The 72089-nt window shown below is 46.4% G+C and overlaps 1 protein-coding gene across 5 annotated transcripts; it reads left to right on the forward strand.

Moving 5' to 3' along the window:
* The first annotated feature begins 5026 nt into the window (after positions 1-5026).
* Positions 5027-51829, forward strand: LOC130367672 (mitochondrial adenyl nucleotide antiporter SLC25A23-like). Of its 5 annotated transcripts, XM_056570249.1 has the most exons (11): positions 5027-5594; positions 7367-7386; positions 21861-21987; positions 25648-25735; positions 29814-29925; positions 34166-34324; positions 35397-35549; positions 43072-43179; positions 43313-43480; positions 43575-43728; positions 50909-51829. In XM_056570249.1, the coding sequence occupies exons 1-11, from the start codon at positions 5468-5470 to the stop codon at positions 51091-51093; spliced, it is 1401 nt and encodes a 466-aa protein (XP_056426224.1). In that variant the 5' UTR covers positions 5027-5467; the 3' UTR covers positions 51094-51829. The 5 variants fall into 5 exon arrangements, with proteins under 5 accessions (XP_056426224.1, XP_056426223.1, XP_056426226.1 ...); XM_056570248.1 differs by lacking the exon at positions 7367-7386 and having other exon boundaries at positions 5029-5614; XM_056570251.1 differs by lacking the exons at positions 5027-5594; positions 7367-7386 and adding an exon at positions 8434-8461.
* Positions 51830-72089: the final 20260 nt, after the last annotated feature.

The following is a 72089-nucleotide window of genomic DNA, read 5'->3' on the forward strand; positions in this document are numbered from 1 at the left end:
TGTGGTAGTATTATATTTAGAGGGCACAGTGTGTGGTAGTATTATATTCAGGGGCACAGTGTGTGGCAGTATTATATTCAGGGGCACAGTGTGTGGCAGTATTATATTCAGGGGCACAGTGTGTGGTAGTATATTCAGGGGCACAGTGTGTGGTAGTATTATATTCAGGGGCACAGTGTGTGGCAGTATTATATTCAGGGATACAGTGTGTGGCAGTATTACATTCAGGGGCACAGTGTGTGGTAGTGTTGTATTCAGGGGCACAGTGTGTGGCAGTATTCTATTCAGGGGCACAGTGTGTGGTAGTATTATATTCAGGGGCACAGTGTGTGGCAGTATTATATTCAGGGGCACAGTGTGTGGCAGTATTATATTCAGGGGTACAGTGTGTGGCAGTATTATATTCAGGGGTACAGTGTGTGGTAGTATTATATTCAGGGGCACAGTGTGTGGTAGTATTATATTCAGGGGCACAGTGTGTGGTAGTATTATATTCAGGGGCACAGTGTGTGGTAGTATTATATTCAGGGGCACAGTGTTTGGCAGTATTATATTCAGGGGCACAGTGTGTGGTAGTATTATATTCAGGGGCACAGTGTGTGGTAGTATTATATTTAGAGGGCACAGTGTGTGGTAGTATTATATTCAGGGGCACAGTGTGTGGCAGTATTATATTCAGGGGCACAGTGTGTGGCAGTATTATATTCAGGGGCACAGTGTGTGGTAGTATATTCAGGGGCACAGTGTGTGGTAGTATTATATTCAGGGGCACAGTGTGTGGCAGTATTATATTCAGGGATACAGTGTGTGGCAGTATTACATTCAGGGGCACAGTGTGTGGTAGTGTTGTATTCAGGGGCACAGTGTGTGGCAGTATTCTATTCAGGGGCACAGTGTGTGGTAGTATTATATTCAGGGGCACAGTGTGTGGCAGTATTATATTCAGGGGCACAGTGTGTGGCAGTATTATATTCAGGGGTACAGTGTGTGGCAGTATTATATTCAGGGGTACAGTGTGTGGTAGTATTATATTCAGGGGCACAGTGTGTGGTAGTATTATATTCAGGGGCACAGTGTGTGGTAGTATTATATTCAGGGGCACAGTGTGTGGTAGTATTATATTCAGGGGCACAGTGTTTGGCAGTATTATATTCAGGGGCACAGTGTGTGGTAGTATTATATTCAGGGGCACAGTGTGTGGCAGTATTATATTCAGGGGTACAGTGTATGGTATTATATTTAGAGGGTACAGTATGTGGTAGTATTATATTCAGGGGCACAGTGTGTGGTAGTATTATATTCAGGGGCACAGTGTGTGGCAGTATTATATTCAGGGGCACAGTGTGTGGTAGTATATTCAGGGGCACTGTGTGTGGCAGTATTATATTCAGGGGTACAGTGTATGGTATTATATTTAGAGGGTACAGTATGTGGTAGTATTATATTCAGGGGCACAGTGTGTGGTAGTATTATATTCAGGGGCACAGTGTGTGGTAGTATTATATTCAGGGGCACAGTGTGTGGTAATATAATACTATGTTCTATTAGTGCTGTGTTCACTTGTAAGGTCTGAGGCGATCGTGGGTGTAACAACAACTCCCAGCATACCCTATACCATTTTCAGCCCTCTACACCACGGGCATCTGTCCCCCCAAGTAGGGAACCTGTTGGTAAAAATGTTAAACCCCCTTTGTGAAACTGTTTCCTGGTGCCCAGGTGTTCTGGCAGTGCCCCCACATTCACTCCATACTACTGCAAGGTGCAGCACAGAATGTAGCCTACGTTGGGGGCACAACATAGAGAGGGGCACTTGTATTGCTGTCATCAGAGCGGTTTGGCGGTATAATACCCCAGTGTGCACAAGCCCTTACAGTCGTATTATGTGCGCCAACTACAGTTTTCTGCATTTCCTGTTTTATGCAGGGGTTGCCATGGAAACCCAGCCTTTCCACACTGAAGTCTATTGTGGGGGGTTGTGCAGCCGGTATATATATATATATATATATATATATATATATATATGGCAGCGCACGCTTGTGTACAGTATGTGAGCTGCATTAAGTGCTGCATGTGATGTCGCTCATTCCCATAGGCCACAGGTCCCCAGCCTGTGCCTCACTAGCAGTTGTGCATGCTGTCAGGGCATGCTGGGAGTTGTAGTTTTGCAAGTTTAAAGGGGTACTCTGGTGGAAAAAAATTTTTTTAATCAACTGGTGACAGAAAGTTAAACAGATTTGTAAATTACCTCTATTAAAAAATCTTAATCCTTCCAGTACTTATTAGCTGCTGAATACTACAGAGGAAATTATTTTTGGAACACAGAGCTCTCTGCTGACATCACGAGCACAGTGCTCTCTGCTGACATCTCTGTCCAGAGTAGGAGAAAATCCCCATAGAAAACATATCCTGCTCTGGACAGTTCCTAAAATGGACAGAGATGTCAGCAGAGAGCACTGTGCTCGTGATGTCAGCAGAGAGATCTGTGTTCCAAAAAGAATTTCCTCTGTAGTATTCAACAGCTAATAAGTACTGGAAGGATTAAGATTTTTTAATAGAAGTAATTTACAAATCTGTTTAACTTTCTGGCACCAGTTGATTTAAAAAAATAAAATAAAATGTTTTCTACCGGAGTACCCCTTTAAGGCTATTAGGGCATGCTGGGGATTGTAATTTTGCAAGGTGAAGGCTGTAAGGCAGTGTTTCCAAACCAGGGTGCTTCCAGCTGTTGCAAAACTACAACTCCCAACCTGCCCGGACAGCCATAGGCTGTCCGGGCATGCTGGGAGTTGTAGTTTTGCAACAGCTGGAGGCACCCTGGTTGGGAAACACTGCTGTAAGGGCATGATGGAAGTTTTAGTTTTGTAACAGCTGTTGACACACTGGTCCAGAAACACTGTTGTAAGGGCATGCTGGTAGTTGAAGTTTAGCAGGCCGTCAGGGCATGCTGGGAGTTGTAGTTTTGCAGCCTAAGGGTACGTTCACATGGGCAAATTTTTTTGCAGGTTTTCCGCTGCGTATTTGAAAGTGGGCGGGCTCTTCTCTGGTGTCCACAGCAGATTTTACACGGCGTAAATTCCGCTGCGGAAAATCTGCTGCGGACAGCTGAGAAGAGACCGCCCCCTTTCAAATACGCAGCGGAAAACCCGCAAAAAAATCCGTCCATGTGAACGTACCCTAACAGGGCATGCTGAAAGTTGCCCATGCTTGTAGGATTCCAAGCTGCAGGCTGTCTTAGCATGCTGGGAGTTGTAGTTTTGCAGGCTTGTCTTAGCATGCTGGGAGTTGTAGTTTTGCAGGCTGTCTTAGCATGCTGGGAGTTGTAGTTTTGCAGGCTGCCTTAGCATGCTGAGAGTTGTAGTTTTGCAGGCTGCCTTAGCATGCTGAGAGTTGTAGTTTTGCAGGCTGCCTTAGCATGCTGGTAGTTATAGTTTTGCAGGCTGCCTTAGCATGCTGAGAGTTGTAGTTTTGCAGGCTGCCTTAGCATGCTGAGAGTTGTAGTTTTGCAGGCTGTCTTAGCATGCTGAGAGTTGTAGTTTTGCAGGCTGTCTTAGCATGTTGAGAGTTGTAGTTTTGCAGGCTGTCTTAGCATGCTGAGAGTTGTAGTTTTGCAGGCTGTCTTAGCATGCTGGGAGTTGTAGTTTTGCAGGCTGTCTTAGCATGCTTAGAGTTGTTGTTTTGCAGGCTGTCTTAGCATGCTGGGAGTTGTAGTTTTGCAGGCTGCCTTAGCATGCTGGGAGTTGTAGTTTTGCAGGCTGTCTTAGCATGCTGGGAGTTGTAGTTTTGCAGGCTGTCTTAGCATGCTGGGAGTTGTAGTTTTGCAGGCTGTCTTAGCATGCTGGGAGTTGTAGTTTTGCAGGCTGTCTTAGCATGCTTAGAGTTGTTGTTTTGCAGGCTGTCTTAGCATGCTGGGAGTTGTAGTTTTGCAGGCTGTCTTAGCATGCTGAGAGTTGTAGTTTTTCAGGCTGTCTTAGCATGCTGAGAGTTGTAGTTTTGCAGGCTGTCTTAGCATGCTGGGAGTTGTAGTTTTGCAGGCTGTCTTAGCATGCTGAGAGTTGTAGTTTTGCAGGCTGTCTTAGCATGCTGGGAGTTGTAGTTTTGCAGGCTGTCTTAGCAGGCTGGGAGTTGTAGTTTTGCAGGCTGTCTTAGCGTGCTTGGAGTTGTAGTTTTGCAGGCTGTCTTCGCGTGCTGAGAGTTGTAGTTTTGCAGGCTGCCTTAGCATGCTGAGAGTTGTAATTTTGCAGGCTGTCTTAGCATGCTGGGAGTTGTAGTTTTGCAGGCTGTCTTAGCATGCTGAGAGTTGTAGTTTTGTAGGCTGCCTTAGCATGCTGGGAGTTGTAGTTTTGCAGGCTGCCTTAGCATGCTGGGAGTTGTAGTTTTGCAGGCTGTCTTAGCATGCTGGGAGTTGTAGTTTTGCAGGCTGCCTTAGCATGCTGGGAGTTGTAGTTTTGCAGGCTGCCTTAGCATGCTGGTAGTTGTAGTTTTGCGGGCTGCCTTAGCATGCTGGGAGTTGTAGTTTTGCGGGCTGCCTTAGCATGCTGGGAGTTGTAGTTTTGCAGGCTGTCTTAGCATGCTGAGAGTTGTAGTTTTGCAGGCTGCCTTAGCATGCTGGGAGTTGTAGTTTTGCAAGCTGTCTTAGCATGCTGGGAGTTGTAGTTTTGCAGTCTGTCTGAGCATGCTGGGAGTTGTAGTTTTGCAGGCTGCCTTAGCATGCTGGGAGTTGTAGTTTTGCAGGCTGTCTTAGCATGCTGGGAGTTGTAGTTTTGCAGGCTGTCTTAGCATGCTGGGAGTTGTAGTTTTGCAAGCTGTCTTAGCATGCTGGGAGTTGTAGTTTTGCAGTCTGTCTTTGCATGCTGGGAGTTGTAGTTTTGCAGGCTGTCTTAGCATGCTGGGAGTTGTAGTTTTGCAGGCTGTCTTAGCATGCTGGGAGTTGTAGTTTTGCAGGCTGTCTTAGCATGCTGGGAGTTGTAGTTTTGCAGGCTGTCTTAGCATGCTGGGAGTTGTAGTTTTGCAGGCTGTCTTAGCATTATGGTAGTTGTAGTTTTTCAACCTGTAGGCTGTAATTGCATAATAGGAGTTGTAGTTTTCCAAGCCTCAAGGCTTCCAGGGCATGCTGGTAGTTGTAGTTTTGGCACAGCTGGAGATCACTGGGGGTTTAGTATAATAGCCCATCCTGCTCTCAGGGCAGGAATCCATTCCCCTCCATTACAGCCTGGCACACAGCCATACCAGGCGCCAGCAGTCAGCTCACAGCCGTGCCAGGACCTGATGTTCACTTAGCGGCTCTCACATTACTCAGGGACTACAAGTCCCAGCCGGCTGATCACGTGGTGTGCGGCAGTAGTAGAGTGTTGTGGGGCAGGAGATCGGTGCGGGCGGGCGCGGCACACACACTGATCACACACATCCACCGAGCGGAGAGCTGCGGCCGGGACAGGCCCCCGGGGGCCACAGGCTCCTGCCGCCCGACATGGACGATCCCGAGGAGGAGAGAGAGAAGCGATATGCCGAGCTGTTCAGCCAGCTGGACACCAACAAGGACGGGCATGTGGACATCAACGAGCTGAGGGACGGGCTGGCGGCCATGGGCATGAGAGGCTACAAGAACGCCGAGCAGGTGAGGTATATATATATATATATATATACATAGAGGGGGTACAGAGATATATACAGGGGCATGAGAGGCTACAAGAACGCCGAGCAGGTGAGGTATATATATATATATATATATATATATATATATATATACACATAGAGGGGGTACAGAGATATATACAGGGGCATGAGAGGCTACAAGAACGCCGAGCAGGTGAGGTATATATATATATACATAGAGGGGGTACAGAGATATATACAGGGGCATGAGAGGCTGCAGGAACGCCGAGCAGGTGAGGTATATATATATATATATATATATATATATATACATAGAGGGGGTACAGAGATATATACAGGGGCATGAGAGGCTACAAGAACGCCGAGCAGGTGAGGTATATATATATATATATACATAGAGGGGGTACAGAGATATATACATGGGCATGAGAGGCTACAAGAACGCCGAGCAGGTGAGGTATATATATATATACATAGAGGGGGTACAGAGATATATACAGGGGCATGAGAGGCTACAAGAACGCCGAGCAGGTGAGGTATATATATATATATACATAGAGGGGGTACAGAGATATATACAGGGGCATGAGAGCCTACAGGAACGCCGAGCAGGTGAGGTATATATATATATATATACATAGAGGGGGTACAGAGATATATACATGGGCATGAGAGGCTACAAGAACGCCGAGCAGGTGAGGTGTATATATATATACATAGAGGGGGTACAGAGATATATACAGGGGCATGAGAGGCTACAAGAACGCCGAGCAGGTGAGGTATATATATATATATACATAGAGGGGGTACAGAGATATATACATGGGCATGAGAGGCTACAAGAACGCCGAGCAGGTGAGGTATATATATATATACATAGAGGGGGTACAGAGATATATACAGGGGCATGAGAGGCTACAAGAACGCCGAGCAGGTGAGGTATATATATATATACATAGAGGGGGTACAGAGATATATACAGGGGCATGAGAGGCTGCAGGAACGCCGAGCAGGTGAGGTATATATATATATATATACATAGAGGGGGTACAGAGATATATACAGGGGCATGAGAGCCTACAGGAACGCCGAGCAGGTGAGGTATATATATATATATACATAGAGGGGGTACAGAGATATATACAGGGGCATGAGAGGCTACAAGAACGCCGAGCAGGTGAGGTATATATATATATACATAGAGGGGGTACAGAGATATATACATGGGCATGAGAGGCTACAAGAACGCCGAGCAGGTGAGGTGTATATATATATATATATACATAGAGGGGGTACAGAGATATATACATGGGCATGAGAGGCTACAAGAACGCCGAGCAGGTGAGGTATATATATATATACATAGAGGGGGTACAGAGATATATACATGGGCATGAGAGGCTACAAGAACGCCGAGCAGGTGAGGTATATATATATATACATAGAGGGAGTACAGAGATATATACATGGGCATGAGAGGCTACAAGAACGCCGAGCAGGTGAGGTATATATATATATATATATATATATATATATATATATATATATATATATGTATACAGAGATATATACAGGGGCATGAGAGGCTGCAGGAACGCCGAGCAGGTGAGGTATATATATATATATATATATATACATAGAGGGGGTACAGAGATATATACAGGGGCATGAGAGCCTACAAGAACGCCGAGCAGGTGAGGTATATATATATATACATAGAGGGGGTACAGAGATATATACATGGGCATGAGAGGCTGCAGGAACGCCGAGCAGGTGAGGTGTATATATATATATATACATAGAGGGGGTACAGAGATATATACATGGGCATGAGAGGCTGCAGGAACGCCGAGCAGGTGAGGTATATATATATATATATATATACATAGAGGGGGTACAGAGATATATACATGGGCATGAGAGGCTACAAGAACGCCGAGCAGGTGAGGTATATATATATATATATATATACATAGAGGGGGTACAGAGATATATACAGGGGCATGAGAGGCTGCAGGAACGCCGAGCAGGTGAGGTATATATATATATACATAGAGGGGGTACAGAGATATATACAGGGGCATGAGAGGCTACAAGAACGCAGAGCAGGTGAGGTATATATATATATACATAGAGGGGGTACAGAGATATATACAGGGGCATGAGAGGCTGCAGGAACGCCGAGCAGGTGAGGTATATATATATATACATAGAGGGGGTACAGAGATATATACATGGGCATGAGAGCCTACAAGAACGCCGAGCAGGTGAGGTATATATATATATACATAGAGGGGGTACAGAGATATATACAGGGGCATGAGAGGCTGCAGGAACGCCGAGCAGGTGAGGTATATATATATATATACATAGAGGGGGTACAGAGATATATACAGGGGCATGAGAGGCTGCAGGAACGCCGAGCAGGTGAGGTATATATATATACATAGAGGGGGTACAGAGATATATACAGGGGCATGAGAGCCTACAAGAACGCCGAGCAGGTGAGGTATATATATATATATATATATATATATACATAGAGGGGGTACAGAGATATATACATGGGCATGAGAGCCTACAAGAACGCCGAGCAGGTGAGGTATATATATATATATATATATACATAGAGGGGGTACAGAGATATATACATGGGCATGAGAGCCTACAAGAACGCCGAGCAGGTGAGGTGTATATATATATATACATAGAGGGGGTACAGAGATATATACAGGGGCATGAGAGGCTGCAGGAACGCCGAGCAGGTGAGGTATATATATATATATATACATAGAGGGGGTACAGAGATATATACATGGGCATGAGAGGCTGCAGGAACGCCGAGCAGGTGAGGTATATATATATATATACATAGAGGGGGTACAGAGATATATACAGGGGCATGAGAGGCTGCAGGAACGCCGAGCAGGTGAGGTATATATATATATATATATACATAGAGGGGGTACAGAGATATATACAGGGGCATGAGAGCCTACAAGAACGCCGAGCAGGTGAGGTATATATATATATATATACATAGAGGGGGTACAGAGATATATACAGGGGCATGAGAGGCTACAAGAACGCCGAGCAGGTGAGGTATATATATATATATATATACATAGAGGGGGTACAGAGATATATACAGGGGCATGAGAGCCTACAAGAACGCCGAGCAGGTGAGGTATATATATATATATATATACATAGAGGGGGTACAGAGATATATACAGGGGCATGAGAGGCTACAAGAACGCCGAGCAGGTGAGGTATATATATATATATATATATATACATAGAGGGGGTACAGAGATATATACAGGGGCATGAGAGGCTACAAGAACGCCGAGCAGGTGAGGTATATATATATATACATAGAGGGGGTACAGAGATATATACATGGGCATGAGAGCCTACAAGAACGCCGAGCAGGTGAGGTATATATATATATACACATAGAGGGGGTACAGAGATATATACAGGGGCATGAGAGGCTGCAGGAACGCCGAGCAGGTGAGGTATATATATATATATACATAGAGGGGGTACAGAGATATATACAGGGGCATGAGAGGCTACAAGAACGCCGAGCAGGTGAGGTGTGTATATATATATATACATAGAGGGGGTACAGAGATATATACATGGGCATGAGAGGCTACAAGAACGCCGAGCAGGTGAGGTGTATATATATATATACATAGAGGGGGTACAGAGATATATACATGGGCATGAGAGGCTACAAGAACGCCGAGCAGGTGAGGTATATATATATATATATATATATATATATATATATACATAGAGGGGGTACAAAGATATATACAGGGGCATGAGAGCCTACAAGAACGCCGAGCAGGTGAGGTATATATATATATACATAGAGGGGGTACAGAGATATATACATGGGCATGAGAGGCTACAAGAACGCCGAGCAGGTGAGGTATATATATATATATACACATAGAGGGGGTACAGAGATATATACAGGGGCATGAGAGCCTACAAGAACGCCGAGCAGGTGAGGTATATATATATATATATACATAGAGGGGGTACAGAGATATATACATGGGCATGAGAGGCTACAAGAACGCCGAGCAGGTGAGGTATATATATATATACACATAGAGGGGGTACAGAGATATATACAGGGGCATGAGAGCCTACAAGAACGCCGAGCAGGTGAGGTATATATATATATATACATAGAGGGGGTACAGAGATATATACATGGGCATGAGAGGCTACAAGAACGCCGAGCAGGTGAGGTATATATATATATACACATAGAGGGGGTACAGAGATATATACAGGGGCATGAGAGCCTACAAGAACGCCGAGCAGGTGAGGTATATATATATATACATAGAGGGGGTACAGAGATATATACATGGGCATGAGAGGCTACAAGAACGCCGAGCAGGTGAGGTATATATATATATATACACATAGAGGGGGTACAGAGATATATACAGGGGCATGAGAGGCTACAAGAACGCCGAGCAGGTGAGGTATATATATATATACATAGAGGGGGTACAGAGATATATACATGGGCATGAGAGGCTACAAGAACGCCGAGCAGGTGAGGTATATATATATATATATATACATAGAGGGGGTACAGAGATATATACAGGGGCATGAGAGCCTACAAGAACGCCGAGCAGGTGAGGTATATATATATATATACACATAGAGGGGGTACAGAGATATATACATGGGCATGAGAGGCTACAAGAACGCCGAGCAGGTGAGGTATATATATATATACATAGAGGGGGTACAGAGATATATACAGGGGCATGAGAGCCTACAAGAACGCCGAGCAGGTGAGGTATATATATATACACATAGAGGGGGTACAGAGATATATACAGTGCTCATATAGAGGGGATACAGAGATATATATACAGTGCTCATATAGAGGGGATACACAGATATATACAGTGCTCATATAGAGGGGATACACAGATATATACAGTGCTCATATAGAGGGGATACAGAGATATATATACAGTGCTCATATAGAGGGGATACAGAGATATATATACAGTGCTCATATAGAGGGGATACACAGATATATACAGTGCTCATATAGAGGGAATACACAGATATATACAGTGCTCATATAGAGGGGATACAGAGATATATACAGTGCTCATATAGAGGGGATACACAGATATATACAGTGCTCATATAGAGGGGATACAGATATATATATACAGTGCTCATATAGAGGGGATACAGAGATATATACAGTGCTCATATAGAGGGGATACAGAGATATATACAGTGCTCATATAGAGGGGATACAGAGATATATACAGTGCTCATATAGAGGGGATACAGAGATATATACAGTGCTCATATAGAGGGGGATACAGAGATATATATACAGTGCTCATATAGAGGGGGATACAGAGATATATATACAGTGCTCATATAGAGGGGGATACAGAGATATATACAGTGCTCATATAGAGGGGGATACAGAGATATATATACAGTGCTCATATAGAGGGGGATACAGAGATATATATACAGTGCTCATATAGAGGGGATACAGAGATATATATACAGTGCTCATATAGAGGGGATACAGAGATATATACAGTGCTCATATAGAGGGGATACAGAGATATATATACAGTGCTCATATAGAGGGGATACAGAGATATATATACAGTACTCATATAGAGGGGGATACAGAGATATATATACAGTGCTCATATAGAGGGGGATACAGAGATATATACAGTGCTCATATAGAGGGGGATACAGAGATATATACAGTGCTCATATAGAGGGGGATACAGAGATATATACAGTGCTCATATAGAGGGGGATAAAGAGATATATACAGTGCTCATATAGAGGGGGATACACAGATATATACAGTGCTCATATAGAGGGGATACACAGATATATACAGTGCTCATATAGAGGGGATACAGAGATATATACAGTGCTCATATAGAGGGGGATACAGAGATATATACAGTGCTCATATAGAGGGGATACAGAGATATATATACAGTGCTCATATAGAGGGGGATACAGAGATATATACAGTGCTCATATAGAGGGGGATAAAGAGATATATACAGTGCTCATATAGAGGGGGATACACAGATATATACAGTGCTCATATAGAGGGGATACACAGATATATACAGTGCTCATATAGAGGGGATACAGAGATATATACAGTGCTCATATAGAGGGGATACAGAGATATATACAGTGCTCATATAGAAGGGGTACAGAGATATATACAGTGCTCATATAGAGGGGATACAGAGATATATATACAGTGCTCATATAGAGGGGATACAGAGATATATATACAGTGCTCATATAGAGGGGATACAGAGATATATATACAGTGCTCATATAGAGGGGATACAGAGATATATATACAGTGCTCATATAGAGGGGATACAGAGATATATATACAGTGCTCATATAGAGGGGATACACAGATATATACAGTGCTCATATAGAGGGGATACAGAGATATATATAGTGCTCATATAGAGGGGATACAGAGATATATACAGTGCTCATATAGAGGGGGATACAGAGATATATACAGTGCTCATATAGAGGGGATACAGAGATATATACAGTGCTCATATAGAGGGGATACAGAGATATATATAGTGCTCATATAGAGGGGATACACAGATATATACAGTGCTCATATAGAGGGGATACAGATATATATATACAGTGCTCATATAGAGGGGATACACAGATATATACAGTGCTCATATAGAGGGGATACAGAGATATATACAGTGCTCATATAGAGGGGGTACAGAGATATATACAGTGCTCATATAGAGGGGATACAGAGATATATACAGTGCTCATATAGAGGGGATACAGAGATATATATATATATATATACAGTGCTCATATAGAGGGGATACAGAGATATATACAGTGCTCATATAGAGGGGATACAGAGATATATACAGTGCTCATATAGAGGGGATACACAGATATATACAGTGCTCATATAGAGGGGATACAGAGATATATACAGTGCCCATATAGAGGGGATACACAGATATATACAGTGCTCATATAGAGGGGATACAGAGATATATACAGTGCCCATATAGAGGGGATACAGAGATATATATACAGTGCTTATACAGAGGGGATACACAGATATATACAGTGCTCATATAGAGGGGATACAGAGATATATACAGTGCTCATATAGAGGGGATACACAGATATATATACAGTGCTCATATAGAGGGGGTACAGAGATATATACAGTGCTCATATAGAGGGGATACAGAGATATATACAGTGCCCATATAGAGGGGATACAGAGATATATATAGTGCTCATATAGAGGGGATACAGAGATATATACAGTGCTCATATAGAGGGAATACACAGATATATACAGTGCTCATATAGAGGGGATACAGAGATATATACAGTGCTCATTTAGAGGGGATACAGATATATATATACAGTGCTCATATAGAGGGGATACACAGATATATACAGTGCTCATTTAGAGGGGATACAGATATATATATATATATACAGTGCCCATATAGAGGGGATACAGAGATATATACAGTGCTCATATAGAGGGGATACAGAGATATATACAGTGCTCATATAGAGGGGATACAGAGATATATACAGTGCTCATATAGAGGGGATACAGAGATATATACAGTGCTCATATAGAGGGGATACAGATATATATATACAGTGCTCATATAGAGGGAATACACAGATATATACAGTGCTCATATAGAGGGAATACACAGATATATACAGTGCTCATATAGAGGGGATACAGATATATATATATATATATATATATATATATATATATATATATATACAGTGCTCATATAGAGGGGGTACAGAGATATATACAGTGCTCATATAGAGGGGATACAGAGATATATACAGTGCTCATATAGAGGGGATACAGAGATATATACAGTGCTCATATAGAGGGGATACAGAGATATATACAGTGCTCATATAGAGGGGATACAGATATATATATACAGTGCTCACATAGAGGGGATACAGAGATATATACAGTGCTCATATAGAGGGGGATACAGAGATATATATACAGTGCTCATATAGAGGGGGATACAGAGATATATACAGTGCTCATATAGAGGGGATACAGAGATATATACAGTGCTCATATAGAGGGGATACAGAGATATATACAGTGCTCATATAGAGGGGGATACAGAGATATATATACAGTGCTCATATAGAGGGGATACAGAGATATATACAGTGCTCATATAGAGGGGATACAGAGATATATACAGTGCTCATATAGAGGGGATACAGATATATATATATATATATATATATATATATATATATATATATATATACAGTGCTCATATAGAGGGGGATACAGAGCTATATACAGTGCTCATATAGAGGGGATACAGAGATATATACAGTGCTCATATAGAGGGGATACAGAGATATATACAGTGCTCATATAGAGGGGGTACAGAGATATATACAGTGCTCATATAGAGGGGGTACAGAGATATATACAGTGCTCATATAGAGGGGATACAGAGATATATACAGTGCTCATATAGAGGGGATACAGAGATATATATACAGTGCTCATATAGAGGGGGATACAGAGATATATACAGTGCTCATATAGAGGGGATACAGAGATATATACAGTGCTCATATAGAGGGGATACAGAGATATATATATACAGTGCTCATATAGAGGGGGATACAGAGATATATACAGTGCTCATATAGAGGGGGATACAGAGATATATACAGTGCTCATATAGAGGGGATACAGAGATATATACAGTGCTCATATAGAGGGGATACAGAGATATATACAGTGCTCATATAGAGGGGATACAGAGATATATACAGTGCTCATATAGAGGGGGATACAGAGATAAATATACAGTGCTCATATAGAGGGGGATACAGAGATATATATACAGTGCTCATATAGAGGGGATACAGAGATATATACAGTGCTCATATAGAGGGGGTACAGAGATATATATACAGTGCTTATATAGAGGGGATACAGATATATATATATATATATATATATACAGTGCTCATATAGAGGGGATACAGAGATATATATATATACAGTGCTCATATAGAGGGGGTACAGAGATATATATACAGTGCTTATATAAAGGGGATACAGAGATATATATACAGTGCTCATATAGAGGGGGTACAGAGATATATATACAGTGCTTATATAAAGGGGATACAGAGATATATATATACAGTGCTCATATAGAGGGGGTACAGAGATATATATACAGTGCTTATATAAAGGGGATACAGAGATATATATACAGTGCTCATATAGAGGGGGTACAGAGATATATATACAGTGCTTATATAAAGGGGATACAGAGATATATATACAGTGCTCATATAGAGGGGGTACAGTGGGATACACATTTATACAGTGCTCATATAGTGTATACAGTGGGATACAGATATATATGATCCTCATACTGACAGTCCCTATATAGTTTAAACATGGGGGGGGGGGGGGAATACTGCATACACTGACCGTCCTGGAAAGAGGGGAGATACTGATATAATATACACTGTGATAGTCCTCATGTGTAGTGTACGCTGTGATAGTCCTCATGTGTAGTGTACGCTGTGATAGTCCTCATGTGTAGTGTACGCTGTGATAGTCCTCATGTGTAGTGTACGCTGTGATAGTCCTCATGTGTAATATACGCTGTGATAGTCCTCATGTGTAGTGTACGCTGTGATAGTCCTCATGTGTAGTGTACGCTGTGATAGTCCTCATGTGTAGTGTACGCTGTGATAGTCCTCATGTGTAGTGTACGCTGTGATAGTCCTCATGTGTAGTGTACGCTGTGATAGTCCTCATGTGTAGTGTACGCTGTGATAGTCCTCATGTGTAGTGTACGCTGTGATAGTCCTCATGTGTAGTGTACGCTGTGATAGTCCTCATGTGTAGTGTACGCTGTGATAGTCCTCATGTGTAGTGTACGCTGTGATAGTCCTCATGTGTAGTGTACGCTGTGATAGTCCTCATGTGTAGTGTACGCTGTGATAGTCCTCATGTGTAGTGTACGCTGTGATAGTCCTCATGTGTAATATACACTGTGATAGTCCTCATGTGTAGTGTACGCTGTGATAGTCCTCGTGTGTAGTGTACGCTGTGATAGTCCTCATGTGTAGTGTACGCTGTGATAGTCCTCATGTGTAGTATACACGGTGATAGTCCTCATGTGTAATATACACTGTGATAGTCCTCATGTGTAGTGTACGCTGTGATAGTCCTCGTGTGTAGTGTACGCTGTGATAGTCCTCATGTGTAGTGTACGCTGTGATAGTCCTCATGTGTAGTGTACGCTGTGATAGTCCTCGTGTAGTGTACGCTGTGATAGTCCTCATGTGTAATATACGCTGTGATAGTCCTCATGTGTAGTGTACGCTGTGATAGTCCTCGTGTAGTGTACGCTGTGATAGTCCTCATGTGTAGTGTACGCTGTGATAGTCCTCATGTGTAGTGTACGCTGTGATAGTCCTCATGTGTAGTGTACGCTGTGATAGTCCTCATGTGTAGTGTACGCTGTGATAGTCCTCATGTGTAGTGTACGCTGTGATAGTCCTCATGTGTAGTGTACGCTGTGATAGTCCTCATGTGTAGTGTACGCTGTGATAGTCCTCATGTGTAGTGTACGCTGTGATAGTCCTCATGTGTAGTGTACGCTGTGATAGTCCTCATGTGTAGTGTACGCTGTGATAGTCCTCATGTGTAGTGTACGCTGTGATAGTCCTCATGTGTAGTGTACGCTGTGATAGTCCTCATGTGTAGTGTACGCTGTGATAGTCCTCATGTGTAGTGTACGCTGTGATAGTCCTCATGTGTAGTGTACGCTGTGATAGTCCTCATGTGTAGTGTACGCTGTGATAGTCCTCATGTGTAATATACACTGTGATAGTCCTCATGTGTAGTGTACGCTGTGATAGTCCTCGTGTGTAGTGTACGCTGTGATAGTCCTCATGTGTAGTGTACGCTGTGATAGTCCTCATGTGTAGTATACACGGTGATAGTCCTCATGTGTAATATACACTGTGATAGTCCTCATGTGTAGTGTACGCTGTGATAGTCCTCGTGTGTAGTGTACGCTGTGATAGTCCTCATGTGTAGTGTACGCTGTGATAGTCCTCGTGTAGTGTACGCTGTGATAGTCCTCGTGTAGTGTACGCTGTGATAGTCCTCGTGTAGTGTACGCTGTGATAGTCCTCGTGTAGTGTACGCTGTGATAGTCCTCATGTGTAATATACGCTGTGATAGTCCTCATGTGTAGTGTACGCTGTGATAGTCCTCGTGTAGTGTACGCTGTGATAGTCCTCGTGTAGTGTACGCTGTGATAGTCCTCATGTGTAGTGTACGCTGTGATAGTCCTCATGTGTAGTGTACGCTGTGATAGTCCTCATGTGTAGTGTACGCTGTGATAGTCCTCATGTGTAGTGTACGCTGTGATAGTCCTCATGTGTAGTGTACGCTGTGATAGTCCTCATGTGTAGTGTACGCTGTGATAGTCCTCATGTGTAGTGTACGCTGTGATAGTCCTCATGTGTAGTGTACGCTGTGATAGTCCTCATGTGTAGTGTACGCTGTGATAGTCCTCATGTGTAGTGTACGCTGTGATAGTCCTCATGTGTAGTGTACGCTGTGATAGTCCTCATGTGTAGTGTACGCTGTGATAGTCCTCATGTGTAGTGTACGCTGTGATAGTCCTCATGTGTAGTGTACGCTGTGATAGTCCTCATGTGTAGTGTACGCTGTGATAGTCCTCATGTGTAGTGTACGCTGTGATAGTCCTCATGTGTAGTGTACGCTGTGATAGTCCTCATGTGTAGTGTACGCTGTGATAGTCCTCATGTGTAGTGTACGCTGTGATAGTCCTCATGTGTAGTGTACGCTGTGATAGTCCTCATGTGTAGTGTACGCTGTGATAGTCCTCATGTGTAGTGTACGCTGTGATAGTCCTCATGTGTAGTGTACGCTGTGATAGTCCTCATGTGTAGTGTACGCTGTGATAGTCCTCATGTGTAGTGTACGCTGTGATAGTCCTCATGTGTAGTGTACGCTGTGATAGTCCTCATGTGTAGTGTACGCTGTGATAGTCCTCATGTGTAGTGTACGCTGTGATAGTCCTCATGTGTAGTGTACGCTGTGATAGTCCTCATGTGTAGTGTACGCTGTGATAGTCCTCATGTGTAATATACACTGTGATAGTCCTCATGTGTAGTGTACGCTGTGATAGTCCTCATGTGTAGTGTACGCTGTGATAGTCCTCATGTGTAGTGTACGCTGTGATAGTCCTCATGTGTAGTATACACGGTGATAGTCCTCATGTGTAATGTACACTGTGATAGTCCTCATGTGTAGTGTACGCTGTGATAGTCCTCATGTGTAGTGTACGCTGTGATAGTCCTCATGTGTAGTGTACGCTGTGATAGTCCTCATGTGTAGTGTACGCTGTGATAGTCCTCGTGTAGTGTACGCTGTGATAGTCCTCATGTGTAGTGTACGCTGTGATAGTCCTCGTGTAGTGTACGCTGTGATAGTCCTCATGTGTAATATACGCTGTGATAGTCCTCATGTGTAGTGTACGCTGTGATAGTCCTCATGTGTAGTGTACGCTGTGATAGTCCTCATGTGTAGTGTACGCTGTGATAGTCCTCATGTGTAGTGTACGCTGTGATAGTCCTCATGTGTAGTGTACGCTGTGATAGTCCTCATGTGTAGTGTACGCTGTGATAGTCCTCATGTGTAGTGTACGCTGTGATAGTCCTCATGTGTAGTGTACGCTGTGATAGTCCTCATGTGTAGTGTACGCTGTGATAGTCCTCATGTGTAGTGTACGCTGTGATAGTCCTCATGTGTAGTGTACGCTGTGATAGTCCTCATGTGTAGTGTACGCTGTGATAGTCCTCATGTGTAGTGTACGCTGTGATAGTCCTCATGTGTAGTGTACGCTGTGATAGTCCTCATGTGTAGTGTACGCTGTGATAGTCCTCATGTGTAGTGTACGCTGTGATAGTCCTCATGTGTAGTGTACGCTGTGATAGTCCTCATGTGTAGTGTACGCTGTGATAGTCCTCATGTGTAGTGTACGCTGTGATAGTCCTCATGTGTAGTGTACGCTGTGATAGTCCTCATGTGTAGTGTACGCTGTGATAGTCCTCATGTGTAGTGTACGCTGTGATAGTCCTCATGTGTAGTGTACGCTGTGATAGTCCTCATGTGTAATATACACTGTGATAGTCCTCATGTGTAGTGTACGCTGTGATAGTCCTCGTGTGTAGTGTACGCTGTGATAGTCCTCATGTGTAGTGTACGCTGTGATAGTCCTCATGTGTAGTATACGCTGTGATAGTCCTCATGTGTAGTGTACGCTGTGATAGTCCTCATGTGTAGTGTACGCTGTGATAGTCCTCATGTGTAATATACACTGTGATAGTCCTCATGTGTAGTGTACGCTGTGATAGTCCTCGTGTGTAGTGTACGCTGTGATAGTCCTCATGTGTAGTGTACGCTGTGATAGTCCTCATGTGTAGTATACACGGTGATAGTCCTCATGTGTAATATACACTGTGATAGTCCTCGTGTGTAGTGTACGCTGTGATAGTCCTCGTGTGTAGTGTACGCTGTGATAGTCCTCGTGTGTAGTGTACGCTGTGATAGTCCTCGTGTGTAGTGTACGCTGTGATAGTCCTCGTGTGTAGTGTACGCTGTGATAGTCCTCGTGTGTAGTGTACGCTGTGATAGTCCTCGTGTGTAGTGTACGCTGTGATAGTCCTCGTGTGTAGTGTACGCTGTGATAGTCCTCGTGTGTAGTGTACGCTGTGATAGTCCTCGTGTGTAGTGTACGCTGTGATAGTCCTCGTGTGTAGTGTACGCTGTGATAGTCCTCGTGTGTAGTGTACGCTGTGATAGTCCTCGTGTGTAGTGTACGCTGTGATAGTCCTCGTGTGTAGTGTACGCTGTGATAGTCCTCGTGTGTAGTGTACGCTGTGATAGTCCTCGTGTGTAGTGTACGCTGTGATAGTCCTCGTGTGTAGTGTACGCTGTGATAGTCCTCGTGTGTAGTGTACGCTGTGATAGTCCTCGTGTGTAGTGTACGCTGTGATAGTCCTCGTGTGTAGTGTACGCTGTGATAGTCCTCGTGTGTAGTATACACGGTGATAGTCCTCATGTGTAATATATACTGTGATAGTCCTCATGTGTAATATACACGGTGATAGTCCTCGTGTGTAATATACACTGTGATAGTCCTCGTGTGTAATATACACTGTGATAGTCCTCGTGTGTAATATATACTGTGATAGTCCTCATGTGTAATATATACTGTGATAGTCCTCATGTGTAATATACACGGTGATAGTCCTCGTGTGTAATATACACTGTGATAGTCCTCGTGTGTAATATACACTGTGATAGTCCTCGTGTGTAATATATACTGTGATAGTCCTCATGTGTAATATACACGGTGATAGTCCTCGTGTGTAATATATACTGTGATAGTCCTCATGTGTAATATACACGGTGATAGTCCTCATGTGTTGTATACACTGTGATAGTCCTCATGTGTTGTATACACTGTGATAGTCCTCATGTGTAATATACGCTGTCATAGTCCTCATGTGTAATATACGCTGTCATAGTCCTCATGTGTAATATACACTGTGATAGTCCTCATGTGTAGTATACACGGTGATAGTCCTCATGTGTAATATACGCTGTCATAGTCCTCATGTGTAATATACGCTGTCATAGTCCTCATGTGTAATATACGCTGTCATAGTCCTCATGTGTAATATACACTGTGATAGTCCTCATGTGTAGTATACACGGTGATAGTCCACATGTGTAGTATACGCTGTGATAGTCTGGGGGGTGTCATACAACGGGATCCATGACATTATTCCAGAGTATACAGACACATAGCGCTTCTTCTTACACCGTACAGAGGATAATAGGAGTATCAGTACTGCTATATATTATTTACAGGACACGTGCACTATACATAGCGGAGGACTATATGGGGGGAGGACTATATGGGGGGAGGACTATATGGGGGGAGGACTATAGCCTCCATTGTGGGAAGAGTGAAGGGACTTATGGAAGTTTACACAATGGTGCAAATGAAAAGAAACAGAGAACCCTGTAACATCTCTATATATAAAACTCAACGTGTGTGTATATATGTGTATGTATATATATGTATATATGTGTATGTATATATGTGTATGTATATATATGTGTATGTATGTGTGTATATATGTGTGTGTATGTGTGTATATATGTGTATGTATATATATGTGTATGTGTGTATATATGTGTATGTATATATATGTGTATGTATGTATGTGTGTATATATGTGTGTATATATGTGTATGTATATATATGTGTATGTGTGTATATATGTGTATGTATATATATGTGTATGTATATATGTGTATGTATGTATATATGTATGTATGTATATTCCACAAAAACTTCCACATGGCTAAAGATATTAACATGAAACTTGGCCACATGTTACTTATATGTCACCAACAAACATAGGATAGGGGATTTAACCCTTACTCACCCCCATTTGTCAGGGGCGGGGTTTATGTTTAAAGTCCTATACAAGTCTATGGGAAATATATGTTACTGCATAACTTCCAAACAGCTGGAGATATTTCCATAATACTTGGTCACTTGTTACTTATATGTCCACTTAAAATATAGTTATAGTAATTTAACCCTTAACTACCCCCATTTGGGAGGGTCAGGGTTTTTGTTTAAAGTCCCATGCAAATCAATGGGAAATGTATGTTCCTACATAACTTCTGTACGGCTGGAGATATTTCAATAACTGGTCACATATTACAGGTCTGGATAGGAGGAACGGATAGGGGGACGGGATGGGAGGAACGGATAGGGGGACGGGATGGTAGGTCAGGATGGGAGGAACGGATAGGGGGTCGGGATAGGAGGACGGGATATGACAACAATATATGGGGACAGGATTTGAAGTCAAAAGCTTCCTCCTTTGTTGATTTTCCTCCCCTACAAGGATGAAGAAGGAAAAACCGGGCAACGCCGGGTACTCAGCTAGTGTATAATAAAGTCTTCCCATCTCTTCTTCCTCCCCGTGTGCAGGAGATCCTACGGGTCGGGGACACTGATCAGGACGGGCAGCTGGATTTTGACGAGTTCACCCGATACCTGGTGGAGAGAGAGAAGAGACTCCTCATCATGTTCAACAGCTTGGACCGCAACAACGATGGTGTATATATAACACATCCGTAATTATAGACGCCCCCACGCCGGAGGATACGTACAGATAGTGATGGGCAGGGCTGCGGGTGACGTCTGATCTCCAGTAATAGTGCAGACCACCGAGGGTGTCATTAATACAGTGAAAGAGTATCCACCCAGACCAGGAGAACATGTTATCTATCCTGTCATAATCATCCTAATCAATTACAGGCCCAAAACCTCAGGAGGCTGCACTACTGAGATTCTGATAGCCTGTCAGGCAGTCTGTTGTCATGGAGACCTTGTTTACGTTCAGATCATCCTTCACCACAATGTCTACCTCCCCCCTGGTTTGCATAATGACAGTCTAGCGGGGCATTCAGTCCACACAAGGTAACCATGACAACACTATATTCCACATAAATCGCTGTCTCAATAATGCAGCTTCAGGCCTAACAGATCGTATCAAGGCTAACTTTAACACATAATAATGATGAGGAAAGTGGGTGTGGTCACTAGAATGGGCGTGGTCCCTATAGAGTGGGTCACATTGTAGCGGGTGTGGTCACTCGAGGGGGTGTGGGCACAGTGGAAATGTTGGTCCTGCAAAAAGGGTGTGGTCACGATGAAGAGGGTGTGGTCACGATGAAGAGGGTGTGGTTACTATGGAGAAGGTGTGGTTACTATGGAGTAGGTGTGATTATGAAGAGGATGTAGTTACCATGGAAAGGGTGTGGTTACTATTAAGGGGGTGTGGTCAAGATGAAGGGGGTGTGGTCAAGATGAAGGGGGTGTGGTCAAGATGAAGAGGGTGTGGTCACGATGCAGAGGGTGTGGTTACTATGGAGAAGGTGTGATTATGAAGAGGATGTAGTTACCATGGAAAGGGTATGGTTACTATGGAGGGTGTGTGGTTACTATGGAGGGTGTGTGGTTACTATGGAGGGTGTGTGGTTACTATGGAGGGTGTGTGGTTACTATGGAGGGTGTGTGGTTACTATGGAGGGTGTGTGGTTACTATGGAGGGGGTGTGGTTACTATGGAGGGGGTGTGGTTACTATGGAGGGGGTGTGGGTACTATGGAGGATGTGTGGGTACTATGGAGGGTGTGTGGGTACTATGGAGGGTGTGTGGGTACTATGGAGGGTGTGTGGGTACTATAGAGTTGGTGTGGTTACTATGGAGGGGGTGTGGTTGTTATGGAGGGGGTGTGGTTATTGAGAGCGTGCGGTCCCTATGGAGAGGATGCATTCATTATTAAAGGGGTACTCTGGTGGAAAACTTTTTTTTTTTTTTAAATCAACTTTTGCCAGAAAGTTAAACAGATTTGTAAATTACTTCTATTAAAAAAAACTTAATCCTTCCAGTACTTATTAGCTCCTGAATACTACAGAGGAAATGGTTTTCTTTTTGGAACACAGTACTCTCTGCTGACATCATGACCACAGTGCTCTCTGCTGACATCTCTGCCCATTTTAGGAACTGTCCAGAGCAGCATATGTTTGCTATGGGGATTTTCTCCTGCTCTGGACAGTTCTGAAAGGGGTACTCCGGTGAAAACCTTTTTTCTTTTAAATCAACTGGTGCCAGAAAGTTAAACATATTTGTAAATTACTTCTATTAAAAAATCTTAATCCTTCCAGTACTTTTTAGCTGCTGAATGCTACAGAGGAAATTCCTTTATTTTTGGAACACTGATGACATCACGAGCACAGTGCTCTCTGCTGACATATCTGTCCATTTTCTCACCCCTGCATAGCAGATGTATGATAAGGGCAGCATAGTGGCTCAGTGGTTAGCACTGCTGCCTTGCAGTGCTGGGGCCTTGGGTTCAAATCCCACTAAGGACAACAATAAATAAAGAGTTATTATAATGATGTCAGCAAAGAGCACTGTGCTCGTGATGTCATCAGAGAGAATTCCAAAAAGAATATAATTTCCTCTGTAGTATTCAGCAGCTAATAAGTACTGAAAGGATTAAGATTTTTTAATAGAAGTAATTTACAAATCTGTTTAACTTTCTGGCACCAGTTGATTAAAAAAAAAATAACATTTCCACCGGAGTACCCTTTTAAGAAAGGATGGTCACTATGGAGAGGTTATAGTCACTGGAGAGAGTGCGCTGTTGCTATGGAGGGGGTGCAACCACTATGGAGAGTGCGCTGTTGCTATGGAGAGGGTGCAACCACTATGGAGAGTGCGCTGTTGCTATGGAGAGGGTGCAACCACTATGGAGAGTGCGCTGTTGCTATGGAGAGGGTGCAACCACTATGGAGAGTGCGCTGTTGCTATGGAGAGGGTGCAACCACTATGGAGAGTGCGCTGTTGCTATGGAGAGGGTGCAACCACTATGGAGAGTGCGCTGTTGCTATGGAGAGGGTGCAACTACTATGGAGAGTGCGCTGTTGCTATGGAGAGGGTGCAACCACTATGGAGAGTGCGCTGTTGCTATGGAGAGGGTGCAACCACTATGGAGAGTGCGCTGTTGCTATGGAGAGGGTGCAACCACTATGGAGAGTGCGCTGTTGCTATGGAGAGGGTGGTGCTTACTATAGAGAAGATGTAGCTAGATTCATTATGGGAGATTTAGCAAAACCTGTCCAGAGGAGAAGTTGCTGAGTTGCCCATAGCAACCAATCAGATCGCTGCTTTCATTTTTGAAAAGGCCTGTGAAAAATGAAAGAAGCGATCTGATTGGTTGCTATGGGCAACTCACCAACTTTTCCTCTGGACAGGTTTTGCTAAATCTCCCCCCCATTGACTTTCAGGCGCTCCTAAATCGGGCGCTAATTTTTATTATGAGCTACTTTGTGCAAAATCAGTCATCTTTAATAAAGTTAAACTACAGTAGCAAACCCTCAGCTGTGAGAGATTTTACCACTAAACAATAACGCTCTCATTTACTGACATGAAGCGGAGATCTTGAAAATAGCGTGAAAATAGATACGGAAAATATTATACAGTGAAATAGAATGGCAGGAGGTGAGGCTGGCGGCGGGGCGTCTGGTATTATTGCAGGATGGCGGATCTGTGGCACGCACGTTAAGTGTAGCCAGGGGGCGCCTCTACAGTTACAGTGTAATCTGTGGTGTATGGAGCTGAAGGTCATGAGAAGCCGGTGCCAGGCTCGGACTGTAGTAAGGGCAGGTGTACCCTTCAGGTATCTGGCAGCGCCACCATCATGTGTTAAAGGGGTATTCCAGGAAAAAAACTTTTTTTTTATATATCAACTGGCTCCAGAAAGTTAAACAGATTTGTAAATTACTTCTATTAAAAAATCTTAATCCTTTCAGTACTTATGAGCTTCTGAAGTTAAGGTTGTTCTTTTCTGTCTAAGTCCTCTCTGATGACACCTGTCTCGGGGAAACGCCCAGTTTAGAAGCAAATCCCCATAGCAAACCTCTTCTAAACTGGGCGTTTCCCGAGACACGTGTCATCAGAGAGCACTTAGACGGAAAAGAACAACCTTAACTTCAGAAGCTCATAAGTACTGAAAGGATTAAGATTTTTATTTTTAATAGAAGTAATTTACAAATCTGTTTAACTTTCTGGAGCCAGTTGATATATACATTTTCTTTTTTTTTTTCCTGGATAACCCCTTTAAACCTGCCCCATGATTATCTGTTCTTTGTCTCTCTCCTAGGAAAGCTGGGTTGCAGCTAATATTTATTTCTCTTCCCTTTCTCAGGTCACATTGATGCGTCTGAGATCCAGCAATGTTTTCACGGTCTTGGGGTTCACATCACGCTGAACCAGGCCAACAAGATCCTGCACAGGTGGGTATGGGGGAAAGTGATCAGTGTTTTCTAACCAGGGTGCCTCCAGCTGTTGCAAAACTACAACTCCCAGCATGCCTGGACAGCCTCCGGCTGTCCAGGCATGCTGGGAGTTGTAGTTTTGCAACAGCTGCAGGACCCTGGTTGGGAAACACTGCCTTAGGCTGGGTTCACGTAACGTTTTTTGCCATATACTGTTTTCAATCAGTTTTTCTAAAGAAAACCGTATTGCAAAAAAAACAGATGGAACCGTATGGGAAAAAGTAAACCGTATGCGTTTTAAACCGTATACTGTTTTTAAAATTGCATATGGTTCCGTCCGTTTTTAACAAAAAAAAAAAAAGTAAAAAAACGTATACGGAACCGTAATGGAACCGTAAACTTGTGCGTTGCCCATTGACGTCCATGTTAAATAAAAAAATGTTTTCGGTTGCAGTATGGTTTTTAAACCTGAGACAAAACCGTGGTCAACCACGGTTTTGAGTACGGGAATTAAACGTATTGCAAGAAAACCGTCCGCATCCGGTTTTCAATTATTTGTCTATGTATACGGTTTTCAATACGGTTCCATACGTTTTCAATAATAAAAACGTATACGGAAACTGTACTTGAAAAACGTGATGTGAACCCAGCCTTAGGCTGGGTTCACACTACGTTTTTCAGCTACGGTTCCCGCATACGTTTTCTATCAAAAACCGTATGGGACAAAAACGGATGGAATAGTATGGGAAAAAGTAAACCGTATGCGTTTTCAAACAGTATGCTTTTTTTTAAAAGTGCATACAGTTCCGTCAGTTTTTATAGAAAAAAAACCCATACGTTTTTGAAAATTTTGTCCATTTTTAATGGGAGGGGTCTTGGGTGGGGACTTTAAGATTCAAATGCGCATGTGCAAAGTAAAAATGTATACGTTTTTCCCGTATGGAACCGTATACATGTGCGTTTCCCATTGACGTCCATGTTAAAAAAACCGTATGCGGTTGCAGTACGGTTTTTAAACCGGAGACAAAATCGTGGTCAACCACGGTTTTGACTCCGGTTTAAAAACCGTACTGCAACCGTATACGGTTCCATACGGGAAAAACTTATACTTTTTTTACTTTGCACATGCGCATTTGAATCCTAAAGTCCCCACCCAAGACCCATCCCATTAAAAATGTACAAAATTTTCAAAAACGTATGGGGTTTTTTTCTATAAAAACTGACGGAACTGTATGCACTTTTAAAAACAGTATACTGTTTAAAAACGAAATACGGTTTACTTTTTTTCCATACTGTTCCATCCGTTTTTTTGCCATACGGTTTTCTTTAGAAAAACGGATTGAAAATAGTATGACAAAAACGTGATGTGAACCCAGCCTTAGTTTTTGCCATACTGTTTTCAATCAGTTTTTTTCTAAAGAAAACCGTATGGCAAAAAAATGGATGGAACCATATGGGGGAAAAAGTAAACCGTATACTGTTTTTAAAAGTGCATATGGTACCGTCCGTTTTTATAAAAAAAGAAAAACAAAACGCGTTTTTGAAGATTTTGTCCATTTTTAATGGGAGGGGTGTTGGGTGGGGACTTTAGGATGCAAATGCGCATGTGCAAAGTAAAAACCGTATACGGTTTCCCGTACGTGGACCACAGTTTTGTCTCCGGTTTAAAAACCGTATTGTAACCGCATAAATTTTTTTTTAACATGGACATCAATGGGAAATGCACATGTACGGTTTTTACTTTGCACATGCGCATTTGCATCCTAAAGTCCCCACCCAAGACCCCTCCCATTAAAAATGGATAAAATTTTAAAAAACATATTTTTTTATTTAATAAAAATGGACGGAACCGTATGCATTTTTAAGAACAGTATACGGTTTAAAAAAACGCATACGGTTTACTTTTTCCCAAACGGTTCCATCTGTATTTTTTTGTTTTTTTTGCCATACGGATTTTCTTTAGAAAAACTGATTGAAAACAGTATGGAAAAAACGTGGTGTGCACCCAGCCTAATATGGACTCGCCTTGCTGACAGGTTCCACCTGTTTTGTGCTTATGCAGTTGTCACTCCCCCCCCCCCCCCCGGACTTTAACCTGAGGGAGGGGGCGAACCAGTTTGTGACCTTACATTAACCCTTTCCTGCAAATGAACATACAACTACATCCAATAGATGTCACAAAAGCTGTACCTGCGCACCATCACCCCCACCGCAACGGCCGCTATCAGAGATAACTCTGATCTCAGCCATTAAAACCCCTTTAGGACGAGTTCACATTACATAATTTTCCAAGCAGGGAAATTCTCTTGCAGCAGCCTCCCATTGTTTTGAATGAGGTTCTGCGGCACCGCGTGCGCCTCTGAATTATCACAGTAGACAATTCCGCCTAAAAGACTGATCTAGTTTTTCGACGGAATTCACATGTATATGCATTGCTGCCTATGGAGATGGCGCACATCCACGTGGTCCCAGAGCCGACCGATATGTCAGCCGCCGGAGACTCTGTAGTGTGACCTGACCGGCTCTGCTTCAGAGATCAGGGCGATGTCTGGAGTAATAGAAAGTCTATGAGGCATTCTATAAATCGGTATACCGATTATATATTCAGCTTTCCTAGGGAATAAAGGGGCAGGCTTCTGCAACCATGTTACTGATTGGTGAAGGTCTCTGCACTGAGATCCTCACCCATCACAATAAATAAAAATTCTATAGGAAAAAATTTATTTTGCAAATAATTAGATTTTTATTTGTTTTCTTTTTCTGATTTATTTATTTTTTCTCCTTATGTGGCTGTTTTTCTCCATATTTTTGGGCTATAGCAGAAGCTTAAATTTTACTGTTGAGTTCAATACAAGCAAAACATAACAATACAAGCCAACATACTAATTTAAAATCGTGTGTGTGTGTGTGTGTGTGTGTGTGTATATATATATATATATCACACATATACACACATGTATACAGCCTCCATAGACCAATGATTCCCAACCAGGGTGCCTCCAACTGTTGCAAAACTACAACTCCCAGCATGTCCAGAAAGGCTTTTTGCAAGTTCTGGCTTTGACATAAAAACACTTTGGGGAGGGGGGGGGGGGCATTGACTATTGATTTTTGTATGCAATTTTTTGGTGCTTTTTGAGTGGCTTTCCAGGTTGAAAGCTTGTGCCCCCGATTTATGACCGTTTTTGCACATTGACCTCGCTTCATCATTTTTGTATTCAGTTTTTTTTCGCACTCGGAGGGTCCGTGGCTTTGTGTGCAAAGATAGTCGTTGCATCAACAACATTTTGCAAGGATACTACCCCTTTTTCTAGGCAGCATAGGATGTGGGAAGTTCATTGATGCTTGTCTCCCCCCCCCCCCCCCCCCCCAATTTGTATTCTTTCCAAAAACTCACACAAATTATGATGTGTCTGCAATCTCTCTTAAATTTAGACTCAGAAACTGAAAAATTGCACACGATTTCACGCAAATGATACCTCACTCCCATATGCCAGAGTAGATCTGCTGCACCAGGGGCAAGGAGCAGGCTTGAATGTTATGGTTAGGGGGTCAGTGCTATCATGTCAGGAGACCCCCACAGTCTAAAAGCTACTAAGTCAAAAGTGCAAGGTTCCCTGGCAGCACAGAGTATTTCAGGAAATGTCGTTCTAACATGTCTGGTTACATTAAAGGGGTACTCCACCCCTTAGACATCTTATCCCCTATGCAAAGGATAGAGGATTAGATGTCTGATCGCGGGGGTGCCGCAGCTGGGACCCCCGCAATCTCTGTGCAGCACCAGGCGTTCGTTTAGAATGCTGGGTGCAGGTAAGAGGGGTCGTGACGTCATGGTCACGCCACGCCCCCTCAATGCAAGTCTATGGGACTCCCATAGACTTGCATTGATGGGGGCGTGGTGTGACGTCACAAGGGGGCGTGACCATGACGCAACGACCCCCGCCGCCTGCTTTAAGCGTTCGGAAAAAAATGTTCCAAACGCTGGGGCAAAGGAGTACCCCTTTAAATAGCTGTAATACTGTCACCTAATGGAGCCCCCTGGTATTACCGTACTACTGAAGGTTTTGCTTATTTTTTGTCTTCTTCTTATATCCAGCATGGATCGTGACGGCACCCTAACCATAGACTGGTTGGAATGGAGGGATCATTTCCTGCTGAACCCATTGCACAATATGGAAGACGTGGTGACGTATTGGAAGCATTCCTCTGTGAGTACATATATTATAAGTAGCACTCAGCAAGTTAAAGGGCTTTTCCAGGAACAGAAAAAAAGAGCTAATTTCCTCCAAAAAACAGCATCACCCCTGATCTTAGGTTGTGTGCTGTATTACAACATGGCTCTATTTACTTCAATGGAGCTGAGCTGCAATACCACACACGACCTGAGGACGGGTGTGGTGCTATTTTTGAAAGTGTTATTCTATCCCTGGATAAGCCCTTCAATGGTACAGACTGCAAAGTGGGATCACTTATAGAACAATGTAAAAAATGAATAAAGAGAAAATTTGGAAACCATCAGCAAGCAGGCTGGATGGATTGTAGGGCTATTTTTATTTTTTTTATTATTATTACTATTTTTCTCGGTCGCTCTTCATTGGGGGACACCTTACTGATGGGTATATGCTCTTGGCACTAGGAGGCGCTGAAACTAGGAAAAAAAAAGTTGTCTCCTCCCTGGCAGGATATACCCGCCCACTGGAAGTGAGATAATCCGTTTTAGCTAGTGTCAGCAGGAGGCAAGACACAGGTCTGGGAGCTCGTCAGACCAGGTCTTTTATTACTATTTTCTAGTAGGGCTGTTAAGTCAGGTTCTTTACTCCCTTTTGTTTCCTTTTTTCATTTGGGGGTTCAGGAGCATGGCGCTACCTGTTCCCCCCCCCCCCCATATGTGACTAAGGGGCACGGGGCATAGAGTATGCACTGTTAACCCCTTCCTGACAACGGCAAGCACCTGGGGTTGCACCTAGGGTCCGGGTCCCCCTATTTTCCCTGCTTGTTCCCTGGCGTGATGCAGGTAACTAAAAAGCTGGCTGAAGGCATCTTAGGTGGGAGCGATAGCCCCAGCGTAATGTCGTAGCCCTTCAACCATCCGTCCGGACGAATCGCGTGTTCGAGTCCCTGTCTTTTACCAGTAAGCCAGACAGTGGTCTGCATGGTTTCCTCTGCCGCCTGTCTCTCATCACACAGCTGATGTATCCGCGACTGGAGATCCGGTACCTCACTACTGTGCGAGGTGCCCGACGGAATGACTCGTTGTCTACTATGGCCCCGCACCAGTGAGCCAGACAGTGGTCTGCATGGTTTCTTCTGCCGCCTGTCACACGGCTGATGTATCTGCGGCTGGAGTTCCGGTACCCCACTACTGTGTGCGGTATACGTAGAACTGACCCAGCAGGTCCTACGGAATCTATACGGGATGACAGGGACGCATTCTACGGCTCCTCAGTTTCCCCCTATTCTATCCCAGTCTCCTAGGCCTCCCTGCCCTCCCACCTATGACAAAGAGACACAGTTATCGCCTATCTGACGGTCTCCTTTCTTCCAGCACCTGGAGGTGTTCTTGTTCAGCCAGACTGTTGTCTGCATGGTTTCCATCCCCATCGGTCTCTGATCTCAGGGCTGCCGCGGACATAGTCGGTCAGGTTTCCCGTTTCTCACTGCTGGGTGAGGGATCTGGAGGAGGGTCCTTACAGGTACACAGGATTGATGCCAGTCAGACAGTCCTTTGTCTGTTGGGTCTTCTATACCACCAGGTCGCCCGTTGGATAGGCCGCACTCCAGTACCCCGCTTTCTGTTGGAGGTTGAATGGAGTGACCCAGGGCGCTCAGGAATTCTATACCAGTCAACCAGGCGGTTTTCCGCATGGCTTACTACTACGTCGGGTCAACTACCATACACTTTCCACAATGTGGACGGTAGTTCAGGTAACCCACTGCCAAGGTGTAGCTCCGAGTGAGTCACCCAGTGTTGCCCCATGGGTCTTATGCACCACATACTGGTTTGCAGGGTTCCCTACTTTACCAGGTCCCTCTCTGCATGCCTGCTACTCGGTCTGAAGGCTGGAATCTCACTTCACTGTGTGTTTCCGTATGCGGGACCCGGCGTGGCCATGGTCCCTATGCCACACAGCCAGACTGTCTGCATGGTTTGCTGATCCACCTGGTCACCCAATTTTCTCGTGGCTTTGGGGCAGCATTTCCCTACTCCTATAGTGCCTGGTGCATTTTGCCAATTCCCTTTCCACAGGGGTTACGGGGATCAGGGTGCTTATGCACACTCAGTACTTGAGTTTCATCTCGACCACCCTTGTTTTCCCTCCACTAGGCCACTAGGGGGAATAGTTTATTGAGCTTTTTCTGCCACCATGATGATGCCAACTTTTGTCTGTGTTAGTTGTACTGCTCTGACTCCATAGTCTTCTGGAGTAACCTTCCTGTGCCCAGAACATGAGAGTCCCAGCTGGGTTCCCCTTTGTTTCCCCCTCCTTTCCCGTTCCGGCGGGACGTTTCTTCAGAGTGCTCTGGTCCCCCCCTGGGGTCCAAGTCCGGTTAGTCTCCTTGGCTTGGACTCTGTCCTAGGAATCTGTGGCGTGCCTTCTTTTTCAGGTGGCTCTTCTGGTTCTTTGGGCCGGGGAGATGGTTGAGGTCTCGGGCATGTGTAGTGTTCCGGCCCAGACTCCTCTGCGATCCCATTTGGTGGGGCGGTGTTTCTGTACTCCACTTTTTCACTTCTTCATGTTTCCACGTGGAAGTTTGTCATCCGGAGAGTTTTCGCGGACGTTTGTTTTCCTTACTCTTCAGGGGTTCGTTTTCCAGGTGACTCTGACATCTCCAGTTTCCATGTCGGTCTCTCCGGTATCCGGGATGAGCCCTTTTTAGGGCGTTCCGTTACTTTCTTCCTTTCGGGGTCCATGTCCTCCTGAGTTGTAGGGCGTTCAGGTCATCCAGATTACACCAGTCCGGCTATTGTTGCTTTCTGGGTGCTCATGGCGGGCCCCTGGGACAGGGTTTTTTGGGTCTGCAGCTGTTCAGGTATTTCATCTCCTGCACCAGACCTTTCCAAAGCAGATTTCTTTTTTTTCTGTGGTCTCTGGTCTCCACCTCCTGTGCTCGTCTTCTGCTCAGGCGTACACTGATCTCCCTGCTGGGTTCCTGTGAGTTGTTTCCTATCTACTTCTGGGGTGGTTCTGGCCCATCTGGCTTCCTGGTCGGCCTTTTCTTGTCTCTCTATATGGCCTTGGTGTCTTGAGTCTTTACAGAGGACAGGCCCTTCCTTTGGCGTCCTAGTCCATCTCAATGGACGGGGGTCCTGCCGGAGCTACATTTCTGGGCCTAGTTTGTCTCTGACCTGGGGGCTCGTCTGCAGACCTTACGGACGAGTGGGTTCAGTCTCGGGACTGATTTCCTTTCTCTACTGGTTGTTATTCCCACCTGCTTTGGTACGTCCCATCAGTAAGGTATCCCCAAATGAAGAGCGACCGAGGAAAGATTTTTTTTTTTGCACTCACCGTAAAATCTCTTTCTCGTAGCCATCATTGGGGGACACTGCACCCACCCATTTCGTCATCTTTTTTTCCCGGATTATTTTTTCCGGTTCTTGGGTTGTTTATCCTGGATTCCTTTCTTGGGTCCTTCGGACATATTTCTTTGTTGGCTTCTCCTACTGCTTTGTAACAAAACAGATTACCTCACTTCCAGTGGGCGGGTATATCCTGCCAGGGAGGAGCTGACTTTTTTTCCTAGTTTCAGCGCCTCCTAGTGGCAAGAGCATATACCCATCAGTAAGGTGTCCCTCAATGTAGGCTACGAGAAAAGAGATTTTATGGTGAGTACAAAAAATCTCCTTATTTATTTAATTTTATTTTATTATTTAACTTCTTTTTATTATTATTACTATTTTTTTTTATTTTTATTATTATTATTTTTATTTCTGTTCTTAGAATGAGGTGTGCCAATCAGATATTTAGCCAATTCCACTGTTTTCCAACCAGTATGCCTGCACCTGTTGCAAAACTACATCTCCCAGCATGCCTGGACAGCCGTTGGCTGTCCAGGCATGCTGGGAGTTGTAGCTTTGCAACAGCTGGAGGCACCCTGGTTGGGAAACAAGGGCCTATTCAAAGGCTGGACTCACAGACATGTGATACAATTACCATTAGCCACAGTTATGTTTATTTTTTATAGCACTGTAATATCAGAAAACAAGATAAATAAGACTTTATTCACACCCAGTATCAAAAAAAGCAGGTAATGGCGGATCGAGATGGATCCGTCATAGATCCTGTAAGAACAGGAGTCAAGATACTATATAATGTAGTTGTGAGGACGGAGTTATGATGTAAGAAAAAGGACAGAGAGGAGTACCCACAGCAGCACATAGTATTTCAGGGAAGCATTATAATGATTCTTATTGGCGGCTAAGTGACTCTGTTTCCAAAATAATTTCAGATGCTCGACATAGGGGAGTCTCTTGCTGTTCCTGATGAGTTTTCCCAAAAGGAGATCCGATCGGGCATGTGGTGGAAGCAACTTCTGGCTGGTGGGGTGGCAGGGGCCGTCTCTAGAACAGGAACGGCCCCTCTGGACCGGCTAAAAGTGCTAATGCAGGTAATATTAAGGAAAAATAAATAAAAAATAAATAAACATATATATTTATGTATTTAGTAACGTGTGTGTATATGTGTGTGTGTGTGTATGTATATGTGTATATATATATATATATATATATATATATATATATATATATATATATATATATATATATAGCGTATAAGCCGAGTTTTTCAGCACAATTTTTCGTGCTGAAAACGCCCTCCTCAGCTTATACTCGCGTGAACAAAAAACACTTCTGGTTTAGCTGTGAGGGGATGGGCCAGGCCATCCATCTTCGGCCATCTATGCTGCAGGGACCGTCTGGTGGGGAGGGTTAGTCGTTCTGGGCTGTCCATCTTCACCGGGAGGCCCTCTTCTCCGCTCCGGCACCAAACTAGTGACGCTGCATTGACGCCACCGCGCAGGAACGTTCATGCGCAGGTACGTCACGGAAGTCTGCTGCGCACGGACGTCCCTGCGCGGCGGCGTCAATGCAACTTCACTAGTCCGTGGCCGGGCCGGAGCGGAGAAGAGGGCTTCCCGGTGACGATGGACAGCCCGGAACGACTAACTCTCCCCACCGGACGGTCCCTGCAGCATAGATGGCTGAAGATGGACGGCCCGGACCAGCGCACCCTTCCTTCCCACCGAGAAAGCAACAACTGGGGAGGTGAGTAGAAAACAAAATGGGGGTCTGGATGATGACGAATGGGATTGACAGGCGGTGATGATGAAGGGGGGGGATGATGACGAGGGGGATGATGTATTTCTCAATAACTTCTCTTAGGTTTTCGGGGTGAAATTAGGGATCTTGGCCGGCTTATATTCGGAACGGCTAATGCTCGAGTATATACGCTATATAAAATGTGTGTGTGTGTGTGTTTGTATGTGTGTGTATATATATATACTTGAGAAAGGCTGCATGGCAGCTGAAACGTCGCTCTGTATTAGTATGGAATAAAGCACTTTATTTTTGCACCTACTCCTGGAGTGCTGCGGATTACTATTTTGTATATATATATATATATATATATAATATGCACATACACTATATCACTGAATGACTCGTTTGTCTTCATGTCCCCAGGTTCATGGGACAAAAGCTAGTGGTCTCTCAATATTGAGAGGTCTGCAGGGAATGATCGAGGAGGGAGGGGTGCGGTCACTGTGGCGTGGCAACGGAATAAACGTCCTGAAGATCGCTCCTGAATCTGCTATCAAGTTCATGGCGTATGAGCAGGTGAGCCCAGTAAATGAAGGTACTGTCTGTAGGAGACTGAGGTAGTCTGACACCCACCTCCTATCTCTTCTTGTCCTCCTCCATACTTTTCACTGCTGTTCTGCTTGTTAGGATTGGCTAATATGTATGCTGGGGTCTGTATTTATTTTGGAGTCTCTTCTGGGACCTGTATTTATTTTGGTGTCTCATCTGGGGTCTTCATTTATTCTGAGGTCTGGTTTTGCATCTGTATTTATTCTGGTATCTGACCTGGGATCTGTATTAATTGTGGTGTCTGTATTTATTCTGAGGTTTTGTCTATGATCTGTATTTGTCGGTTTCTGGGGGGGGGGGGGGGGGGTCAATGTTCTGGTATCTGGTCTGGCATCTGAATTCATCCTGGTGTCTTGTCTTGGGTCTGTATTTATCCTGGTGTCTGGTCTGGGGTCTGTATTCATCCTGGTGTCGTCTGGTCTGGGGTCTGAATTCGTCCTGGTGTCTGGTCTGGGTTCTGTATCTATCCTGGTGTCTAGTCTTGGGACTGAATTTATCCTGGCGTCTATTTATTCTGAGGTCTGATCTGAGATCTGAATTTGTCGGTCTATATTCTGGTATCTGGTTTAAATTCTGTATTTAGTCTGGAGTCTGTACTAATTGTTGTTTCTGGTCTGGGGTCTTCATTTATTCTGAGGTCTGGTCTTGCTTCTGTATTCTGTCATTTTATCTGGGATCTGTATTAATTGTGGTGTCTCATCTGGGTTCTGTATTTATTCTGAGGTTTTGTCTGTGATCTGTATTTGTCAGATTATGGGGGGGGGAGGTGGTTGTATTCTGGTATCTGTGTTTATTTTGATATCTAGTGTGGTCTGAATTCATCCTGGTGTCTGGTCTGGGGTCTGTATTTATCCTGGTGTCTGGTCTTGGGTCTGTATTTATCCTGGTGTCTGGTCTGGGGTCTGTATCTATCCTGGTGTCTGGCCTGGGGTCTGTATGTATCCTGGTGTCTGGGCTGGGGTCTGTATCTATCCTGGTGTTTGGTCTGGGGGTCTGTATTTATCCTGGTGTCTTATTTATTTTGAGGTCCGATCTGGGATCTGTATTTATTGTCGGTCTGTATTCCGGTATCTAGTTTGAATTCTGTATTTAGTCTGGGGTCTGTACTAATTGTGGTTTCTGGTCTGGGGTCTTTATTTATTCCGGTATCTCGTCTAGGGTCTGTTTTTGGTTTGGGGTCTGATCTGGTGTGTGGGATCTGTATTTTTCCGTCTGTTCTGGGGTAAGATCTGGTGTATGCGTTTATTCTGAGGTCTCGCCTAGGATCTGTATTAAATGTCATTTTGTATACTGGTATCTGGTCTGAAATCTGTATTTCTCGGTCGGCTCCATTGGGGGACACAGAGACCTTGGGTATGTCTTGCTGATACTAGGCATACAAAAAGAAAGTCGTCCCCTCCCAGCAGGATATACCCCGCCTACTGACCCTGAGCCAGTCAGTTTTTAGCTTAGTGTCAGTAGGAGGCAGATACAGGTCTGGAGCTCTCCAGACCTGGTCTTATTTTTTTATTTAATAGCTAGGGCCTGTTGTAGGTTTTTTTTTCTCCTTTTTTTATTTCCTTGTTTTTAGGTTGGGGTTTAGGAGCATGGCGCTACCTGTTCCCCCATAGGCGGCTAAGGGGCACGGGGCATAGAGTATGCTTCGCTAACCCCTTCCCGCCATCGGCCATTGCCTGGGGTTGCACCTTCCCAGTGCCTGGGTCCCCCTACCTTCCCTGCTCGTCCCGCTGTCTCAGCTTGACATGACGCAGGTGGCAAATAGCTGACTGAAGACATCTTAAGTGAGTATGTGCTGGTCACTGGGTGAGTGTATTCCCTCTTCCTCCCCCCCCCCCCTCCTTCTCCCTCTTCAATCTCCTTCCTTTTTTAGGGGCCCTTTATACCTGGGGCCCCAGGGGGATTTTTCATTCATTTTTCTTTTTTTTTAATTGTTATAGGGGGCAGGGATTCGGGCTCCGGTCTTTATATATGTAGTATCGGGACACCGAGGATGGCAGGGCAGCTCTCCTCCCCCTCCCCTTCGCCCTCCCTAAAGCTGCTTACTTCAATTACATTCTGCTCAGCCTGTCGGTCTCAGGCACGCCTAACGCAGCGCCTGTCAGCTGGGCTGTGGTCGCTCGGCTGGCTCTCCAGTTTAGTTTCACTTTTGCACGCTTCTCGGGCAATTCGCGCAGCGGGCAGGAAACTAATTGAGGCCGCCGTGGCGGCCTAGTCCGGAACTTAACTCCGCCCACTCCCCGGCACGCACCAGGGGTCACTGATTCTCCTATCAGCTCGGTGCAAGCGCTTTGGGGGGTCAGCTTCTGTACTCCTCCCTCTCCTCCTCCATTGGGGTCCATCTGGGTGCGGAGACCACCCCCCCTGGTCGGTGCAGCTTGCTTCTCTCCTCCCTCCTTCCTGCTCTGCAGCTGCTTCCTGCTCATATCACCTCAGCGGCTGCCTGCCTCTTCCTCTCCGGACACAGGACAGCTACAGCCTGTTTCTTAGCTCCAGCTGTGGGACACAGGACCTGGGTAATTTTTGCTCCATTTTATCTGCTGACTGCTTCCTTATTATCACCTATGCCCAGACCAGACAACAGGATAAATACAGACCCCTTATTAGCACCTTAGCACGGCAGACCCGAACCTCCCCCAAGACAGGCGGCCAAAGCCTTAGTCACCTACTACCTACTACTCTTGCGTGGGCTGCAAGACCAAAATGCCCAGTGGTTCCACTGAATCCACCTGTTCCACCTGCTCAACCATCCGCACCATCCCTCCCGTGCCTGCCTCCCAGGATGTCCCCCTGGAACGCGTGGTGTCCGACCCTCCCCCAGAGTGGGTTTCTTCCCTTTCTCAGTCAATCTCTGACCTGGTTAGGGTCTCCAGATCAGTGTCCTCTGTCTTGGAGCAGTTTTCCCTGCGCACAACCCCCAGGGAGTCCTGCTCAGTGTCTCCTGACCCCCACTTCCAGCACTCTCACAAGCGCCCTAAAGTGATTTCGTCAGGCTCTTCTTCAGAGTTGGGTAATCGGGATAGACGTTCTTCTCGTAGATCTAGATCCTCTTCCACAGCTCGCCAGCACAAACCCACTCTAGGGACTGCTGCCTCAGTGACCATCCCAGGTCTCAGACTCCTCATTCCAGGTCTAATAAACCTCAGTCCAAGGCTACCTTCGCACGCTCCCACTCTCCAGTGGAAGTAGCGGATGACTCGTCGGAATCTACCTCAGATCATGAGGACCACTTTGCCGTGTCTGATATGATGGACAGCTTGGTGTCAGCCATCAGAGACCCTTTTCATCTGGAGGACCCAAGAACTTCGGATCCTGATCCAGAAGTTTCTTTTTGCCGCTTTCGACGTTACCCCAAGGTTTTCAGTTCTCATGCTGAATTTGACGCCTTGATGGACGTGGCTTGGAAGCATCCGGACAATCTATTTCAGGGGACTAAGAAGATTAAAGCTCAGTTTGCCTTCTCTCAGGATCTGGTTTCCAAGTGGACAACGCCAACTGCAGTAGAGGTTTCTCGCCTGTCCAAGTCTACTACTCTGCCTCTACTGGATGCAGCGTTCTTTAAGGATCCGGCGGACAAGAAGATCGAGAACTTGGTGAAGTTTGCCTTTGAAGCTACAGGTTTATCTTTGCTCCCTACCTTTGCTTCCACCTCGGTGTCCAAGGCTGTTTCGTTTGGGCTTCTCAACTTCGCCAATGCATCCTGTCGGGCGCCCCTCGGGAGGACTTGGCGTATCTCGCTCGTTAACTCTCCCAGGCCGGGGATTTCCTCTGTTCGGCAAATCTGGAGTCTGCCCGATGTACGGCCTTTACCTCTGATAACTTGGTTGCGATTCATCACTCCATGTGGCTTGCAGCAGATGCTGCTTCGAAGAAGTCCCTCACTGAATTGCCTTTCTCCGTTACTTGGCGCTTTGGGGGTAAATGCTCTCTGCTGCCGCAGAACAAACCTCGCCGCTCCGATCCCTGCCAGAAGTCTGCTTCCTTTCGGGCTTTTGCCTCTGGTCGTCCTCCCAAGCAGACGCCCTCCCAGTCTCACAAAGCTCCCTCCTTCAGTGCGCGCCCTTCCTGGAAGTCAGACAACCGTTCGGGTGGTTTCACGGCCAAGTCCGGTAACCGTAAACCTCCTCCCTCCTCCTGAAGGGACGCCCCCACCCGTGTCCTATTCTCCGATGGGAGGGCATCCGTCTCTTTTCCGGGACGTTTGGCTAGCACAGGTTCAGGACTCTTTGGTTTGAGACGTCGTATTCGAGGGTTACCGGATAGAGTTTACTTCTTTTCCCAGGGATCGTTTCTTCCGAAAGGCCGCCTTGTTCCCCTTCTTTGGCGACGGCCTTTCAGGTCGCTTTATGAACCCTCCTCACTCAGGGAGTGATTGTTCCAGTTCCTCCATGGGAGCGTTTTTCGGGGTTCTACTCCAAATTTTTGTCGGCCCAAAGAAAAGAGGGCTCTGTCCGCCCCATTATGGACCTCAAATTGCTCAACCGCCACCTGCTCCTGTGCCATTTCTGCATGGAGTCCACTCGGTGGTTGCGTCCAAGGATCTGGGGGAGTTTCTTTCCTCAGTGGATATCCGGGATGCTTACCTGCACATCCCCATTTTCCCCACCCAACAGCAATTTCTCTGCTTTGTTGTCCCTGCGGGTCCTTTCCAGTTCATGGCTCTTCCTTTTGGTCTAGCCATGGCTCCCAGGGTTTTCACCAAAGTCATGGCAGCGATGATTGCCATCCTTCGGACTTGGGGGATCTCAGTTCTTCCTTACCTGGACGACCTTTTGATCAAAGCTCTGTCCCGGTCCCAAAACTTGAAGAGCCTTTCTCTCACGGTACAGACTGTCTGCCTTCAGATGGGTGATCAACAAGAAGTCCAACCTTTCTCCCACTCAGTCCCTTGTCTTCCTGGGTCGCCGTTTCGACCCAGCGGCCACCCAAGTTCGTCTTCCGTTGGACAAGCAGCGCTCCCTATTGGAGGGTGTCCATCGTCTACGGCGCCCCTCTCCTGTTCTAATTCGCTTCTGCATGGAGGTGTTGGGCTAGATGTTAGCGGCCATTAAGGCATTTCCTTTTGCCCAGTTCCAATGTCGCCCTCTCCAGCTGGCCATCCTGGCCCTGTGGGACAAGTCCCCGTCCTCCCTGGATCGCCGGATTCTTCTGCCCCCCTCCTTTTGCCGGTCTCTTTGGTGGTGGCTACACTCTCCTCTCCTCCAGGGGCGGTTGTTTCTCCCCCTCCACTGGCAGGTCGTCACGACCGATGCGAGTCTACTGAGTTGGGGAGTAGTGTTTCACGACCTAACGGTGCAGACTTTCTCAGTTGCTCCTCTGCGGATCCAGGGGAGTGGTCTCTCCATCCGGAGGCCTTTGATCAGATCTGCGATCTTTGGGACACCGCGGATGTGGATCTCTTCGCGTCTCTCCACAACAGACAGGTTCCTTACTTTGTTGCGGAGTCCCGCAACCCTCTGGCTCTGGCAGTGGACGCGCTCGTGATCCCGTGGTCATCCTTCAGCCTTCCCTACCTCTTTCCTCTCTTCCCTCTCCTTCCCAGGGTTCTGAGAAAACTCAAGGCGAAGGGCATCTCCGCCATTCTGGTGGCTCCAGACGTGCGTGGTACGCCGATGTAATTTGGGTAGTCGCCGACGTACCTCTGCTTCTTCCAGTTCGTCCCGAACTGCTCTCCTAGGGTCCTCTCTGCCACCCCCAATTTACTGACGCTGTGTGTCGGTTGATACCGTGGTTTTGAGAGCTCTGGGGTTTTCTACCAGAGTGATTCGCACCATGTTTTGAGCGCGTAAGCCTTCTTACACTAAGATTTACCATCGCACTTGGTGGACCTATTTCCGGTGGAGCGAGGCTCAGGCATTTCCCCGGTCATTTTTTTTTTCCTTGCCTTCTTGCAAATCCGGTCTGGATCAGCGCTTGGCACTCGGCTCTCTTAAGGGTCAAATGTCAGCTCATTCTATTCTGCTTGAGCAGCTGTTGGCTTCCAGTTCTCATGTGCGCACCTTCCTGCAGGGTGTGGCCCATGCAGCGCCGCCATACAGGTCTCCCACCCCTCCTTGGGATCTCAACCTGGTGCTTATCGCCTTGAGGGAGGCTCCGTTCGAACCTCACCAGGACGACTCTCTTCGCATCCTTTCGTGAAAGGTCTCCTTCCTCATCGCGATTACCTCCATTAGGAGGGTCTCCGAGTTGGCGGCTCTCTTGTCGCTCTCCCTTCTTGGTCCTTCATCAAGACAAGGTGGTTTTTCGGCTGCCTCCCTCCTTCTTGCCCAAGGTGTTTTACTGCTTTCACGTGAACAAGGAGATCATTCTTCCTTTATTTTGCCCGGCTCCATCCAACACTAAGGAGCGTTCCCTACATAGTCTGGACGTTGTTCGAGCTGTCCGGATCTATCTTTCTGTCACCTCCTCCTTTCGGCAGGGTGACTCCTTCTTTGTTATTCCGGTGGGTGGTCGCAAGGATCTTCTGTCTTCCAAGGCGGCCATCTCGCAGTAGATCCATTCTGCCATCTCTGAATCGTACCGTCGTAAAGGGAAGGTCCCACCTTTTCGGGTGACTGTGCATTCCACGCGTTCCGTTGAGGCTTCTTGGGCGCTCCGCAATAGTGCTTTGGACTTGCAAGTCTGTAAAGTGGCCACCTGGTCGTCCTTGCACACCTTTACTAAATTCTACCAGGTGCACACTTTTGCGTCAGCTGACGCTAGCTTGGGTCGCAAAGTGTTGCAGGCGGCAGTGGCTCAATCTTCTGCCTAATTCTGAGTTGGGTATTTTTCCCACCCCGGGGACTGCTGTGGTACATCCCACGGTCTCTGATTCCCCCAATGGAGCAGACAAAGAAAAGTAGATTTTTTTTATGTTTACCATATAATCTCTTTCTCGGAGGATCCATTGGGGGACACAACACCCACCCATTGTGTTTGTTGCTATGGTTCGGTTTTCTGTCTAAGGGGTTGTGTTTGGTTCCTTTTTTTGTCTGGTTCCCTCGGACACCTGCTGGTTTGTTTCTCTGTCGGTCCTCTCCTACTGCTTTGGGACTAAACTGATTAGCTCAGGGTCAGTAGACTGCGTTTATACTGCCAGGAGGGGCCGACTTTGTTTTGTATGCCTGGTGTCAGCCTCCTAGTGGCAGCAAGATATACCCACGGTTTCTGATCTGGGGTCTGATCTGGTGAATGTGTTTATTCTGAGTTCTCTGGAATCTGATCTGGCATCTGTATTTACCACACAACTAGTCCGGGGTCTGCATTTATTTTAGGGCCTGGTCAGAATGCATTTCAGGTTCTGTGGCCTTTATTCTAGGGTCTGGGCATCTGTTTTACAATGGGTTCTGATGCTTTATGATGGGTGCTTTATTTATTTTGTTGTCTGGTCCCCCAAAATTTCCAGCATGCCCTAAAGTTTTGTTTAGTAACTAGACATTCACACTATGTAAAGACATTCTCGCCTCACATTCTTGGGTCTGTGACGCTTGATGACTATCGTCTTATTTCACAGATCAAGAAGCTGATCCGTGGCCAGAACGAGACCCTGAGGGTCAGAGAGAGGTTCATTGCGGGGTCCCTGGCCGGTGCCATAGCCCAGACTGTCATCTATCCTATGGAGGTGAGTGGAGCCCACATGTCACTGGGCAGCACAATGAATCGGGGACAATCTAGGGATACAGGAAATTTGATAATCCTGCAGTAAAGTATATCTGGGATCAGATGTGATGAGATCCTTGACTTTGTCTCCTCAGGTCCTCAAGACAAGGCTGGCTCTACGGCGGACCGGTCAGTACTCAGGAATGACGGATTGTGCTAGACATATCCTCCGCACCGAAGGCTTCAGGGCATTCTTTAAGGGCTACCTCCCAAACCTGCTGGGCATTGTGCCATATGCGGGTATAGACTTGGCAGTATATGAGGTGAGCTTTGTGGGCACAGATCCGTGCAGAGTATCTGGTCTGTAATTTCTTGTCCTCCTCCATAAACCTTTTCTCATTGTTCCCCATGATATAGACCCTGAAGAACACGTGGTTACAGCGGTACCAGACGGGCTCCAGCCCCAACCCAGGAGTGCTTGTGTTATTGGCGTGCGGCACAATCTCTAGCACATGCGGGCAGATCGCCAGCTATCCTCTAGCCTTGGTTAGGACACGCATGCAGGCGCAAGGTGAGAATGTGTTTGCAGTGTTAAAATCCATGTTAACCCCTTCCTGTCTTATGCCACTAATGCAGTGTTCCCCAACCAGAGTGCCTCCATCTGTTGCAAAACTACAACTCCCAGCATACCCGGACAGCCGTTGGCTGTCCGGGCATGCTGCGAGTTATAGTTTTGCAAAAGCTGGAGGCACCCTGGTTGGGAAACACTGCACTAAAGAATGGTACCATATGGATGCTCTACCTGTGACCTATAGATGTGTCAGAGGTGGGTCAAAGAGCGCCCCCCCGTTTGAATACCTGCCATGTAACACTACACTTCATTAATGCTGACGTGCCGGTCTGTATTAGGGAGGGTCCCCTAAATAGCGTTCCCCCTCCCTTCAAAATTATCTTACTATTATGGGTACTCCGCCCCAAGACATCTTATCCCCTATCCAAAGGATAGGGGGTTAGATATCGTATCGCAGGGGGTCCAACCGCTGGAACCCCCGCAATCTCAGGGCTGGCGTCACAGCGTTCTGAACACAGAAGCTTGGAGCTTCCGTGTTCGTGACATCGCGCCACGCCCTCTCCATTTTTGTGTATGTACATAGCCATAGAGCTTCTTCCCTTAGACATGAATGGAGGGGTGTGACCACTGTGATTGCCGTCATCTGGCACAGAGTGGGGTTCGCTCCATGCAACGGATGACTTAGGTGTCATGCCCGAGACGTGGAGGGGGGTCAGAGGTGAACCCTGCCATCAGACATATTATCTCCTATACCCTGGATAAGGGATAAGATATCTGGAGGCGGAGTACCCCTTTTAGGTCTCCCTCCCATGTAAAGAGTATTTTAAGAGGGCTTAAAAGGGTTTCCAGAATTTGAAAAAACATAGCTGCCTTTTTCCAAAAAGAGCCGCCTGTCATCAGGTTTTGTGTGTGGTATTACCATTTGACTCCATTCACTTTAAAAAAAAAGTGAGCTGCAATACTACACACGAACTTAGGACAAGAGTGGCACTGTTTCTGAAAGAAAGCAGTTATGGTTTGATATTCCTGGTTAACCACTGTAAGGCTGCATTCACATCTCGTTTTTGCAATACGGTTATCGTATCCGGTTTCAGTGTAAAAACCATATGGAACCGCATTGCAAACCGTATGTATAGACATGTCATTGAAAACCGTATGTTAACCGTAGCATCTGGTTGTGTACGTTTTGCATCATTTACGGTTTTATCCGTTATTTTCCCCACGTACACAAAACCGTAGTCTACTACGGTTTTATGTCCGGGTGAAAAACCGCATACGACCCGTATATGTTATTATTATTATTTTTTTTTTTAAATGGTGGTCAATGGGAACCGTACAGAACCGTATGTGATTACCGTTTCATCCGGTTTGCCCAATATGGTTTTGCAGTTTGCACATGCGCAGTACACACCGAAAGTTCTTCCCACAAATTGAACAAGAAGAACTTTATTTAATTAAGGACAAACCTAAAACCGTATCCGTTTTTCTTTCAGAAAACGTATTAAACCGTATGCAACCGGACATCCGTTTTCAAACTGTATACGGTTTAAAACCGTACAGAGGTATGAACAGTTGTATACGGTTCGGTCCGGTTTTGAGACATACGTTTTTTTGTTTTTTTTTTTACAAAAAACCTGAGACTGGAACCGTATTGCAAAAAGGAGATGTGAATGCAGCTGAAGTTATGTCGTCTTTTAGGAAAGCTAATATGGCAACTGTGCAGTACTCCACTTCCCAGAGTAATTGAGAAAATAAAAGTTAAACAATTTCTACAATGTATCATCCTGTTTTAACCTTTTCCTGCAAAATCAAATATATGTGCATCATTTTGTGTATGGAGATGGCTCAGGATGCGACTGACAGCTTTTGCTGTGCATCATTGGCGGTGCAGTGACAGCGGACAATGATCCATTAGATCGGCATTCTACTGCTACAGGCTGTCATAGGCAATGGATCTGCTCCTCACCATTGCATCGCAGGGCGATGCAATGGTGAGGAGAAGATCCATTGCCTATGACAGCCTGTAGCAGTAGAATGCCGATCTAATGGATCATTGTAATACAGTAGTATCACAATGATCTGTATGAGCAATCAAAAGATTGCTGATACATGTACCCTAGGGGGACTAATAAAGTGTTAAAAAAAAAAAAAAAAAAATTTAACCCCTTAAGTATGCCCCCTATTTTTACCTAAATGACTGGGCTCAATTTTTCAAATCGTGTCTATTGCAGAAAACGGTCATCCTGTTCACCCACACTAAACCCAATACACTGGGTTATATTGTGTGTGAACAGGAGACCGATGAGGGGTCACTGACTCCATTACGTACCTTCACTCCAGAGATATGTCACACCAAAAATCCCCTTCTATGTCCTCTGTGAATTTCGTGGTGGAGGCGGGCGCGCCAGCTCGATTTGAATATTCATTGGCGCTGGTCACGTGAGCGCTTGTGCCTACTGAGTGCTAATGTGACCAGCGACAATTAATATTCAAATTGAGTCGGTGGGCCTGCCTCCAGTATGCAATTTAAAGAAGACAGAAGGAGGGGATCTTAGGTGAGACATAGCTTCGGAGCAAAGGTATGTAAGGGGTCATCGTCAAAATTTGTAGATTTTTGCCCACATCGTATGCCAGAAAAAAATTATAAAAAGCGATGAAGATTTTTTTTTAAAGGGGTACTCCGCCGGAAAACATTATTATTATTTTTTTATTAACTGGTGCCATAAAGTTAAACATATTTGTAAATTACTTCTATTTAAAAATCTTAATCCTTCCAGTACTTATCAGCTGCTGTATGCATGAGTGGAAGATGTGTAGTTTTTTCCAGTCTGACCACAGTGCTCTCTGTGGACACCTCTGTCCATGTCAGGAACTGTCCAGAGCAGGATAGGTTTCCTATGGGGATTTGCTCCTACTCTGCACAGTTCCTCAAATGGACAGAGGTGTCAGCATAGAGCACTGTAGTCAGACAGAAAGGAAATTCAAAAAGAAAAGAACTTCCTGTGGAGCATACAGCAGCTGATAAGTACTGGAAGGATTGAGATTTTTTTTATAGAAGTAATTTACAAATCTCAAGTAGCAAATAGTAGATACACGATCCGGCACTGCTGTATATACGGCAAATTGGCAGCTACAGGGGACAGTCGCAGGTGGGGAGTTTGACTGGGGCGGTACACCTGTCAAACCGTAACGCAGGTGTCCTAAGGCGAGCTCAGGGAGGACAGAAACCTCCCGTGGAGCAGAAGGGCGAAGCAAAACCAAATCTTGCGGTGCTCAATCCAAGACTGATTGACAAATCCAAATGTACACGAGGAAAGAATGGAGGATGGCACTCACCCAGATGGAAGCTTCAAATATTCTTCATTGTACAAACACGGTGACGGTGTCAGACAGGTTAACAGACAGGAACGCCGAGGGCCTCAGCGTGCAACCTGCACGCTGAGGCCCTCGGCATTCCTGTCTGTTTACCTGTCTGACACCGCCACCGTGTTTGTAGAATAAAGAATATTTGAAGCTTCCATCTGGGTGAGTGCCATCCTCCATTCTTTCCTTGTGTAATATTCAAATCTGTTTAACTTTCTGGCACCAGTTTTCCAACGGAGTACCCCTTTAATTACTAAAACATAAGCTATATAAGTATCATTGTAATGGTGCTGACCCACGGAATACGTACAGTGAGGCAAAAAAGTATTTAGTCAGCCACCAATTTTGCAAGTTCTCTCACTTATAAAGATGAGAGATGCCTGTAATTTTCATCATAGGTTATACCTCAACTATGAGAGACATAATCCATAAAATTACATTGATTTTTAAAGAATTTATTAGCAAATTATGGTGTAAAATAAGTATTTGGTCAATAACAAAAGTTAATCTCAATACTTTATGTACCCTTTGTTGGCAATGACAGAGGTCAAACGTTTTCTATAAGTCTTCACAAGGTTTTCACACACTGTTGCTGGTATTTTGGCCCATTCCTCCATGCAGATCTCCTCTAGAGCAGTGATGTTTTGGGGCTGTCGCTGGGTAACACAGACTTTCAACTCCCTTCAAAGGTTTTCTATGGGGTTGAGATCTGGAGACTGGCTTGGCGACTCCAGGACCGTGAAATGCTTTTTACGAAGCCACTCCCTAATTGGCCGGACAGTGTGTTTGGGATCATTGTCATGCTGAAAGACCCAGCCACATTTCTTCTTCAATGCCTTTGCTGATGGAAGGAGGTTTTCACTCAAAGTCTCTGATACATGGCCCCATTCATATTTTCCTTTAAACGCATCAGTCGTCCTGGTCCCTTGGCAGAAAAACAGCCCTAAAGCATGATATTTCCACCCCCCATGCTTCGCAGTAGGTATGGTGTTCTTTAGATACAACTCGGCATTCTTTCTCCTCCAAACACGATGAGTTGAGTTTTTACCAAAAAGTTCTACTTTGGTTTCATCTGACCATATGACATTCTCCCAATCCTCTTCTGGATCATCCAAATGCTCTCTAGCAAACTTCAGACTGGCCCGGACATGTACTGGCTTAAGCAGAGGGACACGTCTGGCACTGCATGATTGGAGTTCCTGGCGGCATAGTGTGTTACTGATGGTAGCCTTTGTTACTTTGGTCCCAGCTCTCTGCAGGTCATTCAATAGGTCCCCCGTGTGGTTCTGGGATTTTTGCTCATCGTTCTTGTGATCATTTTGACACCACAGGGTGAGATCTTGTGTGGAGACCCAGATCGAGGGAGATTATCAGTAGTCTTGTATGTCTTCCATTTTCTAATAATTGCTCCCACAGCTGATTTCTTCACCCCAAGCTGCTTGCCTATTGAAGATTCAGTCTTCCCAGCCTGGTGCAGGTCTACAATTTTGTTTCTGGTGTCCTTCGACAGCTCTTTGGTCCTGGCCATAGTGGAGTTTGGAATGTGACTGTTTGAACTTGTTATAAGTATAAAAGACACCCGTCCACAACCTCAAACAGGTGCCATTAATACAGGTAATGAGTGGAGGACAGAGGAGCCTCTCAAGGATGCAGGGGATACATGTATGCCCTGAGTCTGCTCCCCTTCTATAACGCGGGGCCACGGCGTGGCCCCGCGTCATACCGTATCGGGCCCGGCCTCTAACAATGGCCGAGACCCGTGGCTAATAGGGCGCGGCACTGATCGGGGTGCCATGTGCTATTACCCCTTAAGTGAAAGTAAACTGCTCCCAGCTAGCTCAGCGGACTGTTCGGGACCGCCGCAGCGAAATTGCGGCATCCTGAACAGCTGGCAGACACAAGGCAGGTCCTCCCCTTCCTCCTGCGTTGCCAATCGCCGAATGACTGCTCAGTGCCTGAGATCCAGGCATGAGCAGTCAAGCAGCAGAATCATTGATCAATGTTATCCTATGAGATATCGATGTAAAAGATCAGTTAGTCCAGAATTATAGCCACTAGAGGGAGCTGTAACACTGCAAAAAAAAAAGTTAATAACCCCTTCCTTAATAAAAGTTTGAATCACCCCCCTTTTCCCATTTAAGAAAAAGTGTAAATAAAAATAAACATGTGGTATCGCCGCGTGCGGAAGTGTCCGAATTATAAAAATATATCGTTAATTAAACCTCACGGTCAATGGCGTACGCGCAAAAAAATTCAAAGTCAAATATAGCGTATTTTTGGTCACGTTTTATAGAATGAAAAAATAAATAAAAAGTTATCAAAATGTCTGATCAATACAAAAATGGTACCTCTAAAAACTTCAAAACATGGCCAAAAAATGAGCCCTCATACCGCCCCGTAAGCAAAAAAAAAAAAAAAAAAGTTATAGGGGTCAGAAAAGGACAATTTTAAACGTATAAATTTTCCTGCATGTAGTTATGATTTTTTCCCGAAGTCCGACAAAATCAAACCTATATAAGTAGGGTATCATTTTAACCGTATGGACCTACAGAATAATGATAAGGTGTCATTTTTACCGAAAAATATACTACGTAGAAACGGAAGCCCCTAAAAGTTACAAAATGGCGTTCTTTCTTCAATTTAGATTTTTAGGTGCAAAATTGAAAGAATTGATTTTTTTAAAGGTAAGTGCAAAAATGGAAAAACCCCCGGGTCCTTAAGGGGTTAAAGAAGAAATTACAGGTCTGTGAGAGACAGAAATCTTGCTTGTTTGTAGGTGACCAAATACTTATTTTCCACCATAATTTCAAAATAAAATCTTTAAAAATCAGACAATGTGATTTTATGGATTTTTTTTCTCATTCTGTCTCTCATAGTTGAGGTTATAACCTATGATGGAAATTACAGCCTCTCATCTTTTTAAGTGGGAGAACTTGCACAATTGGTGGCTGACTAAATCCTCTTTTGCCCCACTGTGTGTATCCCGTGGGTCAGCACCATTACAATGATACTTATATTTATATAGCTTTTTTGCCCCACTGTATAACATGTCAGTTTCACCAGAACTTTTGCAGCATTAAAGTGAAAATTTTAAAATTGTATCCCACCTTACATTGTATGATAAAATAAAATGTGTCTTTGGAAAGTACAGTAAGTCCTGACAAACAACAAGCCCTCACACATCTCTGTGGATAGGGGTTAAAGGGGTGCTCTGGGGGAAAACACTTTATTTTTTTTTTTATCAACTGGTGCCAGAAAGTTAAACAGATTTGTAAATTACTTCTGTTAAAAAAATCTTTATCCTTCCAGTACTTATTAGCTGCTCAATACATTGGAAATTATTTTCTTTTTGGAACGCAGAGCTCTCTGCTGACATCTCTGTCCATTTTAGGAACTGTCCAGAGCAGCATATGGTTGCTATGGGCATTTTCTCCTACTCTGGACACTTCCTAAAATGGACACAGATGTCAGCAGAGAGCACTGTGCTTGTGATGTCAGCAGAGAGCTCTGTGTTCCAAAAAGAAAACCATTTCCCCTGTAGTATTCAACAGCTAATAAGTACTGGAAGGATTAAGATTTTTTAATAGAAGTAATTTACAAATATGTTTAACTTTCTGGCAGCAGTTGATTTAAAAAAAAATAAGTTTTCCACCGGAGTACCCCTTTAAGGTATAGAGACTGCAGAGATCATGAGAATGTAGTGGTGTGTTCGATGGCTGCAGAATTGTGAGTGCAGCTCTGGAGGTTTATGGATGCCTCTATTAGGATATGTTTGTGATATTTCGGCCGGTACATGACGATGTCTCTCTCTCTCCAGCTACTATCCAGGGGTCTCCGCAGCTCTCCATGGTGGCTCTGTTCCGTTCCATCGTGGCTCATGAAGGGGTCCTCGGCCTCTATCGGGGAATCGCCCCCAACTTCATGAAAGTGATACCAGCCGTCAGCATCAGCTACGTCGTCTACGAGAATATGAAGCGTGTGCTGGGTGTGACCAGCCGGTGAGACCGCGCAGACCATTGAGAGACTCCGACATTGTCGCATCAGCCCCGGAAGCTATAAATGACATGCTCTTGGGTTTGATATTAGCAAAAAAAAAAAAAAAGTAAGGGTACCCCCTCTTTTTTAAGGGCGTCTTTTGTAATACTGCCAAAAATAATAGGGGTGTGTTGATTCTGCTGCTGAGAAGACTTCTGGGGGTGCTTAGCACTGCCACATGATGCCCTGGATCACAGTCTCACCCCGAGAAGAACAATGGAGGTCGTTTTATACTGAATGTACATTTTGCATGGAATAGAATGTATGTCCCTGGAGAGGATTGGGCTCCCTCCCCTGAATGTACTGTGCCCCCCCATACACTGAATGTAACTAATCACTCCACAGCCGGGGGGCGCTGCAGTCCCAGTCTGGACTCTGGCTGTTAGAACTATGACTCCCAGTATGCATGGTGGGAATTGTAGTTCTATAGCAGCTTAGGACCAATGGTCTAGGACGGTGTTCCCAAGTCTGTTCCTAAACTACAGCACCCAGCATGTCCTGGTGGGAGTTGTAGTTTTGCAACATCTGGAGGTTACGCAGGTTGGAGACCACTGGCCTACAGCTTAAAAAAAAAAAAAAAGCTACAACTCCCAGCTGTCATGGTGGGGTTTGTAGTTCTATAGCAGCTTAGGACTAGAGATGAGCGAAATAACAGTAAATTCGATTCGTCATGAACTTCTCGGCTCGGCAGTTGATGACTTTTCCTGCATATATTAGTTCAGCTGTCCATTGCTCCGGTGGGCTGGAAAAGGTGGATACATTCCTAGGAAAGAGTCTCCTAGGACTGTATCCACCTTTTCCAGCCCACCGGAGCACCGGAAAGCTGAACTAATTTATGCAGGAAAAGTCATCAACTGCCGAGCCGAGAAGTTCGTGACGAATCGAATTTACTGTAAGTTCGCTTATCTCTACTTAGGACCAATGGTCTAGGACTGTGTTCCCGAGACATGTCCTGATAATGTGCAGCTTGCGGAACTACAGATCCCAGCATGTGCTGACAGGCTGCAGTTTGTACAACTTCAGTTGCCCTCATGCTGTTGCAGCTTGCTAAACTACAATTCCCAGCATTCCCTGGCCACCTGCAGCTTGCAAAACAATATCTCCCAGTATACCCTGACAGCCTACAGCAGTGGTCTCCAACCTGCGTAACCTCCAGATGTAGCAAAACTACAACTCCCAGCATGCCCGGACAGCCGTTGGCTGTCCGGGCATGCTGGGAGTTGTAGTTTTGCAACATCTGGAGGTTACGCAGGTTGGAGACCACTGGCCTACAGCTTAAAAAAACTACAACTCCCAGCTGTCAAGGCATGGTGGGAATTGTAGTTCTAAAGCAGCTTAGGACCAATGGTCTAGGACAGTGTTCCCAAGCCTGTTGCAAAACTACAGCACCCAGCATGTCCTGACAATGTGCAGCTTGCAAAACTACAATTCCCAGCATTCCCTGGCCACCTTCAGCTTAAAAGGGTACTCCAGTGGAAAACTTAATAAAAATAAATAAATCAACTGGTGCCAGAAAGTTAAACAGATTTGTAAATTACTTCTCTTAAAAAAATCTTAATCCTTCCAGTACTTATTAGCTGCTGAATACTACAGAGGAAATTATTTTCTTTATGGAACACAGAGCTCTCTGCTGACATCACGAGCCCAGTGCTCTCTGCTGACATCTCTGTCTATTTTAGGAACCGTCCAGAGCAGCATATGTTTGCTATGGGGATTTTCTCCTACTCTGGACAGTTCCTAAAATGGACAGAGATGTCAGCAGAGAGCACTGTGGTCATGATGTGTTCCAAAAAGAAAATAATTTCCTCTGTAGTATTGAGCAGCTAATAAGTACTGGACGGATTAAGATTTTTTAATAGAAATAATTTACAAATCTGTTTAACTTTATGGCACCAGTTGATTTAAAAAAAAAAAAGTTTTCCACCGGCGTACTCCTTTAAAAAAAAAAAAAATATATATAACTCCCAGCTTTCAAGGCATGGCAGGAGATGTAGTTCTGCAGCAGCTGCAGGGCCCTAGGTTGGGGAACGCTGATCCAGGGGAATAATTCTTCTCTTAATGAATGTTAATATAATTTTTAGCCAGTCAGGAATGTGAGTGTATTTATTGCGTCTGAGAGAGAACGTATCGTCCGCTTACAGAACAAACTTATTTATTCATAGAGAACAAATCCTGTCCTAAGCTCCGCCCCCTTCAAGCGTTTTTGCGCACAACATGCAGTCCTAGGACTGATGCCTACCGAAGTCCTCATGAAGACTCCGATACTGTATATCTGTGAAAATAGACACCACTTTGAAGGAACTGCAGATTATTACTCTATATTTACCCTGATGCAGTAAAGCGGTGTTCCCCTACCTGTTGAAAAGCTACAATTCCCACCATTCAGGTGTTGTAGTTTTGCAACAGCTGGAGATCTACGGGTTGGGGAACACTGATGAAGAGCGTGTGATTTGGTGTAGGCCTGCAGAACATTTCATCACCACCTGTATATCAAAGGGGCATTTGTGCAGTTACTGTACGTCGATATATCATCCTAACTTGGCCTTGTGTAACATGAGCTGAGATGGAGACTGATGCTGTGTTTCTGCAGAGCATTGCACCAGTTTTTTTTTTTTTTTTTTTTTTTTGTAGTATCTGGTGGGTATTCATACCACTTTTATCTGCAGAGAAATGTTCTGCAGCATGTGTATTTTGGTTAGGTTTTGAACACATACTGAGTATCTGCAGAGCATTTCACTACATCCCTTGTATTCTATGTAGGTTATTTAATCTGAAACATTCTAGGGGTTGTACATGGAATTATGCGGTGATACTCCTCCACTATTAGAGGAGCGACGCACAGATGCTGCATGCCTACAGAACATTGCATTGCTGCCTCTGTGTGTTGTGTGTGTAAGCTCTGCACTGTTAGTATCTGCAGAGCGTTACGCTTTAACATTGGAGGAATTGGCGTCTATTGCCTGCACTGTTACGGAGATAACCCCACTAGCATTACCCAGAGGATGTGTACACCCCACACCACTGACTACTGTCATTTCTACACTGAATAAAATACATTTCTGATTCTTCGACTGTGTTTCTGTATCTGAATTAAAGCAAAAAGTGTCATCTCCTGTATGTGATAACTACAGCTGGCCACCGGGAGCAGTAGAGATTCAGGCAGACCAGTGAACCTGGCGTACTCTCCTGTACTGTTTGAAAAGCCATTGTCTGTACCTGATGAAGAGGCAAGTACTAGCCTCGAAACACGTTGTAATAAAACTGTACATTACTTATCTTGTACTGATCTGTACTCACTATTCTGCTGGTGAGGTCACTGTGTACATACATTACATTACTTATCCTGTACTGATCCTGAGTTATATCCTGTATTATACCCCAGAGCTGTACTCGCTATTCTGCTGGTGAGGTCACTGTGTACATACATTACATTACTTATCCTGTACTGATCCTGAGTTATATCCAGTATTATACCCCAGAGCTGTACTCACTATTCTGCTGGTGGGGTCACTGTGTACATACATTACATTACTTATCCTGTACTGATCCTAAGTTATATCCTGTATTATACCCCAGAGCTGTACTCGCTATTCTGCTGGTGAGGTCACTGTGTACATACATTACATTACTTATCCTGTACTGATCCTGAGTTATATCCTGTATTATACTCCAGAGCTGCACTCACTATTCTGCTGGTGGGGTCACTGTGTACATACATTACATTACTTATCCTGTACTGATCCTTAGTTATATCCTGTAACTCTTTTTATTATAAAAATGAAAAACACATCTGATACAAAACATAAAACAAAAACAAGCTTAACCAGCTATAACAAACATGACATAAATAAAATTACAAAAACAAACTCTGCCTAACCGGCCAGCCCAAATTTACTAAAATACACTTTAACTTTTTTCCCCATACCAAAATAACACACACAAACACGCATTCCAAAAATAAAATTAACATAAAAAAATTGCCCAACTTGGCTTATAAAAAATATATAAACATAAAATTCAGCACAACTTGGCTATAAAAACACCAAAAGAAAAGGAATATAAAAGTGGCACAACTTGGCTATAACATAAAAATTACACTTACCCAGGGGAAAAAATAAATAAATAAATTGCTCAGCACAACTTGCTAAAAAAACAAAACAACGCTCTGCCTCCCAGCCAGAGATCCACAGCCGGAGAGAGGACCCAAAGAGCCCAGCCCCACGCACCGCCCCCGCATGGCAGCAAGGCCCGCGAAGCACGGCAATGAGCCAAGGACGGCCAGAGAGGATCCGCGCGCGGCCCAGACACCGGCGAGCGCCGGACCCAAAAAGAGCAAGCCAGAACCGAAGAAAAGGACAACACCGCCGAAAAGCGAGACTGCGAAGCCGGAGGCGAGGAGAGCAGAGACACTGGAGGGGAGCAGCCCCCCCAAGGAGGGAAAAAAAAAATACACAAACATGTGTACATGAATATACACAAGCATACACACACACATATATATATATATATATATATACACATATATATATATATATATATATACACATGACACCGCTTTTTTACTGGCCACTATACACTATATAATATAAAACAATATAAATACAAAACACAAAATATACAAAAATCACAGAAAATATACAAAAATATAATAAATATACTACAGAAAACACCTACACTAAAACTGTCCCCTCACCCACACCACCCCTCCTGTACATGGGTCAGAGTCCATACCGTCCATACAGTTCTCAAAGTACAGTCCTTAACTGACCCATGTCAGGACCCCAAAACACCACTCAAAAAAAACCACCACCCACAAATACACCCTCCCCACCTAACACTCCTCCCAACCAACTTCTATACAAACTTATACACTCTTAACCACAACCCCTTTTAGGCCCAAGTTTGGTTGCCTGTAAGCCCTTCATACCATGTCAACTGAAAACAAAACAAAAAGCTAATGTGCACATGCATCAGCCCACCACCAGGGAGAAGGATGGCAATCCTGATACATAAATCATTTTATACTCTTTCCCTAACTCCCCCTACAATTCTCCCTAATTCTATCCCTACAATAAATCTGACCCTGCCCTCACCCTATCTCTACCCCTATAACACTGCCCCTAACCAAAAATAAAAGGTACTCTACCCAAAAGGTTTAGTACCTAGGGCACATAAAATGAGAAACCTCTCCACAGGAGAGAAGCCCTACTGGTACCAAGCCATACTCCAAAGAACTGATCTTCCCGAGGTCACCGGTGATGTTCCTACAGACCTTCACCTCGGAGAGGATTTTCTGTTGGGTCGACACTAAGCACCGTGCGTTCCACGTGTAGTACCTAACCACTAAACTGACTAAGAATAAAGTGCCCCGATCTCGGCCACCCAGTTTCCTGAATGCCCCATAAGCCCACTCCGGATAGGCAAGGCCGGTAAGTTGACTCCAGCTGATGGAAGCGCCCACCCTTTTGTAGACCCCTATGTTAAAGGGACAATGAAGCAGGAAGTGGTCCATGCTTTCCAGCGTGTCCCCGCACTCTTCTCGGGGACATCCCCGGTCATCAGATCTCCTGCACTTCAGATTGTCCCTTACACATAGCTTCCCCTGAAAGCAGCGCCAGGCCAAGTCCCAAAACTTCTGGGGGATCCTTTTCATGTTTAAAAGATACAACCCCACCCTCAGATCCCGACCTGGGCAGTCCCTGAGCGCCAGAGGCTTCTGGAAGTGGGTCAACAGAACCCGTTTGTCAAGGAGACGCCTTGACTGGGTCCTGATCTCCCACACTTCCAGACCCCACCGACGTATCGCCTTCAGAGTCGGGGTAGCATAAGCCGGAAGATATCCATGGGGCGTACGGAGGTCCTTCACTTGCCCTCCTGTCTCCCATTCCTGGAAGAAAGGCTGAAACCATTCCCTGCAGGAGAGTACCCATGGAGGAGCCCTCTCTGACCAGAGATTTGCAATGTTGGCTTTCAAGAAGGTGATGTGATGCCTAACACCTTTGCTGATTCTTGGGGCCCTGGAAGGGTGTCCGGGAGATCAAACGTGGGATCTCCCCCTCCCAGCCAGAGACTTTCACACTTATCCTGGTTGATCTTAGACCCGGATGCCTCTGAGTAGCGTTCCACCTCCGACATCACCACATCGACCTCCTCTCTCGAGGACACGAAGATGGTGACATCATCAACGTACGCCACCACTCTCAGGGCGACATCCAGCTCCGCCAAACTCATCCCGACTCCCGCCAATGGCCCACAATCTACCCTCCGGATGAAGGGATCGATTGCGAACACGTATAAAAGCGGGCTCAAAGGACAACCCTGATGGACTCCGGACCCCACCTCAAAAGAGTGGCCAGACCACCCGTTCACCAGAGGGAAACTCTCTGCCCCTGCATACAAGATCTTAAGCCAATTAACAAAAGTACTCGGTAAGCAATATCTCAGGAGGACGGACCAGAGGTACTCGTGGTTCACCCGATCAAATGCTTTGGCCTGATCCAGGGACAGCAAGTACCCCTTCCAGAGACCCGCACTACTCCGCTCCACTGCCTCCCGGACACCGAGAACAGCACTTAAGGTGCTGCGGCCTGGAACCAAGCAATGCTGTGTCCCCGAAAGGAGCCGGGGTGCAAACTTCACCAACCGAATAAACAATATCTTGGCCAGAAGCTTCCTGTCCGTATTGAGAAGAGCTATGGGCCTCCAATTCTCAATCCGACTAGGATCTTTACCCTTTGACAGGAGAATCAGGGCTGACCTCCTCATTGACTTCGGCAGAGTGCCCGAGGAGAGACACTCATTGAATACCTCAGTCAAGAGGGGAGCTAAAGACTCCTTAAAGGTCCTGTACCACTCGGATGTTAAGCCATCCGGACCCGGCGACTTCTTAGGGGCAAGCCCCTCAATCGCCAGTCTCACTTCCTCTTCCCTGATATCTTCTGCCAAAACATCAAGAGAGGGGTCTACCCCTGGCTCAGGAATGGTTTCAGGCAGGAAAGCCGACATCCTGTCTCGATCTAGGTCCTTCCTTCCCAAGAGGTGTGAGTAGAAGGATCTGACGACCTCCAAGATCCCTGATCTGGACCGATTCAGAGATCCCGTACTATCAATCATTCCTGAAATAACTTTACTACTCACTGACATCTTATAGTTTCTGTAAGGGTCGGGCGAGCGGTACTTCCCGAAATCCCTCTCAAAAACCAAAGATGCGTGCCTATCGTACTGACACCCCATCAGCAAGGACTTCACTCTGGAGATATCCTCACGGCCACCTCCAGTTGAGACGAGAAGCTCGAGTTTCCTCCTCAGACCCTGATACAAGCGATACCTGCTCAGGGACCTGAGGCTCGAGTGCTGGCGGAAGAACCCCGCAACCCGCTTCTTGAACATCTCCCACCACTCTGACTTACTACTACATAGGCCCAGTAAAGGTACCTGACTCTGAAGAAAATCCTCAAAGGACTGTCTTACCTCCGCTTCCACCAGGAGGGACGAATTCAGCTTCCAGTAACCTTTACCCATCCAGGGGGTCTCTGAAACATTCAGAGAAAACAAAATCATACAGTGATCAGAGAACTCCACCTCAACCACGGACACTGCGGAAGAGACGGCTTCCTCCTTTAAATAAAACCTGTCTATCCTAGACCTGCTGCTACCTTGATGATAGGTGAAACCCGCGTGGCCTGAGGGATTTCGAATGTGGGCATCCACTAGGCGAGCTTCCCTAACTATACTATTGAGAGCTATGCTATCACAAGCCAACCGATCATTGGAGCCTCTCCTATCTTGGGATCTCGTGACAGTATTGAAATCCCCTCCAAAGATCACCTGTCGGCTTGTAAAAAGGAAGGGCTTAATCCTCATAAAGAGATCTTTACGGTCCCACGGTTTGTGGGGCGTAGATGTTAATAAGCCGGAGCTCTTGACCCTTCATCAGGACATCTAAAATCAGGCATCTCCCCATTTCTAACTCAATAACCCGTCTGCATTCAACCGGAGCGGTAAAAAGGACCGCCACCCCACTATACGGCTCAGCCACAAGAGACCAGTGGGACGGACCGCGCCTCCACTCTCTTCTGGCTTTAACCAGAGAGGCTAGATCTGACAACCTGGTCTCCTGTAGAAGGAAAATGTCGGCTTCAACACGGCCGAGAAAATCAAAGGCTGCGAATCTAGCCGTATACTTTATACTGGCACAGTTAATAGATGCCAGCGTCAATGGGGTGAGTGCCGCCATCATGGGTGATTGAGTTTGATGGCCCTAACCCCCTCATTTCTGTTTTTTCTTAACCCCCTCATCCCCGGATGAGGAGGTTTCTTTCTCTTTTGACCTTTTTTTGGACTCTGACTGGTCCATTTTTTAATCCCCATCTCCACCTGGCTCCAGTTTGGCCCAATCCCCTGAGGAAACTGCCCCATCAGGACAGGGCCCAGTTCCCCCAGGAGGCTCCCCCACTTCAGGTACCCCATCCTCGACCCCCCCCCCCCCCTCCAAGGAGGGGGAGGAGATGTCTTCAAGGACAGAGTACCGGTCAGACAGATCAATCAGAGGGGGGGCAGGTAAGCTTCCACTTGGGACCTGGTCCGTAGCACGGGGACTAGAGGGCTCCAACCTCTTCTTTCTCCCTTTGTTGCCCTTCTTTTTTGGCCTCTCTTCACCCTCCTAATCCTTTCACAGTGGGAGGAATCGGAAAGATCGGCCTTGCTGCCCTCTTCTCTACAGATTCTCCTCACTTCCTCATCCAGCACATTCTCCTCCAGGGCCTCAGCAGTTTCAGGACTAACCTCTGGAGCAGGGACAGAAGCTACCCCTGCCCCATTGGAACTCTCCAGTTCCCTGCTCCTTCTCCAATTAGCCTCCTGCCTCAGCTTGGCGGGACTTTTCCTCCTCACTGACCCTGTTGCACCTTCACCCACACTCATGCCCTCCCCAGCTGAGGCAACAGCTTGGCTCTCCCCAGCCAAGGTGACCATCGCCCGGGCAAAGGCGCTAGGACAATGGCTGAAAGGGTGTCCTAAGACACCACACAGATGACACCTGATCTGCCTACAGGATGCGGCAAGATGACCTACCCCACCACACAGAGCACAGACCTGCACGGTACAGGCTGCGCTAAAGTGAGTGGGGCTGCCGCACCTGTGACATACCTTGGGCTGCCCCTGGTAGAAAATTTGTATTCTGTCTCTCCCAAGAAAAGAGGCTGATGGGATGTGGGCAACAGTGCTCCCCGGATGCTTCAGTTTGACGGAAAACGTCCAGGGCCCAGACCAGATCCCATGTTCGTCATAGTTCTTTTTTGGCATGTCCGTCACATCACCATATTGGCTGAGCCAGGTCATGATGTCATAGCAAGATAGTGACTCGTTATGTGTCAAAACGGTCACTTTCTTGGCCAAATTCTGATGGAATATCGCCTTTACGGCGAAATCCCGCCAGCCGGGCTCGCTTTTCACCACCTCATAGTTCGACCAGAAGAGTTCAAGACCCTCCGGCCGAACTAAGCTGATGTCAAACTCAGAAGTACCGTAGGGGTGGATCAGGGCAAAGATGTCATTTGCCCTGAATTCCATCCGGAGGAGGAGCTCAACCACCTTACCCCGAGGCGGACACGCATCTTCGCCCCTCCACACTAAACGGACCACATTTCTACGTCCACTTTCCTGCCCGGATGTCGGGAGGGACCAGACCACCTCCCCGTTTTGTTCTCAGAAGGCGCCTAAGCCATGTCTTTCTATCCAAAAAGACAGGTCAACCTCACCCCTTCCCTCTACATGGATTGACCTGTCTCCCCTACGTAGAGCCTCCAGGAGGCGCTGTTGCAAAAGACCCCAGAGCGAGATAGAGATGGGGATCCCCCTGATCCCCCGGCAGTGATGCTGGCATAGCTTCTGGGAGAAGCAGCCACTACCATGGGGGCAGTCGAACCAGAATCTGATCCAGACCCCAAATCAGGACCCTTGTTCCAAATATAAGCCTCAGCCATAACACCTCTTTTTTGCATACCACTACCACTCCTCACCTGCATTTCACAAGCAAACCTCTCATACACCCCACTTGCACCCCTCTCTTTCACTCCACTTGCACCCCTCTCTTTCACTCCACTTGCACCCCTCTCTTGCACTCCACTTGCACCCCTCTCTTGCACTCCGCTTGCACCCCCTTCATCCACACTGCTACTACAACTCCTCCCATGCACACTACCATAACTCACATTTTGCACATTACCATTTCTATTCACATTTTTGCTCTCAATTTCACTCTTGCCTACACTCTCTCTTGATGTGTTACAGACTGGGCTGGCTGGGTCCATTGCTTCAGGTATAAGGGTTGCCGGTTTAATGATTGGAGCTGCACGGCTCTTCTGTCCAGTGTCTTGACGCATAGATACAGGCTCCGCCTCCAGTATAGGTGGTCCCGCCCCCTCGCACGCCGCCATAGATTTTGGCGGGAGCTGTCCCTCCGGACGCACTCCCGCCCCGCCTACTGCAGTTGACGCGCAGGGAACCTCCCCCTTCACAGGAGAGGGCCCTGCAGCGCCAGATCCAGTACCGACCGCATCACCTAGGGGGCCGCCCCCTGTACCAACATGATCCGGCACCTGGACACTCCCCCCCCCTCACAGGAGAGTGCTCGGCAGCGCTAGGACCAGTACCTCCCACTTCAACCGGGGGACCGCCCCCTGAGCGGGTGAGTCTGCCGCAATTCTCTGGTGCCTGGACACCCTCCCCCCTCACAGGAAGGTGCCCTTTTTTTTTTCTATAGCACCCGCAGCCATTTTGGGTGCACTACTGTATCCCCCATTCTGGCCCCGCTCCACTACAGAAACGGGGTCTGGCAGATTGGGGGACCCAGCACCTTGAACCGGCTTCTAAGCCGACCCAGACTGCTGGAAGGGATAAAAGACAAACTTCACTTGTCCTTCTGTTTTCTTTCTCTTCTTTCCCTTCGCTTTTTTATTCCTCCTCTTCTTTTCTGGGCCCAAATCTTCGCCATAAGAAAAATTTTCTAGGCGGGTGGGGGACTCCTGCATTACAATCGCCCGCAGGAAACCCCCCGTCTGCCAAGCCGCTGCCAAGCCGCAGTCACTGCCGTCACCGTACTCATCCTCACTGGAGGGAGGTAAGGCCACCTGGGGGTCAGGGGTCACAGTGGTAGTACAAACAGAACCTGTGTCCATATCCCCCTCAATCACATTGCCCTCCTCACCTCCATCACCTTCCTCCATCTCCTCCTCCTCACTGCGGCAATCCTCATCTTGGTGACATTTACCACCTCTGGAGACCCTCATGCTGGAGAACCTCTCTTTATTCACAAGCTTCTCACTGAAGATACCAGCTCCCTCCACAATGTCCGATCTCCTCCTCACAAGCTCCTCCACCTCTTTCCTCAGAGACCTCACCTTGGTGTTGAATGCTGATCTCTTGGCCTTAGGTGCCTGATCCGCTTGATAGATGGCAAACTTAAGATCTTCTCGGAGGCCATGGAGCTGCTTTCCAAGTTGTTCGTATTTAGCCATCTTCGCCTGGATTCTCGATCCAAAAGTTGCCAGGGACTCTCTGTTCCTCTTTACCCCCCCCCCCCCCCCCCATTGCTGGGGTTCTAAGGATCCAGAGACAGCTGCCTTTCCTCCACTCCTCTGCCTGGATGAGCTTCTCTTCCTTGCAGGGCTTTTGCTGGAAGCTTTGCAGCTCCCAGCTGAGGACGGGGGAGGGGACTCCACATGGCTATGGGCCCTGGTCATTCTCCTAACCCCGTCCTTACTACTGGCCGTGGCATTTTCCTTTACACTTCGCGCCGGCCGAGAACGGGGAGTGCAAGATGAAGCCCCAGATTACTGAGGCTCCATAGCAGGAAACCTTCCCAGGTGTCTGCCACACACCTGGGGAGGGGCGGATGAAATCTCTGCTTCACTGGAAGACTCAGGAGCTCAGCAGAACACAACCTCTCTCCAGAGCCGGACTCACTATTCTGCTGGTGAGGTCACTGTGTACATACATTACATTACTTATCCTGTACTGATCCTGAGTTATATCCTGTATTATACTCCAGAGCTGTACTCACTATTCTGCTGGTGAGATCACTGTATACATACATTACATTACTTATCCTGTACTGATCCTGAGTTATATCCTGTATTATACTCCAGAGCTGTACTCACTATTCTGCTGGTGGGGTCACTGTGTACATACATTACATTACTTATCCTGTACTGATCCTGAGTTATATCGTGCATTATACTCCAGAGCTGAACTCACTATTCTGCTTGTGAGGTCACTGTGTACATACATTACATTACTTATCCTGTACTGATCCTGAGTTATATCCTGTATTATACTCCAGAGCTGTACTCACTATTCTGCTGGTGAGGTCACTGTGTACATACATTACATTACTTATCCTGTACTGATCCTGAGTTATATCGTGTATTATACTCCAGAGCTGAACTCACTATTCTGCTGGTGAGATCACTGTGTACATACATTACATTACTTATCCTGTACTTATCCTGTTATATCCTGTATTATACTCCAGAGCTGTACTCACTATTCTGCTGGTGAGGTCACTGTGTACATACATTACATTACTTATCCTGTAGATCTTTTATTAAAATTTCAAACATAACAATAAAAAAATTACAAAACCTAAACATATCATATCCGACAGAACATTTCAATATAATGATCATAAAACCAACACAATAGCATAAAATACAACACCGGTCCACCCCACACTCATTCCTGCACACAAACAAATATATACAATATTTACAAAAGACATATTCCTATAATACCCATAATACCCATACCATACTAATAAACTATATACACTAATACTAAATGTGAATTTCCTGGCCCAGTTGCAAAACCAAAAACCCAATACCAGTAATATACCAAAAAGAATAACAACAACAACAATAATAATAATATATACAAAATAATAAAAACCCAACACAAACAAAATAACACCACTTTTTTTTTTTTTTTTTTTTTTTTTTTTTTTTTTTGGCCCTGAGCTGGTCCCGCATCCCATGCCCCCAGTACATGTTACCAGACGTCCATGAACCAGTCCAGGATTTTCTGTATATATAAAAGTCCCATACAAACCCCCTCCCCCCTTTTTAACCCACCACCCAACCTAAACTAAACCCAAACCCCAGGTGGCATCACACAATATATACAATATATACATTACATAAAATATACACAGACTAACAATATATACAATACATAAGTATACAAATAGACTACAACAATAAATACAATAACAAATACATATAACACTATAAGCCAAACAACAAACCCCTAAAGCTCAAGTTCAGCGCCTGCAAGCCCTATATTACCATAAACCAACTGCTCAAAACAAAAAGACTAATGTGCCAGCATCAGCCCACCACCAGGGGGGGACAACAGGCTAAGGCACTTTAAAGGCAGAGCCCCTCCATAGACGAGAGGCCCTGCCAGCACCCAGCCTCTCGTACTCCAGAGAACGCACCTTCACCAGGTCACCGAGAATGTTCCTAACCACCACATCCACAGGGAGGATTTTACGCTGCGTCGACACTAAACACCGTGCGTTCCACGTGTAGTACCTAACCACTGAGCTGACTAGGAATAAAGTGCACCGGTCCCAGCCTCCAAGGTTTCTGAATGCCCCATAGGCCCATTCCGCATAGGATAGACTGGCCAGCCGAGGCCAACCAATGGAAGCGCCCACCCTGGTGTAAACCTCTGTGTTAAAGGGACAATGAAGCAGAAAATGCTCCATACTTTCCAGCATGCCTCCACACTCTTCGCGGGGACATCCCCGGTCATCAGAGCTCCTGCACTTCAGATTGTCCCTCACACACAGTTTCCCATGGAAGCAGCGCCAAGTCAAGTCCCAAAACTTCAAGGGGATCCTGATAGAATTCAAAAGCTCTAAACCCACCTCCAGATCCCGACTTGGGCAGTCCTTGAGCGCCAATGGCTTCTGGAAATGAGAAGACAGGACCCTCTTGTCAAGAAATTTCCTCGACAGAGTCCTAATCTCCCACATCCCCAGACCCCACCAACGAATAACCTTCAGAACCGGGGTAGCATAAGCCGGGAGATGCCCGTGTGGTGTGCGAAGATCCTTCACTTGCCCTCCTGTCTCCCATTCCTGGAAGAAAGGCTGAAACCATCCCCTACAGGAGGATACCCACGGAGGAGCCCTCTCTGACCAGAGGTTTGCTATATTGGTCTTAAGAAAGGTATTCACTAGGAACACCACAGGGTTGACCATACACAACCCCCCTAGTCTCCTTGTACGGTAAGTAACCTCCCTCTTCACTAGGTTCAGTCTGTTCCCCCATAACATCTGGAAGAACACACTGTAGACCCGGGTCCAAAGAGGTTCTGGCAACATGCATACACTGCCCAGGTATATCAGTAAAGGGAGCAGGAATGTTTTGATCAGGTTAACCCTTTCCCGGAGGGTCAAAGACCAACCCTTCCACTGATCCACCTTCTGAGCGGCGATCTTAAGCCTGCTGTCCCAGTTTTGTTTGGGGTAATCCCCTTGGCCAAATTTGATGCCGAGAACTTTTGCAGATTCCTGGGGCCCTGGAAGGGCGTCCGGGAGATCAAAACTAGGATCTCCCCCTCCCAGCCAGAGACTCTCGCACTTATCCCGGTTGATCTTGGACCCGGATGCCTCCGAGTAGCGGTCCACCTCTGACATCACCCATTGGCCTTCCTCTTGTGAGGAGACAAACACGGTGACATCATCAGCATACGCTACCGCCCTCAGAGCCAAATCCGGCACCGCCAGGTCCATTCTCACCCCCGCCAACGGTCCACAATCAATCCTCCTAAGGAAAGGATCAATTGCAAACACGTACAGCAACGGGCTCAAAGGACAACCCTGACGGACGCCAGACCCAACCTCAAAAGAGCGGCCAATCCAACCATTCACAAGCGGGAAACTCTCTGCCCCTGCGTACAAGATCTTAAGCCAATCCACAAACCCCCCCGGCAGGCCATATCTCAGAAGAACAGACCAGAGGTACTCATGGTTAACCCGATCAAACGCTTTTGCCTGATCCAAGGACAGCAAGTACCCCTTCCAGTGGCCAGCCCTACCCTGCTCCACAGCCTCTCGGACACTGAGCACAGCACTAAATGTACTGCGGCCCGGAACAGAGCAATTCTGAGCCCCCGAAAGGAGCCGGGGTGCAAACTCCACCAGCCGGTTAAACAGCACTTTTGCCAGAATCTTTCGGTCCACATTGAGAAGCGCTATGGGACGCCAATTCTCAATGTGGAACGGGTCTTTACCCTTTGACAGGATGATCAGCGCTGACCTCCTCATTGACTTTGGCAGAGTGCCCGAGGATAGACACTCATTAAAAACCGCAGTCAAGAGGGGAACCAAAGTGTCCTTAAAGGTCTTATAGAACTCAGATGTTAAGCCATCCGGACCGGGTGACTTCTTGAGGGCAAGCCCATCAATAGCCATCCTGACTTCCTCTTCCCGGATCATCTCTGTCAAAACGTCAAGAGAGGGGTCTACTCCTGGTTCAGGGACGGTTTCAGCCAAGAAAGCTGATACCTTATCTCGATCTAGGTCCTTCCTTCCCAAGAGGTGCGAGTAGAAGGATCTGACGACCTCCAAGATCCCTGATCTGGACCTTTTCAAGGATCCCGTACTATCAATCAGTCCTGAGACTATTTTACTATTCACTGACATCTTGCAGTTTCTGTAAGGGTCAGGCGAGCGGTACTTCCCGTAATCCCTCTCAAAAACCAAAGATGCGTGCCTATCGTACTGACACCTCATCAGCAAGGATTTCACTCTGGAGATATCCTCTCGGCTACCTCCAGTCGAGACAAGGTTCTCAAGTTTCTTCCTCAGGCCCTGGTACAAACGGTACCTGTTTAGGCTTCTGAGGCCCGAGAGCTGGCGGAAGAATCTCGCAACCCTTTCCTTGAAGATCTCCCACCACTCTGACTTACTGCTACAAAGGCCCAGCAATGGTACCTGGCTCTGAAGAAAATCCTCAAAGGACTGTCTTATCTCCGCTTCTTCCAAGAGAGACGAATTCAGCTTCCAATAGCCTCTGCCCATCCGGGGGGTCTCTGCGACATTCAGAGAAAACAAAATTAAACAGTGATCGGAGAACTCCACCTCAACAACAGATACTGCTGAAGAGACGGCCTCCTCCTTTAAATAAAACCTGTCTATCCTAGACCTACAACTACCCCTATGATAGGTGAATCCCGCGTGGCCTGGGGTGTACCGGATGTGGACATCCACCAGGCGAGCCTCACTTGCTATGCTATTAAGGGCGGCGCTATCATAAGTCAGCTTGTCTCTGGCACCTCCCCTGTCTTGGGGCCTCGTGACAGCATTAAAGTCCCCTCCAAAGACCACCTGCCGACTTGTAAAAAGATAGGGCTTGATCCTCATAAAGAGACACTTCCGGTCCCACTTAGACTGTGGGCCGTAGATGTTAATAAGGCGAAGTTCTTGTCCCTTCATGAGGACATCTAAGATCAGGCACCTCCCCATTTCTAACTCGATAACCCGTCGGCATTCTACCGCTGCGGTAAAAAGGACCGCCACTCCGCTATACGGCTCGGCCCCAAGAGACCAGTAGGAGGGCCCATTCCTCCACTCTCTTTTAGCCTTGTAGATAGATGACATATCTGTTAGCCTGGTCTCCTGCAAAAATAAAATATCAGCATTAATATGGGCAAAAAAATCATAGGCCGCAAATCGAGCCGTATCTGACTTTATGCTGGCAACATTAATGGATGCCAGGGTCAACGGAGAGGGTGCCGCCATCAAGGGTGATTGAGTTAGACAGCTTTCTTTTTCCCACCATCCTTCCCATCCACCCCACCACCCTCCTCATCAGATGATGGTTTACCCCTTTTAAGTGAAATAGATGTGTCCATATTCCCTTTATATACATTTTCCTCGTCCCCTGACTCTGGGCCTGTCTCCCCCCCTGAAGACATAGATTCCCCAGGGAGAGAGGACTCAGCGTCTCCTGTGAGCCCCACCGCAACATCCGGAACCTCACCCCCAGCCACCCCCTCCTCCGAAGAGGAAATGTCGCGGAGGGCTCGGAACCGGTTGGAGAGACCAATCAGAGGGAGATCAGTTGTACCTTCCTTTGGCATCTGGCAGGTGGGAGAAGATCTTACATCTCTCCTTTTCTTATTCTTCCGAGTACCCCGCTTTGTTTCTGCCCATCCCCCACTGTCCTCATCCGCGCTCCCACCATGGGAGGACAGTGAGGAGACGGCATCCCCCTCTTTGTGGATCCTTCCAGTCTCCTCATCCAGTTCACTATCCCCCAGGGCCTCAGCAGTAAGACTGGCCGCAGGGACAGGATCAGGAGTCACCCCAGTTGGTTGATGCTCCTGTGAGTCCTGAATCTCCCTGTCCCTTTGACGCTTCTCGAGACGCCTCAGTTGGGCAGGCGTCTTCTGCTTACTTTTCTTCCCTGGCCCCTGCACCCCTTCATCCCCGACAGCCATCCCCCCAGCAGAATCCACCTCACGGCTTACTCCCACCGGGGCAACAACCGCGTTGACAAAGGAACGAGGGCAGCAACTGAATGGGTGACCTAAGTCACCACACAGGTGACACCTAATCTCTGCACAAGATGTAGCGAGATGGCCTATTTCCCCACACAGAGTGCACTTCTGCACAGTGCAATTGGCACTAAAATGTGTGGGGTCACCACATCTGTGACAGAGCTTCGGCTGACCCTGGTAGAAGATCTGGATACGATCCCTTCCGAGGAAGGTCGCAGATGGTATATGGGTAACGGTGTTTCCTGAACGCCTAAGCTTGACCATAAACGTCCAGGCCCCTGACCAGATGCCATATTCATCCCTGTTCTTTTTTGGGACCTCCACCACCTCACCATACCGACCTAGCCACGTCATGATGTCAATACAAGAAAGCGATTCATTACGGGTTAAAACGGTCACCTTCTTGACATTATTTTGGCGAGACACTGCCTGAATGGCAAAGTCTCGCCAGCCGGGCTCATTCTTTACCAACTCATAATTCGACCAGAAGAGCTCAAGCCCCTCCGGCCGAACAAAGCTGATATCGAACTCAGGGGTACCATAAGGATGTATCAAGGCATAGATGTCAGCTGCCTTAAAGCCCAACTTCAGCAGAAGCTCAACAACTTTAGATCTTGGAGGACATGTATCACTGCCTCTCCACCTCAGCCGGACCACATTCCTACGGAGACCACCTGGCCCGGCTGTAGGGAGGGACCACACATTATCCCCCCCTCTTTCCTCTCGGAAGGCTGAAAGACCATGTCTCTCTATCCAGAAGGATAGATCAACCTCCCTACCCTCTACATTGATCGATCTCTCCCCTCTCCTTAAGGCCCCCAGGAGACGCTGCTGCAAACTGTTCTCCCCAGAGCCAGAGGACGAGGAAGCTGCCCCCCTTAACCCAGCGGTGACATTCGCGTAGCTGCGGATGGGTGCTGCCACCGCTGGGGGTGCAACTGGACCAGGCCCTACATTCCCACCACTAATCTGTGCCCCTTCACCACCCTCCTCCACATAATCCATACCCAAACCATTGACCCCTATTTTAGCTGATGTGCCCCCCATACCTCCACCCGTGCTACAGCCCAAACCACTATTCAAAGCCCCAGACAGATTTTTAGTAACAGATGAATTATTCCCCTCTTTCACACCCTCAGTCACTCCAACATTAACCTCCACATTCATACTGGCTGGACCGGTGCGTTCTGGCGCAGATTTTGTACTGTCAGCATCACTGGGTACCAGGGCTGGAGCCATCACCACAGGACAGGTCACCGGTCCCTTATACAAGGACCGGGAAGCCTGCCTAGCCTGTTTATTAGCGGCCCCAGCCCTGTTTTTACCGGTACCCTCCGCCTCATCCGTACTAGAATGTCCAGCTCCTGGGCGCCGCTGATCTGGATCAGCGGCGCCAATGCAAAACAAAAGTTTTTTTCTCCTTTTGGGAGAATCTATTTTTCCCTTAGCCACCACGACTACCTCCGGCACTGAGTCACCCCCCTCTCCCACAGGGGAGCGAACTACAGCACCGGAGTCTGCCTCTATGCCCACCGCTGGGCCGCCCTCACTGTACGGCCTTGCGGCCGATGCCTTCTCTGCTCCATCCCTGCTACTGCAAACAGGCACGGAGCTCTGCGCCCTTTTAGTATCTGTACTCTCCCCGCACCTTTGCACCGAGTCCACCACAGAACACGGGCTGGGCTGGGTAACGGGGCTTGCACAATGAGCTGACCCTGCGGCCGACTCAGGGTTTACAGGGAGGGGGGTGTAGATGTAACTCACCACTTCTTGCTGCTTTGGCTTGGTCTTTTTCTTCTTACCTCCAGGTGCCTCATTTGGGAGTTCCTCTCCAAACACCAGATTCTGAGGACACACTGGGGATTCCAGCATACGTATCTGGGCCATTAGCGCCCCTCCCTGGTAGCTGCTGTCACTGTCCTCCCCTGAGTCGGCAGGTGATACTGCTGGCTGCTGTGCAGGGGGCCCACTGTACGGGGCCTGCTGCTGTTGCCGCAGGCCACCAGGTGGATCTGGCTGTTGTTCTTCCTCCATCTCCTCCGCATCATCCACCTGGCTCTCAGGTTGCAGCCCCATCAACCTTTTATTTTCCTTTTCCTCCATTACCTTGAATCTTTCTCCATTTTCCAATTTTTCTTTAAATGGACCACTCTTCGCCAGTAATTCTGCTCTCCTCTCCTCCAAAGCTTGTATTTCAGCCATAAGTCTTTTTATCTCTGCCTGGATCTCTGCCTTTTTCCTCTTAGGAGATACCTTGGCTCTGGCACGGGCACAGCGAAGTCCCTCTCCGAGCCTCCTGATGGCCTTACAGGCGTCTTCATACTCACGGAGGTGACTTTTTACCCGGGACATATAGGTGGAAATAGACTCCCGGGTCCTCAGCACTCCCCAGCCTTCCTCACTGAGGTCGGCTTCACCTCCGTGAGTACTCTGCCTCCTTCCTGATGAACCCAGCTTTCTGCTGGAAACACCCAGCTTTCCCGAGGTGGATCCAGCCTTGGAGCTCCTCACCTCTGTGGGGGGAGTTGGAGCAGCATTGCTGCGACTCCTGGTGGAACGCCTCACCCCCAAATCCTCCGATGTTCCGGCCGCTTGCTGGCTTCTACTGCTCCCCTGCGGCCTATTCCGAGGAGCAGAAGCCTGGGCCTCGCCTCCCTCACTCATGCCTGGAAACCCACTCCCTCCCTGGGGAGGAGGAAGCAGGCCCCAGGTGGAACAGGTGGAAATCCCTGGAGCTCAGGAGACACAGCAGACACACAGCACAGCTGAAGCACGACCACACCCGCAACTAATTGGTCAGCACTCCAGAGCTGTACTCACTATTCTGCTGGAGAGGTCACTGTGTACATACATTACATTACTTATCCTGTACTGATCCAGAGTTATATCCTGTATTATACTCCAGAGCTGTACTCACTATTCTGCTGGTGAGGTCACTGTGTATGTTACGCCTAGCGCTCCGGGTCCCCGCTCCTCCCCGGAGCGCTCACGGCGTCTCTCTCCCCGCAGCGCCCCGGTCAGTCCCGCTGACCGGGAGCGCTGCACTGTCATGGCCGTCGGGGATGCGATTCGCACAGCGGGACGCGCCCGCTCGCGAATCGCATCCCAGGTCACTTACCCGTCCCGGTCCCCTGCTGTCATGTGCTGGCGCGCGCGCCAGCTCTCTGAGACTTAAAGGGCCAGTGCACCAATGATTGGTGCCAGGCCCAATTAGATTAATTGGCTCCCACCTGCTCCCAGACTATATCTGATCACTGCCCCGGCACTCCCCTGCTGGATCTTGTTGCCTTAGTGCCTAGAGAAAGCGTTTACTGTGTTTGTCCATACTGTGTACTTGACCTCCTGCTATTGCCATATTGACTACGATCCTTGCTGCCTGCCCCGACCTTCTGCTA

This window comes from Hyla sarda, chromosome 4 (assembly GCF_029499605.1).
Source record: "Hyla sarda isolate aHylSar1 chromosome 4, aHylSar1.hap1, whole genome shotgun sequence".
In the NCBI taxonomy this organism is placed as follows: domain Eukaryota; kingdom Metazoa; phylum Chordata; class Amphibia; order Anura; family Hylidae; genus Hyla; species Hyla sarda.

Excerpts from the sequence above, each read along its gene's own strand:
- LOC130367672 (XM_056570249.1), top strand. The coding sequence starts at position 5,468 with ATGGACGATCCCGAGGAGGAGAGAGAGAAGCGATATGCCGAGCTGTTC. Across the intron at positions 7,387-21,860 it reads GCTGCAGGAACGCCGAGCAG|GAGATCCTACGGGTCGGGGA; the intron begins GTGAGGTGTATA and ends CCCCGTGTGCAG. Across the intron at positions 43,481-43,574 it reads TAGACTTGGCAGTATATGAG|ACCCTGAAGAACACGTGGTT; the intron begins GTGAGCTTTGTG and ends CCCATGATATAG.